This window comes from Dendropsophus ebraccatus, chromosome 12, assembly GCF_027789765.1.
Source record: "Dendropsophus ebraccatus isolate aDenEbr1 chromosome 12, aDenEbr1.pat, whole genome shotgun sequence".
In the NCBI taxonomy this organism is placed as follows: domain Eukaryota; kingdom Metazoa; phylum Chordata; class Amphibia; order Anura; family Hylidae; genus Dendropsophus; species Dendropsophus ebraccatus.
Window position 1 is genome coordinate 23,183,903 of NC_091465.1, and position 72,089 is coordinate 23,255,991.

The window sequence follows — 72,089 nt, forward strand, 5'->3', positions numbered from 1 at the left end:
CCTACTAGTTGTCCAGTCTATTGTTCCATTAAAGAATACTTCCAAATCACATTTTAACAGCCCTGAAAATAGACATGCCTCCCATCATGGCAGCATACAGTAATACAGTACTGTGCAAAAGTTTCTGGCAGGTACAGAAAAGATTTGGAAAAATATGAAGCCCCCAGGCTAGGTGAGATCTCATTGGCTCCAAATCTTAATTCTGCAGCAGGACAACGAACAAGGAGTCTTGGGAGTGATGATTTGGCTGCCACAGAGCCCTGATCTCACATCATCCATTCTGTCTAGGATTACATGAAGACACAGATGGACGGGCAGCGACATCCCCAGAAGATCTGGGTCAGGTCTCCAATATGATGGGACAACCTCCGAGCTGAGATCCTTCATACATAGTGTATAAGTGTACTGCCAAAGGGCCCTATTACACAGAGGGATAATCGTCCAAATCCGTCTGATTATCGCTTTGTGTAATAGAGACAACAATCAGCCGATGAAACGATCATTGCCTGATCATTTTCTTCAGGTCCACACCTCAAATCATTGGGTGGGCATCACTACGTGTAATAGCGATGCGCGGCCGACGACTAATGATTGTAGTGCAAAATTATAAAGTATTAACTCACCTTACCTCCCTGGTGTCCTCGAGGCCTTCCCCAGTGTCTCCTTTTCTGATCTCTAAACTGACAGGCTGCGGCCTCTCAGCCAATCACACAGAAGTAGGCTTAAGGACACCATGGTAAGGAGGGTTAAAGGGGTAGTGCGGCGCTAAACATTTATTCACAAAATAACACACATTACAAAAGTTATACAACTTTGTTATGTATGTGAATGGCCCCCTTCCCCTTGTTTCCCCCCACCCACGCTAGACCCGGAAGTGTTGGTGCATTATACTTACCCCATTCGTAACGACCCCTGTCCACCATCTTGTGACAATGACGTAGTCTTTGGGAGGCCGGCCGGACCGCTGCTGCCGTCCCTCATGCTGACCCCCCTATGCCGTGCCACCAGCTGCTCAGCCGCGACTGGCTGAGCACAGTTATGCGGCATAGGGGGGCCAGCATGAGGGATGGATGGAGCGGTTCGGCCGGCCCCCCGAAGACGCCATCATTGTCACAAGATGGCGGATGGGGGTAGACACGAATGCGGTAAGTATAATGCACCAACACTTCCGGGTCTAGCGTGGGTGGGGGGGGGGAAACACGGGGAAGGGGCCATTCAAATACATAACACACATTACAATGTTGTATAACTTTGTAATGTGTGTTATTTTGTGAATAAATACTTTATTATGTTACACTAAAGGCAAGTGCTGCATGGACATCGCTAACAATCTCCGGGCAGCCCTTACTGCCCGATAGTCGGCCCGTGTAATCGCTCTGTAAATGAGCGCCGATCTTTATGATTGGGTCGTGTAATAGGACCCTAAGACTCTACAAGCATTGGCCTCTTTCGGCATCAGGAAAAAATAATACTGCCTTCACGTACAGATTTGATGTAGAAATACTTGGCCATGTGTGGACCTGGCCTTAAAGTGTCCCGAGATTTCTGTTGTATAATTTACTGTTTTCAAGATCCCTGCTTGATGTCATTAAACAGAATAGATAACACCTTTAAGATAGGACTAGAAAGTGCAAAACTGAATCCACCAAAAATATCCAAACTTATTGAAAAGCTCCGTGACCCAAGAAGTAAATATACAACAAACAGTTGTATCTATGTACGTTCCATCCATTTTGCGCTGATGTCACGTCCTCTACCTTGATGACATCATGTCCCACTGTACAATCCAGGCCAATGTCAATGCATATGCCACCGGAGGGACAGATCCAAGTGACAGCAGTGGAGTGAAGCCAGGGCCCAAGTCTCTACTACAATCCGACCGAGTCCAAGAAAGCGTCCTTTAGATTTATCTCCCAGGAAGAATATTGCACAGTCGTGATGTCATTAAAGTTAGCACCAGTATTTCTTCTAACATCTTAAATATTCTGCATAAAACAGGGGCCAAAAAAAAAAAAAAAAAGTTTCTCTTCAAACCGACACATATTCCAGAAATGTTAACGTTCATTGCGATGAGTGGGCGGATTCTGTATTTTGGTACCTGAAATTTTTTCATATTTAAAAAAAAAAAAAAAAAAAAAAAAAGGAAGGAAGGGTAAAGAACACCATGGAAATTCCTATGTGGACACCTGAATGGTGGCCGGCTCTGGTTCCGCTCACGTGGAGGATCTGTGGAGATGTGGGTCCCTGATTCACAGATTGCGGATGGGTAGCAGTCCGCAGGACGAGGTCTCTGTTAGTGTTATAATTCCGTTTTTGTTTTCACAGAGTCTACAGGGGGGCTGAGGACGCCTCCTTTGGGGGTGTCAGCATCTGGGGCTGTGGGGGGCTTTGGTGGGGTGACATCAGTCTGTTCTCCCCCATCTCCTGTATCAGATTTCCCCTCGGATCCATTGCTGGGGAATACATTTGTGTCTTCTGGACTGAACAGCATCTTTATCAAGTCGTCTGCTTGAATTCGCTCCTATGAAGAGTCAAACCACTAGAGTCACAATATTGTCCCTTTAGAGCCACTATACAAAGAGTTCTATACATTCACACGCAAACGGGGGAAATTTATTAAACATGGTGTAAAGTGAAACTGGCTCAGTGGCCCCTAGCAACCAATCAGATTCCACCTTTTATTTTCCAAATAGTCTGTGAGGGATGAAAGGTGAAATCTGATTGGTTGCTAGGGGCAACTGAGCCAGTTTCACTTTACACCATGTTGGATAAATCTCCCCCAAAGTTTCAATTGACACTTTTTTTGTGGCCAAAAGTGTCACTATCATTTAACTCTTTAAATGGGTAGTTAACCCAATTTTTTTTTTAGATCAACTGGTCCCAGAAAGTGCCAGAGATTTGTAATTTACTTATATTTAAAAATCTCAGGTATTTCAGTACTTATCCACTGCTGCATGTCCTGCAGAAAGTGGTGTATTCTTTCCAGTCTGACAGTGGTATCTGCTGCCACCTCGCTCCGGTGCAGTAGCAAATCCCCATAGAAAACCTCTCCTGCTCTCCAGACTGGAAAGAATACATCACTTCCTGTAGGACATACAGCAGCTGATAAGAACGCTTTAAAGGGCCAAAATCTTTTTCTTTCAAATCAACTGGTGTCAGAAAGTTATATAGATTTGTATTTTACTTCTATTGAAAAATCTTAAGTCTTCCCATACTTTTCAGCTGAAATGTTTTCTTTTCAGTCTGACACAGTGCTCTCTGCTGCCACCTCTGTCTGAGACAGGAACTGTCCAGAGCCGGAGAGGTTTTCTATGGAAATTTGCTCCTGCTCTGGACAGTTCCTGATATGGACAGAGGTGGCAGCAGAGAGCACTGTGTCAGACTGAAAACAACATTATCTGGAGGAAATACAGCAGCTCATAAGTACTGAAAGACCAGAGATTTTTAAATAGAATTACAAATCTCTATAAAACTTTCTGAAACGAGTTGATTTGAAAGAAAAAGATTTTCACTGGACAACCCCTTTAAGCATGTCATTGCAAAGTACAACTGTTGTCACAATAATAAGAGCTCATGCGGGTCTGTAGGTGGAAAAATGCAAGTGCTATTGTCTTTTAAACACAAGGAGTAAAAACTAAAGTGCTAAAGTGAATATTGGCTGTCCTTAAAGCAAATGTACCAGTTCCAGTAGTGAAAACTTTTTGTATTCACTACCTGGTTGGCACTGGCGCGTAGATCACAGTGGTGTGGTGTTGCGATTCCAGCAATCAGAGATGTTGTCTTCATGTGCACCAGCCTGCTCTGTGCAGTAGAGATAGGCCCAGTGTAACATTCTCTCCCCTGTGAAGCAGCTAGGCTTGATTCTAATGGAGGCATTTCACTGAGGGGAGGGGATATCGTTACACTGGGGGCACTGGTGCATAGAGTGGGCCAACGCACATGTAGAAAATGGCGCCATCACGGGAACAGCCAGTTTTTTAAAAAATGGACTGCACCACCGGGATTTCCGCACCAGCGCCGACCAGGTAGTGAAAAAAAATTTCACTATTGGACCTGGTACACCAACCACATCTGTTGGTAATATTTTCTCACACTGCTTAGGATCTTTCCCCCAACTAACCTCTCTCACTGTGTCCTCTTGTTCTTGAGTTCAGTTTTTTACTAAAAACACTTCTCTCCGGAACCATATTTAGTCCTTTAACATACTTAAAGGTTTCGATCATGTCTTGTATAGTAAGTCTATGGAGCAAGGCGAAATCCAGGGAGAAAAGCAACTAGCTGGGCGCTTCTCCCAGCTTGTGGAGTTTTCTTGTTGAGCCCCTTTTAGCCAGAATGAAGGGACACTGCAAAAAGCAGCTCCCACTCTAGCTGAGCACTAACATGTGTTATATGGTTAAAGGGGTTATCCAGCGCTACAAAAACATGGCCACTTTCCCCCTACTGTTGTCTCCAGTTTGGGTGGGGTTTTGAAACTCAGCTCCATTGAAGTAAATAGAGCTTAATTGCAAACTGCACCTAACTGAAGACAACAGTAGGGGGGAAAGTGGCCATGTTTTTGTAGCGCTGGATAAACCGTTTAACGTCTATCTTAATGGGCACCATGTAATACCAAATTTCACCACTAGCAGGGGCTGCAGTAGAAATGTGCAGGCAGCTCCCCTTGCAATGATCAGTTCAGAGCAGACCCTCAGAGCAGTACAGGGGTAAATGGGCTTCATTCTAAACTGATCAATGTTAAAAAAAAAGGAAAGAAGCTCAGAATGGCTCACAGATGGACAGGGTAGACAAATGTCTCTCAGTGCTCCCTAGTATAATTCTTCATGGGCACGCCATAGATGTTGATGTGACAACGGTGACCGCAGAACAGACTCCCTTCTTGTTACCTTACACTTTTACTTACTCTCTCATTGTGCCTGGGATCCAGCGTAAACCACAACGCCACCGCGCACCTCTGCCCTTTAGTTACAGCTTTAACGCCATGAGGATTTTCGGCTCCTGATGAGAATCCCACCATCCGTCCGCATTGTGGCTGTACCTCGGCCTACAGATAGCAGGATGACAGCAGAGTTAGTTGGGATCGCACCCGGTCGCCCTGCTGAATATTTTACGTCCATTACACTCTTACTTACGGTGACAGTTTTTGCATCCAGTTCTGTGAAATAGAAATGTCCTCCTTCAAAGTCTCCATTTAAATACAAGATGGCGCTGAAATAATTAATAATAATAAAAAAAAAGGGTCAGTAACTCATCTTATTACTATAAAGAAACCTCTTTAGGGTAGCTTCCCACATACCGTATCGCAGCGGATTTGATGGTGCCGATTTCATCTAAATAACTGAACACAGCATCAAATCTGCTGCGGATCCTGTATGTGTGAATGGACCCTTAAAGGGGTTGTCCGGCGATAAAAAATTATTCACAGAATAACACACATTACAAAGTTATACAACTTTGTAATGTATGTTATGTCTGTGAATGGCCCCCTTCCCCGTGTCCCACCACCCCCACCCGTGTACCCGGAAGTGTGGTGCGCTATACATTACCTGTCGCGTGCCGACCACGGTCTCCGATCGTCAGCAGTGACGTCTTCTTCGGGAGGCCAGCGGATCTTCCCGAGTGCCGGCCGCCCTCTGCAGCGTCATCCGAAGCTCAGCCGCGATTGGCTGAGCATAACTGTGCTCAGCCAATCGCGGCTGAGCAGCTGATGACGTGGCCGCGTCATCAGCCGCTCAGCCGCGATTGGCTGAGCACAGTTATGCTCAGCCAATCGCGGCTGAGCTTCGGATGACGCTGCAGAGGGTGGCCGGCACTCGGGAAGATCCGCCAAGCTCCCGAAGAAGACGTCACTGCTGACGATCGGAGACCGTGGACGACACGATATGCGGTGAGTATAATGCACCACACTTCCGGGTCTAGCGTGGGTGGGGGGAAACACGGGGAAGGGGGCCATTCACAGACATAACATACATTACAAAGTTGTATAACTTTGTAATGTGTGTTATTCTGTGAATAATTTTTTATCGCCGGACAACCCCTTTAAAGTCCTTAGAAGCTAAAAAAGACAGGATGGTGCAGCCAGCATGCACTTCTATGCAGCCTGAACAGAACCAGACACACAATGGCGGCTATTTAGGGTCTGCTGTCACCCCCACCGATCCCAACATAAAAGTAAAACTGCAGCCCTGAATGAATGGAGGAGGATGTGCATGCGCAGCCGCCGCTCCATTCAATCTCTACACATGCAGAGCTACAATTTTACTGCTGGAATTGAGCGGGGGGTCCCAGGGCCCAGATCCCCACCAAACTGCAGCTTATTCCCTATCCTGTGTATAAGAACTTGCTGAAGAGAGAATAGCTCCTTAAAGCCTTGTCTGGGATTAGAAGAAAATGTCCCCCAAGTAGCGTCGCTCTTCATTTTAGTAAATGAGGCTGATCTGCAGAACCAGAAATAGACTGTGGACTAGAGAGGCGCCATTTCTAAAGAAAAAATACAAAATCACCTACAAGAGAGAACAAGGCACATGGCTCCCTGCTATCCCCGTCACATGAGCTGCAGTTGTTAATGGTGAAGACCACATATCTGAGGGAATTCGCCTCTGCACGTCAGTAGCCCCAAGGCTACAATCTAGCCTTTATATCATCAGCTCCAGGGACATGACGCTACTTGTATATAGGCCCTAAAACTGAGACAGGAGTCTGAGGCTTCTCAAAAAGAGCAGATATGATTAGACTAAGGCTATGCTAATGCTGGGTCTTACAGGGTCCATCAGAGCTATTGATGGGGGATTACCTCACCTAGCTCTATGACAGCTGATAATTACAGCCATCCATCACTCATAGGTCCCAGGTTAAAAAACACACTTATTGGGTGATTGTGTGTGTGTATATAAATATATATATATATATATATATATATATATATATATATATATATATATATATATATATATATATGAATATATTTTATTTATTTATCGTATACAGATCTACGAGACAGCGCATCTCCATACAGCAAATTCTTACATACATCACCCGAGCACAGGCCAGAATGACACTCATCTATTCAGCATATACCGTATTTTCCGGCGTATATGGCGACTGGGTGTATAAGACGACCCCCAACTTTTTCAGTTAAAATGCAGCGTTTGGGATATACTCGCCCTATAAGACTATCCCTCACACAGCAAATAAAAATTTATTCAAAATATCAGACAGCTCTGCCCTTCATATGGTCACTGCATGTGGCCGCTTTTGAGCTCCCCCACCATATGTGGCAACCAGGGATTTTTTTGTATGGTTCCAAAATTTTTTAGTACCCGCCCTATTAGACGACACCCTGCATATAAGATGACCCCTGACTTCTGAGAAAATTTTCCTGGGTTAAAAAGTAGCCTTATACACAGGAAAATACTGTACATCAAGAGTTAAAGTATAGCAGTGTGTACACAGTCTGAGACTCCTCATGCAACTCAATGAAACTGCCGATTTTGATTTTTCCTATTGATTTAAATTGGGAAAAAAAATCGACAAAAAAAAAACAAAACAAAAAAACATCCAGCAAATCTGCAACATTTCATATTCTAAAAGTGGCGTCATCACAAGATCTGTTCACCTGGATCAACACATGGGATGAAGAAATTACACAGTAGGCCACTTTAGGAACAGATAAAGGGTATAAACCCACACACCGTATAAGCAGCGTATTTACTGCTGCGATACGCAGCAAATACGCAGCAAACACGCAGCAAATACGCAGCAAAAACGCAGCAGATTATATCTAAATAACTGAACACAGCATCAAATCTGTACCAACAAATCTGCTGCGTATTTGCTGCGTATTTGTTGCGTATCTGCTGTGTATACGGTGTGTGGGTTTGTACCCAAAGACTGAAATAGAGACAGTGGGGGAAGCTATATCAAACTGGTGTAAAATAGAATTGTCTTAGTTGCCCCTAGCAACCAATCAGATTCCACTTTTCATTTTTCAAAGAATCTGTGAGGAATGAAAGGTGGAATCTGATTGGTTGCTAGGGGCAACTAAGACAATTCTACTTTACACCAGTTTGATAAATCGTCCCCAGTGTGTACAGTGCTATGGAATATGTTTGCCTTATATAAACTATGAGATCTGTATAAGAATGGAAGCAGTGTTACCTGTAATCACGGAAGGTATATGCAGGGTGTTCCTTTATACACATTAATGCTTCAGCGTTCAGGATACAGTTATCCACATGTACAGGGTGGCTCAGATCCTGGCGTTCAGATTGTTTTTCTATGAATGTATAGAAGGATGTTACAGCACTGATCCAATCCACACGTCACTCATTATAGTAACAAGCGTCCTCACCTTCAATGGCTGTACGGCAGACCAGGTGAGAATAAGAGAAGTAAAGAGGGGAATCCAGGCGAAAGTATGACTCGACCACCCGCCTCACTTTCTCTGTAACGTTGTAGTAGAGGTGGGCGCTTCGCAGTGGGACTTTTCCTTCTTGTCCCAGCTAAAAAATTCACATATGTAACAAGGTCAGCTTTGATCAGTAAGGTCTGGGTTCTGAGACCCCCACTGATGGGTAAAATAAAGGAGAACACCACTCTGCTAACACTAAGCCCATTCATGTCTACTGAGATCCATACAACTGAATAAAGACAAGCAGGACGGAAGAGGCCTGGTGTTAAAGGGGTACTCTTTCTTTGATGTCAAAGGTATAAAGATTTGTAATTTACTATTTACAAATCTCAAGTCATCCAGCACTTTTAGCTGCTGTATGTCCTGCAGGAAGTGGTATATTTCTTTCCAGTCTGACCCAGTGCTCTCTGCTGCCACCTCTGTCTGTGTGAGGAACTGTCCAAAGCAGCAGAGGTTTTCTATGGGAATTTACCACTGCTCTGGACAGTTCCTGACATGGACAGAGGTGGCAGCAGTGAGCACTGTGTCAGGCAGGAAAGAATACATCACTCCCTGCAGGACATACAGCGCCTGATAAGTACTGGAAGACTTGAAATTTTAAAAAGTAAATTACAAACGGACACTAGCTAATTTGAAAGAAAAAAAATCCCCTTAAACTGCGCTTCTCTGCTTTTTACTTAAGAGATTGTGGAGGTCTCAGCACCTGTATCCCCACCAATGAAAACTTCTCCCATGGGTAGGGTGCAACCAGGTAATGAATGCATGGCTTACCTTCAATGCTTTGTATACAGTCACTCCATAGAACTTCTCATTCGGGGTATGAGGGGAGGTAGTGCCCCGATATCCATCGCCTGCCGAGGCTGCGGCCTGTGACAAGGGTAGAGATGAGTTTTTCCTTCTACGTGTCACAGCGATCGGTCTTGATCATTTACAATATAACAAGACTTACATTAGTAAGACGTAACAGCTCCCGACATTCGTCTTCGGAGATGACCCCATCGGTCACTACTCTCTGCGATCCGTTCAAGGTCTTGGAGTTCATCACTACACTGACTTCATCGAACAGGACGGGACCACCTGCAGGAGAAGACTTCAGATCAGGGACGGCTCTGACACAAAGGTGAATGATAGCGTTTAGCCCAGGGATGGGGAACCTGTGGCCCTCCAGCTGTTGCAAAACTACACTTCCCTTCATGCCTGGACAGCCAAAGCCAAAGGCTTTGACTGTCCAGGCATGATGGGAATTGTAGTTTTGCAACAGCTGGAGGGCCAAAGGCTTTGGCTGTCCAGGCATGATGGGAATTGTAGTTTTGCAACAGCTAGAGGGCCACAGTTTCCCCATCCCTGCTTTATCCCCATGTCACGGTTTCTGATGACATTTTCCGAAATCAATGCATAAATGCTGCCATTCCGGGAAATCACAGGATCTCACCTTCTCTTACAGTTTTGGATAAATCGAATGTCTCCTTAGTCTTCTCCTCCACCAAATTCTCAATCTCTTTCATCAAGTTGCCGATCTCCTCGGATATTCTGGCTGCGGTTTCTCGCTCCACTCTATAAGCATAGAACAGAATGTAAAGTTTTTATAGGTTTTCTTGGTCGCTCAATCCCCACCAGCTCTGATCTACATCCTACACCAGGCATGGGGAACCTTTGGCTTTCCAGCTGTTGCAAAACTACAGCTTTACATCATGTCCAGGCATGATGGGAATTGTAGTTTTGCAACAGCTGGAGGGCTGAAGGTTCCCCATCCCTGTCCTACACAATACTGGAAATACAGTCAGTACAAATTCTGCCTCATTTGTTATATCCTGTATGTGTATGGCAAACCTTGGTGACTGCTATATTACTGTCTGCACCTAACACAGGGATCGTATCCAGCATTCATATGGAGAAAAGAAGACCACATAGCAAACAAATATTAAGCTGTGTTAGTCCTAACCCCCCACAACAGGAGGGTTGAGTGCCCCCATCCTGCTTTCAGTACAGTTTTACAGTCTTACATGGCAGCATACAATAAGACTATATATCTAACCTGTATACACCAACATTAAACTCTAGAGATTTTTTTTTTTTAATCAACTGGTGTCAGAAAGTTACATAGATTTGTACATTACTTCTATTTAAAAATCTCAAGTCTTTCAGTACTTATCAGCTGCTGTATGTCCTGCAAGAAAGGGTGTATTCTTTTAAGTGTGACACAGAGCTCTCTGCTGCAGTGTCAGGAACTGTCCAGAGTAGGAACAAATACCCATAGAAAACCTCTCCTGCTCTGGACAGTTCCTAAAACGGACAGAAGTGGCAGCAAAGAGCACTGTGTCACACTGGAAATAATACATTTCCTGCAGGACATACAGCAGCTGATAAGTACTGGAAGACTGGAGATGTTTAAATAGAAGTAATTGACAAATCTGTACAACTTTCCAACACCAAATGATTTAAAAACATTTTTTCTTCAGAGTTCCCCTTTACAATGGGAAAACAGCAATGTAAAGGGTCTCACAGTAGTAACAATGGCTGCCTCTATAGTACATATATCCCATGACAGGGTGGAAGTCAGTGCACAACCAAGAGTTAATCATATATACCCCAAAGTATAATAGTATCCAGTGATCTTACTTTTGTTTCTCCCTCAGTCTTTTGGGCATGACACTTTCAGGCGTCCAGGTATCCTGTAAAAAGCAAATACATTATTACACATAAGGGCTACTCAGTCAATTCTCTTCATACCCAGGTCCTGAAATGTTATTTATTTGTAGTGTTTCTAGAATTAATAATCCTGGGGTGCTGGGGTGGGCTGTGGGCAGAATCAGTCTCCTTCTCCCTCTGGCAGCTGACAGTATCGTCCTCTCTTACTCCATCTGAAGGAGTCTTCTGAGCGGCCATGTAACTGCAGAGGGTCTGCCCCTTCCCTAGCTATTTCTGTTTTTTTTGGGACCACTGACCCAGTCTCACCCAGTTCATGGCTGTGTCTCCTGGCAGTAACCAACAGATGGGCATTATAACCATGGACCAAATGAGAAGCATAACCAAGATCCCTGAGCCAGTACTACTGCCACAGCAGAACCAAGAAAGTAGAAAGAAGATGGCTTTAGAGTGACATGTATAAATGATCAGTGAATCCCTGTTCTGGTTCTGTCTGACCCCAGATGTGAGCAGAACTCATGTGTGCTTGGCATTGGGTGGTGGGGGTCATGTATCTTCTGTATCTGACTGCTGTCATCCTGGATTATATTGCTAAGCAGAGCTTGTATACATAGCCAGACATGACCAAGTATAGGTAAAACCTATGTATGTACTGGGGAAGCACAGTCTGACCAACCTATGGCTCCTCTTCTGTTCTTAGGAGACTACAATGTCCAGCATGTCCTGTCCTGTAGATTAGACTGTTTGTCCCCTTAAAGCAGGGAAAGGGGACGTACAGCTCTTCAGCTGTTGCTTTATCTTTGGCTGTCCAGGCATGATGGGAATTGTGGTTTTACAACAGCTGGGGGCTGCATGTTCCCCTTGCCTGCTTTCTAGCTATCATACTACTTTTTTTGCATATGAAATGCAGTAACTGACATACTGTATAATAGATATCCAATCACAATCCAGGATTTATTCCTCCACTGCAGCATTGCAAATGAAAGTTGAGCTCTGATTGGTCTAAAGTTATGTACAGATTGAGATACAGGTACTTTCACAATGCCTCTGTATATATCGCACAACACGTTTCAGGAAATAACCTGTTGAGTGTAGAAGACAAAATAGATTATACGTCAACTTACAGGGTCCACAAAGGGAATGCTGAAGATGTCATAAGCGAAGAAGAGCAATTCCTTCTCCAGCAGGCTTCTCTTAATGTAAGACTGTACGTTCTATAAGAGGAAGATGATGTAAGTGGTATATACACTGCTGCACTCATACAGAGATGTAGCTGACAAGACTGACTATGCTTAACCCCTTACAGATCACATTTCTTGTCTATTCATTCTGCGACATAAAACTTTATCTTTGCACTGATGTAAGTGAATGAGGCCATGGCTTGTAAGGGACATGTGGTCCTCTGTATCTCTATGAGATTGGAGCTTTCTTGTCTGCTGGCAGCCATGACAGGAGGAGGGCGTTATCATACAGCGCTGATCCTGATCTCATAAATATGTTTTAGCATGGCCCTTCCTGCAAAATTCTGGACACATCATGAAAATCAGGGAGTTCCTGCATCAGGATGTTCCCAGAACGTCGTGACGTGCAGGGGCTTTATGAAGCGAGTTCAGGAGCCGGGTTCTCACTTTTAATGATGGGCCGCAGCGATCGCAGCATTGAAGCCGCGCTGTTGTCACTGTCCAATCATGACCCCGGCATTGTGACTGCAGGAGGTCTTACACCTATGGTCTGATCGGCGATATTCTCATAGAGTCTGCCTTAGGCAGACTCTATAAGATCCCAGATAACACTGATCAATGCTGTGCAATGGCACAGCATTGACGAGTGTATGTAATCTAATGATTGCCGGTAATAGTCCCCTAAGGGGACTAGGGGGACTTAAAAAGAGTGAAAAAAAAAATGTAATTTTTTTAAAACTTTTTTTTAAAATAAAAACATGTAAAAAGTAAATAAATAAACAGACATATTATATATTGTAGTATGTGTAATAGTCCAATCAAGTAAAATATCACAATTATATTCCGTGCTGTGAGTGGAGTAAACAAATTCATGTACACAAATATGATACTGATAAAAACTAGAGATCGTGGCACACCCCAACCAGCCCTGTAGGTTGGAAAAATAAAAGCGCTATGGCTCTAAGAAAAAAAACAAAAATGAAAAATGGCGCGGTCCTGAAGGCCAAAATAGGTTGCAGGTTCAAGGGGTTAATAAGAGTGCAACTTTTCCTGCCCCCTCCTTCTTTACTATTGTCATCAGGTCCATAGATTTGAATGATATGTAATGAGCCGTACAATTTTGTAAGCAACCGCCATTCCTCAACTAGTAAAACTATATTCTGCCTTCACAGTCAGGATAACCCCAGCATCTTCCACACTCACCTCTCTTGGTTGTATAAGGGCGGCGCTCTCCTCGCCCAGAACAGCGGTATAATAGACTAAATTCTGGTTCATGACCTCATCATTGGGATGGAATAGCAGGAAGGTTTTGGCGCATTCAATGGCTTTTGTATAATTCTCAGCTGGAAAATAGCAGAGACATCACAGTAAAGGGTTAGCGATCCATGTATACAGTCAGGACGGGGCAGTCCTTTACTATTCAACAAGACCCTTGGTTACAATGGGACTAAGGGGGGCGATCCATGATTTTCTTGAACTGCCGCCATCTTTGCTTTTCAGGCACTTGTAAATGATAGATAAGAGGTACGATGTGACTTACTGCTGTAATATGCAAACTGCAGGTAATTGAAATGAGACGGCAGGAAATCCTCGATGGGCTTGTCTTTGCCGGGTTGTGTGGCCAGCTCGGAGACGCAGCCTTGCCTGCAGCTCATCACCTGAACATAATGGTCTGGGGGACACAAGGCAACATGGTAAGAGATCACAAACGTCTTTCTGGGACAAAGGTATATACAACTTTTTTCTTGCTGTTGTTCATTAAAGGGGAACTATAAGCAGGTTAGACTAATCTAGCCTGCTGATAGCCCCCTAATAAGAATGGGGCGCTGAGGAGGAAAGTCCATGTCCGGGAGTGCCGTTAGGAGCACTGCCCTACCCCCTTTGCGTCGAGTCGGCCTGTCCACTCCATCGATTATCATTACAAGGAGTGGGCCAGCTCAGCCAGATGAGGGCAGGGCTTTAAATACTGATAATTTATAGAGAGGGAACTGCATTGCCAACCAGACTATGCCTGCATATGAGTCTGGTGCGATGTGAAGAGGACATGCTGGGAATTGTAGTTTTATAACAGCTGGACATCCACAGGTTGGAGAACATTGCTATCATTATTTCACATCAGAAGTTTTGATCAGTAGGGGCTCTGAGACCACCGCACACTAAGGGCCCTATTACACCAACAGATTATCTGACAAATTTTTTTATAGCCAAAGCCAGGAATGGATTTTAAAAGAGGAGACATCTCAGTCTTTCCTTTATTACCTGTTCTCTGTTTATAGTCCATTCCTGGCTTTGGCTCAGATAATCTGTTGGTGTAAAAGGGCCCTAACACTAAAGGACAGAAGTGCCTTCTGATCATCTTTCCTCAGTCAGCTGAACATACAGGGTACAACTTCATAGAAAGACTGTCTATGAATCTATATACTTAGCTATTGTGGGGGTCTCAGCACTTATGCCCCTAGTGATTAAAACTTCTAAGTTGTCAGAAGTCTGTAAAAATAATGGGAATCCTTAACTCGGCATACAGGTCACAAGACGAGTTCAAAGTAGGGTGCTATATGACCCAGAAGACTACTCCTCAATAGGCTGAACCACACTATAGGACTGGAGCATTACATACATCCTGGCATGTGGAGACACAAAATTTCTGGTGGATTTGCCGGTCTGGACTAGGAAATCTGAAGCCATGCACCTGTAATACTTTGGAATAAATCGGCATTGTAGTCTAGGTAGTTGTAGCCGTCATAATCGTAGGCTCCTTCACAAAGGCTGCGGCATTCAAGGTCTGCAACAAAATATTCCTCCAAGGCTTTCTCAAAATAGGTAATGGCCGGGCTGGACTCCTCATCTGCGTAATGGCTCACTCCCAGGCGGTAATCTTGCTGCGGAGGAAACACAGGATTGTTATAAGATTATAAAAATCAGTGCAGGAATAAAAGCTGTATTACACGGTACGATGACGAGGGGGAAGTGAGCGCCGACCTGTGTGATCAGAGCTCGCTTCCCCTTGCTGCCTGTGCTATTATACGGACAGACAGTGAGCGCGGAGGAGTGGGACGGGCCACCCAAATGATCCTTAGATTGTCCGGGCTGCCCACTGACATCAACGGTGACCTGCTTCCATCTCTCCTAATACACGGAGCAATGTGCAGCAGAATGTCGCTGACAAGATCAGGATTTTTTAACACGTCAAAAGTCCACGATCAACAGATGTGTCGTGGAAGAGACAATTGCTCTCAGGAAATGTGTCGCCTAAACTTCTCTTTTTGCTGATTAGAGACGGATACTGAAACATGTTCTTTTTTTCTAGTATGTTTTTATTTTCTGATAATAATTTTCTTAATTTCATTATTTTGGAGGTTGCCATCTATCCCGAACCGTTTTTACAGCACTTGGTGATATACTTTACAGTAGGGATGGTACAAACCCGAACTCTCGGCAATGATTCCCGCTGTCTGCCCACTCCGTGGAGAGGGTGGATACAGCGGGAGGACAGCCTGGAAAACTGGGATACAGCCATAGCCATAGGCTGTATCCCAGTTTTCCAGGCGGTCCTCCCGCTATATTCACCCGCTGCACGGAGCGGCCAGACAGCGGGAATCTGATGCGGAGCGTTCGGGTTCATACGAACCCTAACCTAGGCAGTTTCGGACCATCCCTACTTTACAGCAATCCCCATAGGCACAGACAACAAAAGACAATTGCTGTCCCACGGAGATAAATGGAAAACATTTTTCTGTGACATTTGCAGCGGTCATTCTACAGGGAGGGGGAGGCTGAGCTGTGAGCTTCATATTTTTTCTTCTGTATCTACTGGTGTCACCAGTAATCTCTTCCTTATCATAATAGTGTCAGCTTAGTTTTAGACCTAGTGGAGAGACTTAAAATTGCAGGTTATCACTTTTTCTTCTTCTAGAAAGCTATGCTGTAGATTGTTATGGAGTCAGGTATTAGGACAAGTCATGCACTGCCACATAGGAGAGAAAAACCAAAGCAACGCATTTCAGGATTGGACCTCTCTCTTTTGACGTAACTGGTTCCATATTGCCAGGGTCTGGTCCTCGTCCTGGACAGTCTGTGTAACAATCTCGGGTTGTTTCCCTCCATTACTATGTGACAGAGAGCAGTGCTTTTTTTTCCTCCTAGCGCATTTTAAAGATGGCAGTACATGAATAATCAGAGCGGGATGTCTATAAATAAAGCGGCATCAGTATGTGAATACAGAGAGGACGGATGAACAAATGTGTAATGACGACTGAACAAACCCTCGAAGGGGCTGCAGGACAGGACATGCAGAAGGGAGAAGAAAGTCGCACAGGAAAAGCCTCAGGGAGCAGTTTTTGACTGTAAGACTCCAGATAAGGAACATCTCTATATACACAGACTCCTACCCCTCAAAAACAATAAGAATGATGAAGATTGTGGGGCAGCAAAGTGGGTGAGATCTCATCTGCGCATAGAAATGTAAATTTTTTAAATCAATACCCGATTTATTGTTCAAAATCCCCACTCAATGTTCTAAGGCTCCTTGACTAAGCAAGACTTGACTTGAAGGGACATCTCTTTGCTGAAGAGGTGTGAGAGCTATTTGCATATCCTTTCTTCACTACAAATACAACCCCCCCATAGTCACCTCCCCTGGTGGTCCCATCCCAATGCTTCTCTGCCTGCCCACCAGTCTCTATACAACCAGATACCACTGGAATTCCTGCAACATGTGAACTTCAGTCAGCTGACATCCAACATGCCTGATCTTTATCCCACAGGTTGTTCAATTGTTTGAGGGTTGAAACACTAAGGGTCCTTTTACATATGCCGTCTATGGGCCCTAGTACAGGGAGCGATATTCTGCCCAATCAGGACGATTCAGCAGATTATCGCTCTGTGTAATAAAGACAGCGATCAGTCATTGACTGATCGTGTCTTTTGGTCCTGCCTAAAAACCATCGACCACCGTGTGCATGCTGCTATGTGTAATAGCGATGGCGGATAGCTGTATAAAACAAAATATTAAACTTTCCCCAGAGTTCTTCTAGTTTCTGCTCGCTGATCCGCATGTCAGCCAATCACTGGCCGGAGTGCTGTTCCATCTCAGCTACTGATTGGCTGAGCGGCCCCTTACTTCAGAGATCGGCTTAGAGGTTCCAGTGGCGGCTGCAGGGAGTGGGCAGAAACAAAAACACTACCAGGGAGCACAGACAGGTAAGTATAACATTTAATATATTACACCTAAGGCATCACTAACTATGCTGCATGAACTGTGTAACAGACTCAGTAAGCTTATCCAGAATATTGGGCCTTGCATCAGTTGTATTAAAGGCAAAGTCCGGCTAAAATTTTTATTTAAATATTGTATTGTTCCCCAAAAGTTATACAAATCACCAACATACACTTATTAAGGGAAATGCTTATAAAGTGATTTTTTCCCTGCACTTACTACTGCATCAAGGCTTCACTTCCTGGATAACATGGTGACGTCACAACCCGACTCCCAGAACTGTGCGGGCTGTGGCTGCTGGAGAGGATGATGGCAGGGGGATGCTCAGTGTCCCTCCAGTGCCCTGTGTCCCTCAGTGTCCCCTGCCATCATCCTCTCCAGCAGCCACAGCCCGCACAGCTCTGGGAGTCGGGTTGTGACATCACCATATAATCCAGGAAGTGACATCACATTGTTATCCAGGAAGTGAAGCCTTGATGCAGTAGTAAGTGCAGGGAAAAAGCACTTTATAAGCATTTGCTGTAATTTGTGTATATTGGGGATTTGTATAACTTTTGGGGGCAATACAATACTTTAATAAAAAATTTTGCCGGACTTCTGCTTTAACATCCTTGTAGATGCGGTGATGCGTGGCCAACAGCGAAAATTTAAACGGTGGCAGGAATAATCCAATCAGCTGACAAATGGTTGTTTGTCACTCTCCCTTATATATATGCCGATTATTGGGAAAGAACATTCCTAGGAACACTCATTTGCCCAAATCTTATGATCTCCTATATATAAAGTGGTACTAAACCTGAGATCCATCCTGAGAAGGAATAGTTTCCTCTGATTCATATATGATAAGGAACGTCACACAGAATTTTACACGGGCCGACTATCAGCAAAGAGTGTTGCTAGAAACCGATAATCGGGCGATAATCGGCTAATGTAAAAGAGTTAGACATTGCAGATTATTTTCCTGTATCCACATCAGCACAATACAGGCTGCTGTACACCGGGCCTGGATTCTGGTGTCTACAGGAAGGGCTTGGACTTTCCATCAGGTCACGGCTTACAGTACAGATCCCCAGTACAATACACTGAAGACTACACAGGAGAGAGCGCTGCGGCCTCAGCTGTATGTCTATAGGATGAGTCTTCAGAGATCAGCCATATAAAGCAGCAAGTGACACGGAAACAAACTGTTTTCATGTCCTAGACGTCCGGGGACCAGAACGGCCAACCACACCGAGGTGCTTAGTGAGGTGCAAAGATTAGTAATCCCACCTCTACATTCCAGCGCCATGTACACAGCTCCTATACTCACCATATGGGGCTTGGCTTCCAGGTCTTTGAAGTCTGAGTTGGACACGCCGGCCATCATCTTGTAATACTCCAGGTTCTGCCGCATCTCCATGTGGTCGGGGTTCCACACATAAAACGTATGCGCCGCCGCCACTGCTTTATCCAACTTGTGGATCTGAAAGAGGAGAAGAACAAGATGAAGAACTGAGATTGTAGGCAATGGCACCAAACAGAGGACGTCAGTGTCACACAGTATATAGAGGACGTCGGTGTCACACACTATATAGAGGACGTCAGTGTCACACACTATATAGAGGACGTCAGTGTCACACACTATATAGAGGACGTCAGTGTCACACACTATATAGAGGACGTCAGTGTCACACACTATATAGAGGACGTCAGTGTCACACAGTATATACTCTATACATGGAGGAGATATGATTGATAGATAGATAGATTAGATAGATAGATAGGAGACAGAGAGAGACAGACAGATGATATGGTGCGTTTATCTGACAGATCTTTGAAGCCAAAGCTAGAAACAGACTATAAACAGAGAACAGATCATAAATGAAAAGACTGAGATTTCTCCTCTTTTAAAATCCATTCCTGGCTTTTGCTTCAAAAACATGTCAGATAAATCTCTGTGTAAAGGCACTGATAGATAGATAGATAGAGATAGAGCTCCGCTGCACTCCTTCAGTGAAAAATTAGTAGGTGTTTATTTCATAGCAAAAAGTTTACATACTGCAACGTTTCAATCTAGAGATGAGCAAACTGGGTTCGGGTTCGAGTCGATCCGAACCCGAACGTTCAGTATTTGATTAGCTGGGGCTGCTGAACTTGGATAAAGCTCTAAGGTTGTCTGGAAAACATGGATACAGCCAATGACTGTATCCATGTTTTCCACATAGCCTTAGGGCTTTATCCAAGTTCAGCAGCCACCGCTAATCAAATGCCGAAAGTTCGCTCATCTCTATTTCAATCTCATCACGAGACCTTTCTCAAGCATAGTGTTAATGAGTTTCACATCCTATTTATACACACATGCACGTGTATATAAATATGATGTGAAACTCACCAACACTAAGCTTGAGAAAGGTCTCGTGATGAGATTGAAACGTTGCAGTATGTAAACTTTTGAAATAAACACCTATTGGATTTTTCACTGAAGGAGTGCAGCGGAGCTCTGTTTGTTGTTTATGGGAAAACGTGGATTCAGTCTTTAGCTGCTGGCACCCTGATACACCACTGCAGAGTGCACTCCATTGCGGATTTTATTATTAGATAGATAGATAGGAGATAGATAGATAGATAATTAGATAGATAGGAGATAGATAGATAGATAATTAGATAGATAGGAGATAGATAGATAGATAATTAGATAGATAGGAGATAGATAGATAGATAATTAGATAGATAGGAGATAGATAGATAGATAATTAGATAGATAGGAGATAGATAGATAGATAATTAGATAGATAGGAGATAGATATATAGATAATTAGATAGATAGGAGATAGATATATAGATAATTAGATAGATAGGAGATAGATATATAGATAATTAGATAGATAGGAGATAGATATATAGATAATTAGATAGATAGGAGATAGATAGATAGATAATTAGATAGATAGGAGATAGATAGATAGATAGATAGATAATTAGATAGATAGGAGATAGATAGATAGATAGAAGATAGGAGATAGATAGATAATTAGATAGATAGATAGGAGATAGATAGATAATTAGATAGAAGATAGATAGATAGATAGATAGATAGAAGATAGATAGATATGGCCGCTGTGACGCTGTGTGTACTCTCTTTCTTATATAACAGTTCCAGTAGAATTCAGAGAACTAACAGAAGGAAAAATCCATATCTGCGGTGTGCAGCCTACAGCTCCCAGCTACTGGACGTCATAGCTGTGCCTGCTGGGAGTTGTAGTACCATAGCATCTGTCTAGAGTAGTATGGGCACCATTTTCAGTTTTTAGCTATAGGAGGCTGTCAGGGCATGCTGGGAGTTGTAGTTTTGGCAATGCTAGAGAGCTGCAGGTTAGAGACCTTTACCCCAGGAGAACGCTGTCAGCCACCTGTGCGGTGATGTCACTGACATGGCGGTGTGAACAAACAGTCACGTAGGGGTCACTAGCAGTGATGTTTAACTAGCGGATTCCGCGGGGACACGTCACTTCCTGCTCAGTTCTTTTTCTTTGATAATTTTATTCCCTATGATTTCATTAGGAACAGGCAGACGTCTCCTCCAGTCGTCCTCTTCTCTCCCAGCCTCCTGAGCCTGTGCTGCTGTGAGTCCCTGTAGCAGTTGGTTATTACAGCCGCAGCCATATCATTTATCTGCACAGGCAACTTTCTCCCATTCTAAATCAATCCGCAGCAAGGCATGCTGGGAGTTGTAGTTAGGCAATGACGGCACAGCCCCAGGCTGCTGTAGAGTATAAGGGGAGCTGGATGATGACTATTCCAGCTGAGGAGGATGGGGGAGGAATCCTGCGGTGAGGAGGCTGCACACAAGGCAGGGGCTGGAGGCTTTCCCCACCTCAATACGTGGCAGTGCTTTGAATGGGGGAGGGAAAACCTTCAAAAAGCAGAGGAAACTTCTGTAATTCCAGTCGCAGTGCCATGTCTGAGTGTACGGAGTCTGGTGTACAGTGCCAGCGCTGCCCGGCAGCTGCCACACCGCAATCACCATGGGAAGAACTACAAGGACCAGACTAGCCGTGCTGGACCATAGCTGTTATTACCAGATCCTTACTACAGCACCCTGGCCCTTGTAGTGCCAACACAGAGCAGGCTGGGAGTTGTAGTAGATAATAAAGCATGCTGGGGGTGGCAGGTAGTTATAGGGACATGCTGGGGGTTGTAGTGCACATGTTGTTACACCTAAGGAAGCACCACATGATGGGAGTAGTAGTATCCTAAAGTAGGCAACTTGCAGGTAGATATCGGGGCTCCTCTGATACCTACCAGGCTGTCACTGATCCTTGCTAGAGCATGCTGGGTCTTGTAGTACATGTATACATAGAGAGTTGTAGAAAACCAGGAATAAGAACCTTTGGCTCCCATGCTGTAGCAAAACTACAATTCCCATCATGCCCTGGACAACTTTCATCTGTCCAGGCATGACGGGAATTGTAGTTTTGTATCGGCTGGAGGGCTGAAGGTTCCCTGTCCCTGCAGTAGACAGGGCATGCTGGGGCTTGTAGTTCCTATACTAAGATGAAAATGAAGTGCATAATGGGAGTAGTTGTATACTAGAGGGGCTCCTCTTATAACTACTAGACTAGGCTGTCACAGATGCTAGTGCATGCTGGGGCTTGTAGTGCAAGTATACAGAGTTGTAGATAATAAGGCATGCTGGGGCTTGAAGTTGCTATACCACTGCAGTGCATGGTGGGAGTAGTAGTAGCTATACTACTGCAGTGCATGCTGGGAGTAGTAGTAGTTATAGTAATGCAGTGCATGCTGGGAGTAGTAGTAGTATAGTAATGCAGTGCATGCTGGGAGTAGTAGTAGTTATAGTAATGCAGTGCATGCTGGGAGTAGTAGTAGTTATAGTAATGCAGTGCATGCTGGGAGTAGTAGTAGTTATAGTAATGCAGTGCATGCTGGGAGTAGTAGTAGTTATAGTAATGCAGTGCATGCTGGGAGTAGTAGTAGTTATAGTAATGCAGTGCATGCTGGGAGTAGTAGTAGTTATAGTAATGCAGTGCATGCTGGGAGTAGTAGTAGTTATAGTAATGCAGTGCATGCTGGGAGTAGTAGTAGTTATAGTAATGCAGTGCATGCTGGGAGTAGTAGTAGTTATAGTAATGCAGTGCATGCTGGGAGTAGTAGTAGTTATAGTAATGCAGTGCATGCTGGGAGTAGTAGTAGTTATAGTAATGCAGTGCATGCTGGGAGTAGTAGTAGTTATAGTAATGCAGTGCATGCTGGGAGTAGTAGTAGTTATAGTAATGCAGTGCATGCTGGGAGTAGTAGTTGCTATAGTACTGCAGTGCATGCTGGGAGTAGTAGTTGCTATAGTACTGCAGTGCATGCTGGGAGTAGTAGTAGCTATAGTACTGCAGTGCATGCTGGGAGTAGTAGTTGCTATAGTACTGCAGTGCATGCTGGGAGTAGTAGTTGCTATAGTACTGCAGTGCATGCTGGGAGTAGTAGTACCTTGAAGTAGGCCACCTGCAGGTAGTTATAGGGGGTCTTCTTCCGGAACTCCAGCTCTAGCTCCTCGCCGGGCAGGTAGTAGCTGGCAGGGGCCCCCATCTTGTCCCGCTCGCACCTCCTCACACACTCCGCCCTCTCCAGCACCGTGTGGAAGAAGCTCAGGTCCTGCACGGGTCCCCAGCCCGGCGGCTGAGAGAAGAAGTCGCTCCTGTCTGCACACTGCATGCGACAAGTGATGCGGTTGCGGCGCAGGAGCTCCCGGTTGAGCAGCGCCTTCTCCATGGAGAGGATGACGGACGGCCAGTCCTCCCGGTGATAGGCCTGCACGCCGTTAGCATAGAGGAGGTCATAGGGCTCTAGCCGGGCAGCCAGCAGCTGGGAGCCCACCAGGAGGAGGAGACCCCCGGAGAGGAGCACGGAGGGCGCCATGTCTGCTGCGACTACTGAGAGCGGCGCTGCCAGCTGCGGGGACCCGGCCACGCCCACACACGGAGCTCACACCCACTGAACATTCTTCTGGGGATATGTAACCCCGCCCATATATGCAGTAGCAGTCACGCCCATACTATACGACACTCCCATTTATAAGTAACTGCAGCGCCGACCGGCCTGTCAATCCGGCCACAGGACACGCCCCTTTATCACAGCCCCGCCCACAATTGCCTGAGTTACTGCCGCTGCCTGTGTGTACCACGTATCCGCATCTGTACCGCAGCCCGACACGTGACACAGTCATCTCCAACCTGGGGCTCAGCAGCTGGTGCAAAACTACAACTCCCAGAATGCCCCTGCCGGGAATTGTAGTCATTGGGATAGCTGGTGAGCCACTAGTACCACACACCAATGTTGGTGACATGAGAGGTTAATGAAGTAAGACAGGTCATCAGGCCTGGGGTATTTACATAAGCGGGTAATACAGAGATAACACTAGAGTAGACTGGGAGGACTGGGGGACACAGGAGCTTACAGACTGGGAGGACTGGGGGACACGGGAGCTTACAGATTGGGAGGACGGGGGGACACAAGAGCTTACAGACTGGGAGGACTGGGGGGACACAGGAGCTTACAGACTAGGAGGACTGGGGGGACACAGGAGCTTACAGACTGGGAGGACTGGGGGACACAGGAGTTTACAGACTGGGAGGACTGGGGGGGCACAAGAGTTTACAGACTGGGAGGACTGGGGGACACAAGAGATTACAGACTGGGAGGACTGGGGGACACAAGAGATTACAGACTGGGAGGACTGGGGGGACACAAGATCTTACAGACTAGGAGGAGGACTGGGGGACACAGGAGCTTACAGACTGGGAGGACTGGGGGACACAGGAGTTTACAGACTGGGAGGACTGGGGGGGCACAAGAGTTTACAGACTGGGAGGACTGGGGGACACAAGAGATTACAGACTGGGAGGACTGGGGGACACAAGAGATTACAGACTGGGAGGACTGGGGGACACAAGAGATTACAGACTGGGAGGACTGGGGGACACAAGAGATTACAGACTGGGAGGACTGGGGGACACAAGAGATTACAGACTGGGGGGGACACAAGAGTTTACAGACTGGGAGGACTGGGGGGACACAGGAGCTTACAGACTGGGAGGACTGGGGGGGGCAGAGGAGCTTACAGACTAGGAGGAGGACTGGGGGGAACACAGGAGCTTACAGACTAGGAGGACTGGGGGGGGGGGCAGAGGAGCTTACAGACTAGGAGGACTGGGGGGGGGGACACAGGAGCTTACAGACTAGGAGGAGGACTGGGAGACACATGAGCTTACAGACTGGGAGGACTGGGGGGGGGGACACAGGAACTTACAGACTGGGAGGACTGGGGGGACTGGGGGACACAAGAGCTTACAGACTGGGAGGATTGGGGGGGGGGGACACAAGAGCTTACAGACTAGGAAGACTGGGGGGGACACAAGAGATTACAGACTGGGAGGACTGGGGGGGCAAGAGATTACAGACTAGGAGGAGGAATGGGGGGGACACAGGAGCTTACAGACTAGGAGGACTGGGGGGACACAGGAGTTTACAGACTAGGAGGAGGACTGGGGGACACAGGAGTTTACAGACTAGGAGGACTGGGGGGACACAGGAGCTTACAGACTAGGAGGAGTGGGGGGCACAGGAGTTTACACACTAGGAGGACGGGGGGACACGAGTTTACAGACTAGGAGGACTGGGGGGCACAGGAGCTTACACACTAGGAGGACTGGGGGGCACAGGAGCTTACACACTAGGAGGACTGGGGGGGGCACAGGAGCTTACAGACTGGGAGGACTGGGGGGACAAGAGCTTACAGACTGGGAGGGCTGGGGGACACAGGATCTTACAGACTAGGAGGACTGGGGGGGGCACAGGAGCTTACAGACTGGGAGGACTGGGGGGACAAGAGTTTACAGACTGGGAGGACTAGGGGACATAGGAGCTTACAGACTAGGAGGACTGGGGGGCACAGGAGCTCACAGACTAGGAGGACTGGGGGGACACAGGAGCTTACAGACTAGGAGGACTGGGGGGACACAAGAGCTTACAGACTAGGAGGACTGGGGGGCACAGGAGCTTACAGACTGGGAGGACTGGGGGGACAAGAGTTTACATACTGGGAGGACTGGGGGGGGGGGTGATACAAGAGTTTACAGAGTGGGAGGACTGGGGGGGGACACAAGAGCTTACAGACTAGGAGGACTGGGGGGACACAAGAGCTTACAGACTGGGAGGACTGGGGGGACACAAGAGTTTACAGACTAGGGGGACTGGGGGGACACAGGAGCTTACAGACTGGGAGGTCTGGGGGGGCACAAGAGCTTACAGACGAGGAGGACTGGGGGACACAGGAGATTACAGACTGGGAGGACTAGGGGGACACAAGAGCTTACAGACTGGGAGGACTGGGGGGGACACAGGAGCTTACAGACTGGGAGGACTGGGGGGAATGGGGGACACAAGAGCTTACAGACTGGGAGGACTGGGGGGGACACAAGAGCTTACACGCTAAGAGGACTAGGGGACACAAGAGTTTACAGACTAGGAGGACTGGGGGACACAAGAGATTACAGACTGGGAGGACTGGGGGGACAAGAGCTTACAGACTAGGAGGACTGGGGGGGGGACACAGGAGTTTACAGACTAGGAGGAGGACTGGGGGGACAAGAGATTACGGACTAGGAGGAGGACTGGGGGACACAGGAGCTTACAGACTAGGAGGACTGGGGGGACACAGGAGTTTACAGACTAGGAGGACAGGGGGACACAGGAGCTTACAGACTGGGAGGACTGGGGGGACACAAGAGTTTACAGACTGGGAGGACTGGGGGACATAGGAGCTTACAGACTGGGAGGACTGGGGGGGGGGGTGATACAAGAGCTTACAGACTGGGAGGACTGGGGGACGCAGGAGCTTACAGACTAGGAGGACTGGGGGGACACAGGAGTTTACAGACTAGGAGGACGGGGGGACACAGGAGCTTACAGACTAGGAGGACTGGGGGGACACAAGAGCTTACAGACTGGGAGGACTGGGGGGACACAAGAGCTTACAGACTGGGAGGACTGGGGGGGACACAAGAGCTTACAGACTAAGAGGACTGGGGGACCCAGGAGCTTACAGACTGGGAGGACTGGGGGGACACAAGAGCTTACAGACTGGGAGGACTGGGGGGCACAAGAGTTTACAGACTAGGAGGACTGGGGGACACAGGAGCTTACAGACTGGGAGGACTGGGGGGACACAAGAGCTTACAGACTAGGAGGAGGACTGGGGGGACACAAGAGCTTACAGACTAGGAGGACTGGGGGGGACACAAGAGCTTACAGACTAGGAGGACTGGGGGGGGGGACACAGGAGTTTACAGACTAGGAGTACTGGGGGGCACAGGAGTTTACAGACTGCGAGGAGGACTGGGGGGGGGCACAGGAGCTTACAGACTGGGGGGACAAGAGTTTACAGACTAGGAGGACTGGGGGGACAGAAGAGCTTACACACTAGGAGGACTGGGGGGGGGGGGGAGACACAAGAGCTTACAGACTGGGAGGACTGGGGGGGCACAACAGCTTACAGACTAGGAGGACTGGGGGGACATGAAAGCTTACAAACTAGGAGGAGGACTGGGGGGACACAGGAGCTTACAGACTAGGAGGACTGGGGGGGAGACACAAGAACTTACAGACTAGGAGGAGGACTGGGGGGACACAGGAGCTTACAGACTAGGAGGAGGACTGGGGGGACACAGGAGCTTACAGACTAGGAGGACTGGGGGGGGGGGGAGACACAAGAGCTTACAGACTAGGAGGAGGACTGGGGGGGACAAGAGCTTACAGACTAGGAGGACTGGGGGGGGGGGAGCCACAAGAGCTTACAGACTGGGAGGACTGAGGGTAACACAAGAGATTACAGACTAGGAGGACTGGGGAATACACACACGACCTTACAGACTGGGAGGACTGGGGGGGGACACAAAAGCTTACAGACTGGGAGGACTGGGGGGGACACAAAAGCTTACAGACTGGGAGGACTGGGGGTGACACTAGTTTACAGAATAGGAGAAGAGTTTGCAGACTAGGAGGACGGGGTGGGGGGGGCACACACAAGAGCTTACACATTAAGAGGACTGGGGGGACACAAGATGCAGTGCTTTATTGATGAATAAATTTATTGCAGAAAGTCCAACCATTGTGCATGGATACAAGAAGTGCCTATAAGTGTTGGGTGATCCAATACAGGTACAATGTGCATGGAACCATTGGAGATATAGAGTAGAAGGTGAGGGGATAGCAGAAAGGGAGACAGGTTTAGGGAATGTTGTAAGCGAGCCTGAAGAGATGAGTATTTAGGGCGCGCTTAATACTGTGAGTATTGGGAATGAGTCTGAGGTCTTTGGGTAAGGTGTTCCAGAACTGGTGCAGCACAAGAGAAGTCTTGGAGGCCGGAATGAGAGGGTCTGATTATGGAAGATGTTAGGGTAAGATCATTAGCAGAGCGCAGAGCACGGGAAGGATGATAGGTGGAGATGAGGGAGGAGATGTATGGAGGGGCAGAGTTGTGGAGAGCTTTATGGGTAAGGAGTGAACTGAATTCTGGATTTAAAGGGCAACGAGTGCAGTGACTGGCACAGGGGGAAACATCAGTGTAACGGCTGGAGAGGACAGACCTCTGCAACAACTAAAAATGGTGGAAAACTGGTGAAAATGCTGTATACAAGTGATATAATATCCAGAGATAGCGCTATGCCACTCCTCATGTACACACCATGGCCTATGCTGAAATATTTGTGGTTTGGTATTGATCATTTAGATCAGATTGGACAATGGCCCTTTAATGGATGCCGCCCCCCAAAGCTCTTGTGATGTTACATGGTGCCCTCACACATCCTTCTCCATGTAGCTTTGGTCTCTTCTCTTTATACTTGATGTTTTGCTTTACATGAAATAATCTCGGTTTAGGTTATGTAGATGATTGCGCCATTTTGTTTCATCATCGATATGAAAATGTAACCAGTGAGACGGCTCGATCATGACTGCTGGAAAACCCAGCTGAGGTCTGAGAAACCAAGCCATTTGTGGCCTCAGACGCTATATATACAGTGGTGCCTTGGATTACGAGCATAGTTCGTTCTGGGTCCGCGCTTGTAATCCAAATCCACTCTTAAGACAAAGCAAATTTTCCCATAAGAAATCACTGATATGCAGACAATTGGTTCCACACCCCAATAATAATGATTTATTATTCTGAATAACATTTAGAACAGATGAAACAAACAATGAGAAACAGAAGAATATGTGATATTATAAGTACAGTAATGGAGAGGATGGGAAACACAAGGGCTGACAGAGACTGCAGGGAGCATGGAGGAATGAGCAGGGTATATGTGGGCACATACACACAGCACTCACTGTTCGGGGAGGGGTTACAGCTATGGAGAGATTACCTCCACAGTCCTGTCCCCTGATGTAATCCCCAGCCTGAAGTGGGTCTGCTATGATTTGGAAGGTGAGGAAGACTTCCTGGGTCAGAGTACAGGGCTGTAGACCCCGCTATACAGACCATGCCCCTCCTCCACTCGCGCTCCCACCCAGTACCACTGTATATATATTACACTATATTCACACATCCTTTTTAGATAAAAATTTCAAATTTTTGTGATAATAACAGCTGTTATTAGTGATTATGATCATGAATAGCGGCCATCAATATGAACAACTGCCCATTCTTTCACCTAAAAAGACATTGTGGGAACATAGCCTTATACTGCTATAGGCCATGTTCACATTGCGTGAGAGACCGGCTGTTTCCTGACCAGGTCGGGTCACGGAGTGGCCGGTCTTTGAAAAGATCATCCCGGCCACTACTGCAGTTCCTGCCGGATGATCTTTCATGCTGCAGAGTTCTGATGCGGGCGCATCCATGCACGCCTGCATCAGAACTCCCCACTGCACACTATGAAGCTTGTGGCCGCAGCCGCTCACTCCATAGTGTGCACTGACAGGGTTTTCTACGGCCGCTATTCACTGAATAGCGGCTGCGGAAAACTGACATGGATCCGCTAGGGATCCCGGACGGAGCCTATCCTATGTGTATGCGCTCCGGCCAGGATCCCATAAACAGCAATGCAACGTATATTCTCGTAATAATCATGGCCGTTGTACAATGGCTGTGGTTTTATGAAAATATACGTTGTGTGAACATAGCCATAGGCTTTTGACAGTGCTCCGAGCCAAAGATTTTGCCGATTACAACAACGGCTGTACTTTTACGAAAAGATACGTTGTGTGAACATAGCCTCATACTGTATACTGTTATACTTATAATGTATAACACTGCTACAGTGTTTCCCCAAAAATAAAACAGTGCCTTATATAAATTTTTGCTCCCAAAGAGGCACTATGGGGGAGATTTATCAAACTGGTGTAAAGTAGAATTTAGAGATGAGCGAACCGGCTGAGGTCTGGGTTCGTATGAACCTGGACTCTCGGCTTCTGATTCCCGCTGTCTGCCTGCTCCGTGGATAGGGTGGATACAGCCGGAGGACCGCCTTGAAAACTGGGATACAGCCTATGGCTATATCTCAGTTTTCCAGGCGGTCCTCCGGCTGTATCCACCCTCTCCACGGATCGGGCAGACAGTGGCAGTCAGAAGCTGAGGGTTTAGGTTCATACGAACCCCAACCTCGGCAGGTTCGCTATCTCTAGTAGAATTGTCTTAGCAACCAATCAGATTCCACCTTTCATTTTTCAAAGAGTCTGTGAGGAAAGAAAGGTGGAATCTGATTGGTTGCTAGGGGCAATTAAGACAATTCTGCTCTACACCAGCTTGATAAATCGCCCCAATGTCTTATTTTCGGTGATGCCTTATTTCTCTCTTACTTTAGGCTAGCTGGGGGTCTTATTTTAGAAGAATGTCTTATTTTTGGGGAAATGTATATACAATATATGTATATGCTGGAGTGCACACTTCAGGATTTTTTTGGCCAACATAGCCTAATGCTGATATATATTTATATAATAAAAATGAAAGTCAGTCTGTCTGTCTGTCTTTCCTTCTGTCTGTCTGTCTGTCCTTCTGTCTGTCTGTCTGTCTGTCCTTCTGTCTGTCTGTCTGTCTGTCTGTCCTAAATAGACTTCCAAACGCCTGAACCGTTTGACCCCAAATTTGGCACACAGATACATTGGGTGCCCGGGAAGGTTATTGCGAAGGTCCCGTCCCCGCCAGATGTACAGGAGGAGAGGGGGAGGGGGAAGAGCGGCGCCCCATAGAGATGAATGGGAAAATCTCCTCACTGCAAACACAGGTGATATAATTAGCTGCAGCAGACACGGCAGTTGGAGCCTTAGCAACCAATAGGATTACTGCTTTCATTTTCACAGGGAGCAATGGTTGCTAGGGAAGCTGCCTCACAACATCCACAGTAATAACTGGTAGACCCCCTACTCCATCTATACAGTACATGTATATACAGGGCCCCCTACTCCATCTATACAGTACATGTATATACAGGACCCCCTACTCCATCTATACAGTACATGTATATACAGGACCCCCTACTCCATCTATACAGTACATGTATATACAGGGCCCCCTACTCCAACTATACAGTACATGTATATACAGGACCCCCTACTCCATCTATACAGTACATGTATATACAGGACCCCCTACTCCATCTATACAGTACATGTATATACAGGACCCCCTACTCCATCTATACAGTACATGTATATACAGGACCCCCTACTCCATCTATACAGTACATGTATATACAGGACCCCCTACTCCATCTATACAGTACATGTATATACAGGACCCCCTACTCCATCTATACAGGACATGTATATACAGGGCCCCCTACTCCATCTATACAGTACATGTATATACAGGGCCCCCTACTCCATCTATACAGTACATGTATATACAGGACCCCCTACTCCATCTATACAGGACATGTATATACAGGGCCCCCTACTCCATCTATACAGTACATGTATATACAGGGCCCCCTACTCCATCTATACAGTACATGTATATACAGGGCCCCCTACTCCATCTATACAGTACATATATATACAGGACCCCCTACTCCATCTATACAGTACATGTATATACAGGACCCCCTACTCTATCTATACAGTACATGTATATACAGGACCCCCTACTCTATCTATACAGTACATGTATATACAGGACCCCCTACTCCATCTATACAGTACATATATATACACAGGGGCGCCGCAATGATGAGGCGACCTGAGTCGTCTGCCTCAGGCGGCGCCACCAGCTGTCTTCATGGGGGCGGCATTCAGTGGCAGATTATAATATGAGCGGTTCGGGCGGCCGCCCACATTATAATCCGCCACTGATTGTACCATGTACCGGAGTCCCCCCGCGCCCGGACAGCATCTGTAATGAGATGCTGTGAGCGGGGGAGACTGTATTCATAAGCGCCGCGCTGTAATGAATCAGCCGCGCGGTGCTGTTACTACAGCGCGGCGCTTATGAATACAGTCTCCCCCGCTCACAGCATCTCATTACAGATGCTGTCCGGGCGCGGGGGGACTCCGGTAAATGCATTCCACGTCCGTGATCCGTCAGGATCACGGAACGTGGGAATGCAGCCTTAGTCCCCCGGCTGATGTGCGGCTGCCCGGGGTGTCCCATCCTGTCTCCGGCAGCGCGCGCATCAGAGAGATCCCCGTGCGCCGGAAGTCACAGCCACAGGCACACGGGGAGCTCTCTGATGCGCGCACTGCCGGGGACAGGACGGGACACCCCGGGCAGCCGCACATCAGCCGGGACCAGACCAGAGAGGCTCGACGGGGGAACGGATGGCAGGTGAGTTGTGTGCTGTTTTTTGTTTTTGTTTTATCTGCTGTGCAGGGGGGGGGGGGGGGGAGAGGGAAGAGGGGGACCATCTATAAGGTAGGGGGGGAAGGGGACCATCTATAAGGGAGGGGGGAAAGAGGGGGACAATCTATAAGGTAGGGGGGGAAGAGGGGGACGATCTATAAGGGGGGACCATCTATAAGGGAGGGGGAGAGGGAAGAGGGGGACCATCTATAGGGGGGGGAAGGGGACCATCTATAAGGGAGGGGGGAAAGAGGGGGACCATCTATAAGGGGGGGACCATCTATAAGGGAGGGGGGAAAGAGGGGGACCATCTATAAGGGGGCATCTATAAGGGAGGGGGGAGAGGGGGACCATGTATAAGGGGGGGAGGGGGACCATCTATAAGGGAGAGGGGACCATCTATAAGGGAGGGGGAGAGGGAAGAGGGGGACCATCTATAGGGGGGGGAAGGGGACCATCTATAAGGGAGGGGGGAAAGAGGGGGACGATCTATAAGGTAGGGGGGGAAGAGGGGGACGATCTATAAGGGGGGACCATCTATAAGGGAGGGGGAGAGGGAAGAGGGGGACCATCTATAGGGGGGGAAGGGGACCATCTATAAGGGAGGGGGGAAAGAGGGGGACCATCTATAAGGGAGGGGGGAAAGAGGGGGACCATCTATAAGGGGGCATCTATAAGGGAGGGGGGAGAGGGGGACCATGTATAAGGGGGGGAGGGGGACCATCTATAAGGGAGAGGGGACCATCTATAAGGGAGGGGGAGAGGGGGACCATCTATAAGGGAGGGGGAGAGGGGGACCATCTATAAGGGAGAGGGGACCATCTATAAGGGGGGGGGAAGAGGGGGACCATCTATAGGGGGGGGGGAGAGGGGGACCATCTATAAGGGGGGGAGAGAGGGAAGAGGGGGACCATCTATAAGGGGGGGGGGAAGAGGGGGACCATCTATAAGGGAGGGGAAAGAGGGGGACCATCTATAAGGGAGGGGGGAGAGGGGGACCATCTATAAGGGAGGGGGGAGAGGGGGACCATCTATAAGGGAGGGGGGAGAGGGGGACCATCTATAAGGGGGGGAAGAGGGGGACCATCTATAAGGGGGGGAAGAGGGGGACCATCTATAAGGGGGGAAGAGGGGGACCATCTCCTAAAAGATCAGCACCCTCCTCTCCTGACATCCTCTGTGCTGCTGTGACCTCTCCTAAAAGATCAGCACCCTCCTCTCCTGACATCCTCTGTGCTGCTGGGACTTCTCCTATAGGATTAGCACCCTCCTCTCCTGACATCCTCTGTGCTGCTGGGACCTCTCCTATAGGATTAGCACCCTCATCTCCTGACATCCTCTGTTCTGCTGGGACCTCTCCTATAGGATTAGCCCCCTCCTCTCCTGACATCCTCTGTGCTGCTGGGACCTCTCCTATAGGATTAGCCCCCTCCTCTCCTGACATCCTCTGTGCTGCTGGGACCTCTCCTATAAAGTCAGCCCCCTCCTCTCCTGACATCCTCTGTGCAGAAAGGGACCAAACATTATGTTTATTGGGGACAGCAGTGGGGGGGGGGGCAGTAGTGGATTATAATGTGGGCGGATTGACGGGGGGGGGGGGGGGGGCGTCATTCTATAGTTCGCCTCGGGCAGCAGAGAGGCTAGAATCACCCCTGTATATACAGGACCCCCTACTCCATCTATACAGTACATGTATATACAGGACCCCCTACTCCATCTATACAGTACATGTATATACAGGACCCCCTACTCCATCTATACAGTACATGTATATACAGGACCCCCTACTCCATCTATACAGGACATGTATATACAGGGCACTACACGTATACGTATGCTGGATAACACTGTCATACCAGACCTGACTAATACCGCCATACTGTGACTGGATAACACTGCCATACCAGACCTGACCAATACCGCCATACTGTGACTGGATAACACTGCCATACCAGACCTGACCAATACCGCCATAATGTGACTGGATAACACTGCCATACCAGACCTGACCAATACCGCCATACTGTGACTGGATAACACTGCCATACCAGACCTGACCAATACCGCCATACTGTGACTGGATAAAACCATCATAGAGCTGACCAATACCGCCATACTGTGACTGGATAACACCGCCACACCAGACCTGACCAATACCACCATACTGTGACTGGATAACACTGCTATACCAGACCTGACCAATACCACCATACTGTGACTGGATAACACTGCTATGCCAGACCTGACCAATACCACCATACTGTGACTGGATAACACTGCCATACCAGACCTGACCAATACCGCCATACTGTGACTGGATAACACCGTCATACCAGACCTGACAAATACCACCATAATGTGACTGGATAACACTGCTATACCAGACCTGACCAATACCACCATACTGTGACTGGATAACACTGCTATACCAGACTTGACCAATACCACCATACCGTGACTGGATAACACTGCTATACCAGACCTGACATATACCACCATACCGTGACTGGATAACACTGTCATAACACACCTGACCAATACCACCATACTATGACTGGAAAAAACTGCTATACCAGAACTGACCAATACCGCCATACTGTGACTAGATAACACTGCCATACCACACCTGACCAATACCGCCATACTGTGACTAGATAACACTGCCATACCACACCTGACCAATACCGCCATACTGTGACTGGATAACAACACTATACCAGACCTGACCAATACCGCCACACTGTGACTGGAGAACACCGCCACACCAGACCTGACCAATTCCAGGCATACAGGACCTCAAAACTATACACTACAGGTATACAGGACCTACACCAACTGTACACTGCAGGTATACAGGACTACAGGTATACAGCCCCCCCCCCAACTACACACTACAGGTATACAGGACCCCCCCAACTATACACTATAGGTATACAGCCCCCCAACTATGCACTACAGATATGCAAGACCCCTTAAAACTATACATTGTGGGTATACAGAACCCCTCCAACTATGCACTACAGGTATACACTAATTTCACTGATTAACTCAGATGAAACAATACCTTTAGCTTGGCCTCCTGGGCACCTTAGAACAAATCTAATTAACACACTGACACTTTATACCCGGGCAGCACCGGGTACATTTTCTAATATATATATACATATATATATATATATATATATATATATATATATATATATATATATATATAAAACACTGCTATACGTACGAACCAGAAATCCGGCAGGTTCGCTCATCTCTAGTGCTGAGAGGTCTTCCTCTACTCTCAGCTGTTTTCTTCCATCATTAGCCGTGTGGGTTACCATCACATCAGATACTATCAGCAGAACCACTGTCTCTAATCCCACCATGTGTCATACAGTCCTATCATATGTGATACTGTGTTTAATGTATCTGACTATGCTGATGTTCTCTTCATTGCAGAATGGATGATTCTGGAGCTGTTGATTATATTCCGTGTAATTCCTTTATATATGTGCACAGAACATTATCTTATAAGGTAAAGAGCTTATTCATTATCTAATTATTACAACTTATTTAACTGATCAATAATAAAATACAAGAGACATTATATGATAGATACAGGGATTATATATATGATGACTGAGAGGTAGTCACAGCCCCGCCCCCTATATGACTTCACTGATTTAACATTAGTAATATAATGACATTGTTATCAGACATGACATCCACCCATCTTATACTACAGTAACAGCTATTCATCTATTACTGGTGACAACCAGTGCCTATATGTGGTGGTAGCCCCTGGTACTGATGTTATTATGTCGGAGGATTGTCCGGTCACTTGCTAGGTGGTTAGGTGTGACTCCACACCGGAGGTGGTTGGTCGAGATACAGCCGGACCTTGAAGTGTTATTTTGTGACGCCAGTGTCGTGTAGGCACACTGGTGTGATGGCACGCCTGCTTTTACTTGACAAGGCCGGTTGTACCTTTTTCCCCTGTGGTCAGTATCCTGCCGGGCTGCTACGGGGTCACTTGGGTTAGAGTGATCACAGGTAGCCAGAGTGGTGTAGTGACCCTTCCGGACTATCGGAACCGCCACCCACAGAAAGTGGACGTGTCCCAAGGTTATGGTGTGTGCTGTGTATGTGGAAAACAGAAAAATCACAGAGTCTCTTTAACGTGAAGGAGCTGAATTTACTTGAAGTTGCAAATGTGCAGCAGGTCATACAGAATCAACATACTGTCCTGCTCTGTGACACTCGGCGTGGGTTGAGGTTGTCTCTGGCTTGTCCTCTCCTAAGAGAGGTTTAACAGTGCATAGTGCTGTGTAGCGTTACTGAGAAGAACTGAGTACTGTCTTGCGTCCTACCCATGTGAGGTTCTGACTAAGACTGACTCTTGAGGGTACAGGGACCTGGCAGAGGGCCAGGGCCCAGATAGGACCACTGTGGAGAGCTATCTAGCTTACGTCCTTTCTCCACATTGCCTAACACGAAAGACCTTTGCTCCTCCTCCACCCATGTGACTTACTTCCCTAGCGTACCTAATGTGCGCTGTGAGTGGGTGAAGAGTGCAACAGAAGAAATAAGGAGAGGGTTGATAGGAGAGAAGAAAACAGGTTCCTACTGGTCTACAGATTCAGGTGACACATAAAGAAACAATAACCCTTTTACATCCTTCAGCTGTGCAGCTTCCAAATACATGTATATAATATAGTGACATCTAGTGGCGAACTTTAGTACTGCTTTCATCACCACACAAGTACAATAAGTACAGATTTTTGCGAGGGGTGTATATAACTGTAACACCTGTGGTAGGACATCACATATATCATGTCTGAGATGTTGTCACAGCCCCACCCCCCACAAGACATAACTTTTATGCTTGAGTCTAAATCAAAGTGGGCTAAAGAACTAATCCCTCTAACCACTGGAGTGGAGCTTATATTATTAGATTAACAGATGCTACAAACAGATTCTGCTGTATGCCATAAAGCAGAATCTGTTACTCAGAAACTGCAGAAGGAAATTTAGGTGTTATCATATATCCACCATAGTATGTCAAGCCTACAATCGGCACCCCTTCAGTCAATGCTCCAACACAAAATGGGCCTATGGAAATTCATTATTTTCCCTGGCGTCTTTACAACAGTACCATTGAGATCACCTCCTTCTTGTCTGGATTCGCATTCCCAGATTACACCCTGTGTCCAGAAAACAGCCCTGTATTAAATATCCACTTTTACCTCTACTATTTTGTGCTTATTTTCCTTAATCTTTTATGTTTTTAATTTTTTTTTAATTTTTTTTTTCTTTGGGGTGTTATTTTAGAGACACTGGAACCAGTTACAAGTTTTCCATAGAGTTATGGACTCAACATACAATTGTCCTCCCAGAGACAATATATATTGCATGATGAGGGACAACTGTTATGGGATCTGCCAACAGCAGCAGACAGCCTGCAGCGAGCATCAGATGTTTTCACTTCATGCAACAACCAACCTAAAAAAGTAAAAATAAGAAAAAAAAAAAATGCTACATTTTGCATTAATGTCAATGAACACTAATTCCTGTGCATTTTGCTAATAACTATACGTTACTGAATGACTCTGACTATACCCAATGCCCCCCCAGGTAATCTCCAGGTCAGAGGTCGCCCTCCTGCCAGTGACTGCTCTCCTGTAAAATGTGACACTGCTAAAGTGAGGAGCAGTAATCATGTCATACAGCAGCTTCTCCTGCAAGCTTTGTCCTGTCTGCCCCACATAACTCCACAAAAATGTGGTGTCAGCCCTAGACTAGAATGTGTACATGACTAAATACATTACCAATGTCTTCCCATTATCCCATCTTCTCTAATGCATATGGGGGTCCTGTCATTTACACTGCTTGCATATAAAAGAACCCACTATTGGTCCCCTGTTGTCTCTCCAGACATAGCGTCCCAGGATTTGTGAGGTACCTGTCTCATTTTGGTTCTGGCACCATGTCGCTGCCCTGGTGCTTGGAGTACATTCATTTGGTTACTGAAATAAAATAAATGGTAATGAATATTGTTGGTGAATGGGGCCTATAGCATTCTACCATTATACAGCTGGCACAATGCAGTAAGGTTGGTAAAGTAGGTAGTAGGTAAGGTAGTGTAGGACTGTGGTACCTGGGCCCCACCAGAGGAACTGATTCTGGGGGCCACAAATGAAGAATCAGTAAGAAGTGATATGCTGACATGGTCCCATTCTGGACTGATCTGTATCTGTGACCACAACTCCCTTGGAAATAACAAGCATGTACAAAAGACCAGTATATTCCCCTTACTCTGACCCATATAGAGGTGGAAACAAATGGTATACCGCTTCTGCACACCTAAAAGTGATTACAGTGCAGCTACATCCAGCAACTTACAAGTGATGTCTTCTCTAAGTGAATCACAATCTGATTGAAGGAAGTCATTCATGTTTCCTTTTCTTCGCCATCCACCCTGTTCATCATGAAGACTTCTCCTGGTCACCACTTAAAGGGTTTTTTCAGTGTGGTGCTGAGTTGGACTCCGTTCATTACGTAGCTGTATATGTAACTGCAGCTCAGCTTCTATTTACCTAAATGGGAGCTAAGATGTAGTAGCAGTTCACCAAAACTACACAAGGCCCCCTCTGTGCCCCCTATAGTAGTCAGGCCGCCATATAGTAGTTAGGCTAATCTGTCTCCATATAGTAGTTAGGTCCTTCTGTTTCCATAAAGTAGTTAACCCCTGAATTTTCAAAAACCAAAAAGTGTGGATCCAGCACATCCAGGGAAGTGCAAAAAACTGTTGAAACATTAAACTTTAATCATGCTGCAGTTAAAACCTAGAGCCCATGCTAGGAAGGTGTGTCGACTGGACGACGCGTTTCACGCATGCGCGCTTAGTCATGACTAAACACTCCCCTGAATGTGCTGGATCCACACTTTTTGGTTTTTGGAAATTCTGTTACAAGCGGGCTGGCTACCCAGGATCCGTGCACCCCCTAATCTCACAATTGAGATCTGAGACACCTAACAGGTGAGCTGACACCGTCCAATATATTCCTGTAGTTATCCCCTAAGTTTTGCCATATAGTAGTTAGGCCCTCCTCTGTGCATCCAATCAGTAGTTAGCCCTCTCTGTGCAGGTATGTCCCTCAGTAGGTACTTCCCCCCATGTAACTAATCCTGCCACCTTCCTCAGGTAATCCCACCCCACCCAGTAGGTAGTATCTGTATGCGTTTAGGTACCTATAGGTAATGTCCTTTGGTATTAATTCCACCACTAGACATTCCCCTGTGGGTATCTCTCTGGTACTTAGCCCCCACCATGAGGATAGTATCCCCCAATTTAGGCATCTATACAGGTATTCCCCCCCCCCAGTAGTTATTATCTCCAGTATGTAGTATGCCCCAATGAGGCAGTAGGCATCTCACTGTAGGTAATCCCCTACAGTAGACATCATCCCCCATCTTAGGCATCCTGCTTCCATGTAGGCATCCTACCTGTGTAATAAAAAAAAAAGACATACTTACCTGGTTGCAGTGCTGCAAACCTTCAGTCTCCCAATAGGATGCAGTGGCAGGCCATTTATTGTCTATAGGACTTGGTACTGTACTTGGCTAAAATGACAGCGTGCATAGGTGACAGAAACAGTAGATAATGGCCCCAAAGAAAAAAGATTTACAGTGATTTCATGTATATGCCAGGTATAAGGGCGTGATAGACCTGAAACGTGTAAGTAGATGTAGATTTTACAGAGGAACTGTGTCCATCCCCATACTCTATGTTAGTAAATACTAACAATTGTGGAACATCTCTTCTTATAGCTCTGTTTTCTGCTTGTCCTCTCTTACTCTTGCTGGAAAATTATGAATTAGCCAAATGGGTTTTACGAGTGGGGGCATGTCTGTACCTTTCTGGCATTATCACAGTTACTGGAGTTAGGTGGTGAAGGGCCACTAATTGGGTTTATGTCATGATTCTCCGTATGAGTTTTACTGTAATCGTTTGTGTATACGTGTATATTTTATTGTGAAGTTATTTATTAGTATGTATGTTGTCCTGGTTTTTTTTTTTAATATTCAAAAACATATTTCTACATACCTGTCATGCATTGATATTTCGTGTGCTCCCTCCTGGGATAATATCTTCTGACTCTTTCTCAGGTATAACATCTTGTGCCATCCTCAGTGTGATACAGAGAATATTTTCCTCTGTAATCTGAGGGCATCTGGTGGCGATTTTATGTATTGCACGCTTAGGACTGTAATTTAAGGCTACCGGCAGCAAAACTACGACCTCTAGTGTCCATCCTGGGTAATGGCAGCCCCATTGACAAAAGCTTCAGGATGTACCTACCACTTTGTTTAAATTAATTAGTTTTATTTATTTATTTATATGGCATATTATGCTCTTTTTGTAAAAAGCTTTATATGAAAGATTTATATTATTGTATGTTTTTAATTTTATTGTTGTCAGTTTTTAACAGGCCCCATGTGGATAGTGTCAGGTAAAAGCATTGCAAAAAAACATGGAAAGAAAATTGCAAAGACATTTAACCGTTCTTCCTTAATATCCTTTGGATGGTTATTATGCAGAATATGGCTTGGAGCAATACATCAGTAATCTTTATACTCCCAGGCAATGGAACAAACCAGCTATGATGTCGCAAAAGCTTCTCTCTCCAGGTTAAGTGGTGATGAAGGGTGCTTTACAGTTTCACCACAAGATGTCAGTATTTTGTATCCCTATGTATTGCACAGCTGAAGTCAGTAATGGGTTACTGTTTTATGTATGCCATTTGTTGCTAGTGGCCAATAGGAGGTGCTCCCTACTTCTAGCCTATTATCTTTCTTCTTTCTTTTTGCACACATTCACCCCCACCACTCACAGGGTAGATTACTTAGCCCCTGTAGGAAGTTACTTGGGGAGGAAGTGTAGGGAGTCTTATCCAGATTCTCATGGGAGAAGGACAGACAGAGCAAATGTCACTGCTGTAGCCTAGCCAGGGCCTGTGTCCGGGACCAAAGTGCAGTCTAATCTAAGACACGAGTGTGTTCAGATGCAGCTAGAGACAACTAGTTCTTTTACTATCACTTCTACTATATTTATTATGCAGTGCTAAGCACTTGAAGGTAGATGAGTTTAGGAACATCCTAACCCACACCAAGAACACGTCTAAAAGGTGCATGGGTGTCAAGCTCACCTCCAGCTGTTTCATAACTACAATTCTCATGTCTGGACGGCCAAAGCTGGACACCCATGTTCCTAAGTAACTAAAGCAGCTGAACAGAATTATCTGTTTAAAGGGCCAGTTCCCATATGAGTAACTGCACCTGTGTTGTATTGCACTGCACAGCTAGCGAATAGTAGTGTCCACTTCTATTGTGCAGTCGATGGGGGCAGGTCCATCGTCAGAACCTCGCTTACTGGGACAAGTGTCTAATCCACAGTGCCTCTAGGATCTCACCAGTGAAGGATTATAATGTGGATGGTTTGAGCGACCGACCAGGGCTCATAACTCCTGGGGGGCCCACAGCTGAAAAGCCCACATCTGTGGTGTTGTACTACCATGATCTTTTTATGTCAGTGCTAGTCCAGGTATGATGTTGGTACCTGCTTTGTATAAAGGCTGGCTGTATTCCCCAGAAATGGTCAGTGACCTGCCGGGTTGTAATGGGTCCCCTGGGCTCTTGTCACGGTAGTCCTGATTTGCAATTGACCCACCTGGACTATTGGTACCACCACCCACAGAAAGGGGAAAGATGACCCAAGGTGTGTGGCTAGTGAGTAGTGGCGCTGGTACGGAGGAAAGAATGACTGAGTCCCAGTGATGAAATAATAGAACCACTTTACTGTACAGTCTCTTGATAATACAGAAAACTTTGACAGCAAATAGATAAATCTTTGTACAGACTTTAGTGCTTAACTTGGTTTGTGCTGTGGAGATGCTTGATGACGTAGAATAGAGTAGAGGCAGTTGTAGTGGTGCTTGAACATTTGGAAACAGAGTAGAGCAGTGTAGAGGAGAAGAGTTTGTCAAGGGAGTCTTAACCCAATATAGCACATACTTTAGAATGAGAAGTTTACTTGTACCCGTGTTTAGACTACAATCTGACCACCTTCTGCCCTATAGTGTCGAGAGACTCGTCCTAATAGGGTGATACAAGCCCCAGCCATGGTTATTGGGCTGAAGCTAAGTTCCGAGTCTTCACGGTTACCTGCACTGCAAGATAGAATACGTAGACCTTCTTGGTAGCTTAGTTCTATCCAGGCTAGTTCTTCTTGTGTATCAGGATACTGCCCTGCACTTTCTAGACTGGTTCACGGCATGAGCTAGGATGATCCTGACTCTTCTCCCTTTGTAGTGTCTAGCACCGCATAACAGATATAGTATATAGACTGAAAGAACTGAGTGTCTCTGGTTGCTTCCACATACATGTGTCTCACACTCAACTTACTAACACTGTCTGAGCTTAACTTGTCCCGGACAAGGGTCCTGGCAGAGTCAGGCCTGGTTTGGCTACAGCAGGGACGTCAGTTCTGTGTGTCCTTCTCCCCAGAGAATCTGGATAAGACTGATGCTACACCTCCTCCCACCAAGTAACTTCCTACAGGGATTATGTAAGGGACCCTGTGAGTGGTGAAAAGGAATATGTGCAAAGAAAAGAAGAAGGGTAATAGGCCAGAAAGAAAGAGCATCTCCCATAGGTTAACAAAAGCACATGGTACACATAAACAGGCTTGGACTGGGCCACCGGGGAGACGGTGACAAATCTTGTGACTTTATTCACACGCTCTTGCGCGATGTTTCAGCTTTACTCTCAGGGCTAAAACTGAAACGTCGTGCAAGAAGGTGTGAATAAAGTCACAATGTAAACTTACCTATCCTCATGCCCGCAGCACAGCTTCCATGTCCCGTTGACAGCCACTGGTGTCCAAGCTGCAACATCATGTACCCGGTTATATGATTATCCTCTGGACTGGGGCGGTACACTGCTGCAGTCACTGACTGGCTGAGCGGGCAATTGGACAACCTGGATTTCATACGAAAATGACAGATGGCAGCAAGTGAGTTTATTATTTTCTCCCACCCCTCTTGCTTGCCATTTTTGCTTTTTATGGGACTCTCTCTTTATTATGGGCTGTCTGGGTGTCCATCCAGGGCTCCCAGGTGGCCTTAGCCACATAATCTGTCCACATTCAGTTGCATCCCCCACTCTGGGATTCCAGGGCTACATGCCCCAGATCCCTGAATGGTCGCACAGGGGAAATAACCGCCAGCTCCCCACTCTCCCTTTTAGCTGCATTAGGCATGTGACTTAGAGGCCTATTACACCACCAGATTGATCTTCAATCTGACACAATGCTCTCTGCTGCCACCTCTGTCCATGTCAGGAACTGTCCAAAGCAGGATAAGTTTTCTATGGGCATTTGCTACTGCTCTGGATAGTCCCTTACATGGACGGAGGTGGATGCAGAGAGCACTGTGTCAGACTGGAGAGAATACACCACTTCTTGCAGAACATACAGCAGCTGATAACTACTGGAAGGCTGGAGACTTTTAAATAGAAGTAATTTACTAATTATAACTTCTGACATCAGATTTGAGAAAAAATATAATTATTTTTTTACCGGAGTACCCCTTTAACACTTTAATGACCACTGATATGCCTTTTATGACAGTCCTTAAAAATCTTATTCTAGCCCGACACTACAATAAACCATCTTCTCTGCTGGAGATTGTAATATAAGAGCAGATTGTCTCCTTATCTTATATGTTTTAAGGCTGTGTTCAAACATGGCATTTTTTATGTATTTTTGCAGCAATATTGTTGAAATTCCCTTGTAATGATGTCTTGGCTAGTGGTCGGTGCCCTTGATGTTGTGCCTGCAGTGTAAACCAAGCTACCTGAAGTCAAAGTAACCTTTACTGAACATCTTCTATTCATGAATGCCACCATGAATTGGGGAATTATAATATATTAGGCTATAATAATTTTTTTGGCCATAAAGATTAAAGGTGAACTCTGTCCAAAATATAATTTTTGATATGTTATTACATAGGCAAAGTTAGACAAAATCCTAATATACACTAATTATGAGAAATGCACATATAGTGCTATTTCCCTCAATTTAGTAGTTCAGATATGCTTCATTTTTTCAAAAAACCGTGACGTCACGAATCCTGTGTACTGTATGTACCTAATGTGTCCAGCAGGTGGCGCTGTATGGTGTAGAAATTACATGTAAAAAGAGGGAGCAGGGGATGGCGGCATATCAAAGGCACTTATGGCTGGAGAGGAGCTGGAGGGACATAGGGAACATTTAGTGATGGTGCTGGGCGGGGGAGGGATAATGCAGGCACAGAGTCTCCTTTAGCCGTGCTAGTGGTACCTCCTGCAGCAGCTCTTGGACCTCCTGCGATCACACAAGCTTGCAGGGCTTGCATGGGCTCCAGCCGGGTGACTCCCTTACTGCCTGTGCTCCTCTTATCCGACTCCCCTAACTGACTAAAAGGAGACTCTAATTAATTAAAGGAGACGCCATTAATGCCTTTGATATGCCATCCCCTGCTCCCTTTTTTTTACATGTAATTTCTATACTATACAGTGCCACCTGCTGGACACATTAGGTACATACAGTACACAGGATCTGAACTACTAAATTGAGGGAACTAGCACTATATGTGCATTTCCCATAATTAGTGTATATTAGGTTTTTTTCTAACTTTGCCTATGTAATAACATATCAAAAATTATATCTTGGCCAGAGTTGTCCTTTAAAGCGAATGTACCACCGAGTGCATTGCTTTGAGTTTCTTACATGAATGGATCAGTGCTGGCACAAGGATGCTGGTGCTGCGGTCCTTTTTTTGAACCACCACCTGGTTCCCGCACATGGCGACGGTCTATTCCCAAGAACAGGCCCAGCATGCCGTGTCACAGAGGGGAGATTGCCACACTGGGGGCCAGTGGGCCTGCCCCCAGTGCTTCATGCTGGGCCTGTGCTCGGGAATAGACCAGCGACATGCGTGAGAAGCGGGCGACGGTTCAAAAAAAGGACGGTGGCACTAATATCTTCACGTTGGCACTGATTCATTCATGTAAAAAACTCAAAGAGATGTACCTGGTAGTACATTCGTTTTAAGCACAAAAGATCCTCATCACCTGTGTCTGATTGGTGGGGGTCTCTCCATTGGACCTCCCCATTGACCCTTGTCCCTCTAATTATATGGAGCAGCTGTTCTCTGCTATCTTCAGCCATAATTTTAGACGGCGTGTATGACTGCCACTCTCTTCAACCAGGGGAACACGGTAGCCCACCATCATGTGACAGCTGTTTCAGCAGTCATACTGTCTTTTCTAGGAAAACACATTTCAAAACTGCTCCTTTTTATATCTTAAATCAACTGGTGCCAGAAAGTGCCAGAGATTTTTTTTTTTTCCAAATTTCTTTTTATTTTATTTTTTTAACCCTTTGAGGACCAGGCCCAAAATGACCCAGTGGACCGCCCACATTTTGATCTTAGTGTTTCCGTTTTTCCCTCCTCCCCTTCTAAGAGCTCCAGCACTTTCAGTTTTCTATCTACAAGCCATGTAATAGCTTATTTGTTACAGGAATAGTTGTACTGTGTAATGGCGTCTTTCATTTTACCATAACATGTATGATGGAATCCTAAAATTATTATTTATGAAGATATAAATAGGTGAAATCGTAAAAATGAATGCAATATGGTAAAGTTTGGGGGGTTCCTGTGTCTACGTAATGCACTATATGGTAACAGCGACATTATACAATTACTCTATAGGTCAGCCCGAACACAACCACATGCAGGTTACACAGATTCTCTAATGTTATATATGTATTTTTCTAATGAAATCCTTTTTTTGGCAATTAAATATTAATAAAATAGCCTTATTGTGAGGCTTATAACAGTTTTATTTTTTCACCTACGGGGCTGTATGGGGTGTCATTTTTTCTGCCATGATCTCTAGTTTTTAATAATACCATATTTGTGAAGATCGGACGTTTTGATCACTTTTTATACATTTTTCTAATATATAATATAACATAAAATCGGTAATCCGTGCACTTTTTCCCCTCTTTTCGCGCACGCCGTTCACCGTTCGCAATGACACTTGTTATATTTTAATAGATCGGACAATTACGCACGCTACAGTATATTATATGTTTATTTATTTATTTTTATATGTTTAATTTATATAATGGGAAAGGGGGGTGATTTAGACTTTTATTGGGGGAGGGGTTTTGGGGCAGTGTGTTAGTGATTTTAACTTTTTTTTTATACATTTTAAGTCCCTTTGGGGGACTTGTACATACATTACTTTGATTTTATACAATGATCATTGCTATGCCATAGGCATAGATCAGTGTTATCGGCGCTCTGCTCATTGAACCTGCCTGTGCAGACTCAGTGACCAGAGCGCCGATCGGACCGCACGGAGGCAGGTGAGAGACCTCCGTTGGTCCGTTTTAATGATCGGGACCCCCGCAGTGTGACTCCCCCTGTCACTTACACTTAAAGGAGTTAATGTCACTCTGCAGCGCGATCAGTAATAAAAAACATAGTATAGATAACAAAATAGAACTATATACAGTCCAGGTTGTCTGTGTGTGGTGTATTGAGATATTTTGCAGAAATAATCTCGCCTTGTGTAGTGTAGAAGTTCAGACGTGTGGATTATTTGACATGAGTGTGTGTGTGTGGGGGGGGGGGGGGAGAGAGAAAAATATATGACAATAGGAGAAGGTTGGTTGGATGAGGGAGATAATGTTTCTCTAAATTTTTCCCATGGGGCCCATATGTGTGCATATTTATTGTGGGTTCTGAGTTCCCAGCTGGCGAGTTCTACCGTTCTGCAGAAGTGATTACGTTTAGTAGTCCGAGGCCTAATGGAGGGCAGTTGGGTAAGGTGTCATAAAGTGGGGATTTATAATTTTGCCGCTGTGAGCATGTAAGTAGTTAGATTGGATTTTTTAGGGGGTAAAAGGTGAGCATGGAGCCCAAAGTAGGATAAGAGGTGCTGAGAGAGGGACTATGCCTCCAGTAACTTTAGAGATGGTGTCTAAGACGGAGGTCCTGTGAGTGCTGGACTGGTAATCCAGATGTGTGAAATGTTACCAGGTTTCCCGCAACTCCAACATAAGTTATGTTGGGACAAGTTAAGGGTGTATAACCACTCTGGGGTCCTATACCAGCTGGTTAGTATCTTGTACGAATTTTCTTGTACTCTTACACATCTAGAGAAACCAAAGGATTGTTTTGACTTCTTGTTTTGTGAATGAAAGGTTTAATTCTTTTTCCCATGCTAGTATGAAACTAGGTAGGAAGGGCCAGAGATTTGTAATTTACTTCTATTATAAAAACCTCAAGTCTTCCAGTACTTATCAGCTGCTGTATGTCCTGCAGGAAGTGGTGTTTTCTTTCCAGTCTGACACCGTGCTCTCTGCTGCCACCTCTGTCCATATAAGGAACTGTATAGAGCAGTAGCAAATCCCCAGAGAAAACCTCTATTGCTCTCCAGACTGGGAAGAATACCACTTCCTGCAGAACATATAGCAGCTCATAAGTCCTGGAAGACTTGAGATTTTTTTTAATAGAAGTAAATTGCAAATCTCTGTCACTTTCTAGCACCAGTTGATTTGAAAGAAATGTTGTTTTTTTTTTTTTTTTTGCTGAACTATCTTTTTAAAGTCACACATGTAAGATGTCAAAATCGAGTCTCTTTCATGAAGGTCAATATAGGCCATTTTCTCAACAGATAAAACTTCTTGAAACCCCTTCTAAACTGTGCAGCAAAGATAAAATTACGTATACTATTATTCTCCAGCACTAGATGGCGCTATCTACATATTAACCTGACAAAAAGATGAAACTTCAGTGTTGTTTATTTTCTTTTTAGACGTCCATATTTTGATTAATGGGACGTCTTTAGTTTTTCTCTCTCCTGAAATAGTTTTGTTCATGTGTGCATACTCAATTATTATAGTCTCTACAGCCAGATTTTATGCATTCCTGAAGCAAGATGTATGTTGGTCTAAGGTAAGGTGACGGTTATATGGGAAAAAGTCTTAAGTGCATTTGTTTAACCACATTTATTTAACCCTTTTTACAGTGCAAGGAACAAGCAAGTATTCATAACACTGCTACATCTGAGCCAACGCAATTTTCCTATCCCCAAGCACTTTTTACATTGGTGGTGGACACTGTGTGGATTTATAGTAACCTAGATGTTGGTGACAGACTCGATTCTAGTGGGTTGGTGAATACCTGTGCAGAGACCCTATCAGGTCTTTAGCCAAGTCACCTCATTCTCTCTAGTTACCTCAGACCCCTCTCTACCAATAGGAACAGACTCTTTAATGCAACTACTACTGAAATAACCAGCCTGTCCATGCTGACAAGGCCATCTTTATCTTCAGTCAAGTTCTACAAAGTGCATAAGTACTACAAGTCTAGCCAGGGGTTGGAGAAAGTGGTATCTTGCCGAAGGGCCCCCCTGCTTTTGCCAAATTCAGTTCCAGTTAGCACCTAGGTCAGATACCAGCTGTCACATTGGTGCCAAACATCCTGGATGTGCATAAGCAAAAAAACAAAAGAGAATTTTGTCAGCTCACCCACTCAGCCTTGCTTCACCTGATATATGGATCTCCGTGGTTTGAGAGCTCGCGGGTGCTGTATTGCGGGCCGCAACCCGACTCATCCAAGATAGGAAAAACGTGTGCATCCGCAGCTTCATAAAAATCAATAACTTTAATTAAACGTCGCAAAACATAAAATAACAAACTGGTTAAAAGACACGCCGACGCGTTGCAGGGTGAGAACCCCTCAATCATGGCAATAGTAGCATGGTTACAACTTGTTTAAATACAGATAGGATGTGACGTTAGACTGGATAGAACCGCCCACCAGAAAACTACATACACCTGAGCTTCCACTCCAGATAAGTCACATGACTATTTACATCGTACATAGAAGTGTAGCAGTGAACATAAAACAAGCAACAATCATATACATATTGAAAGGTCATAAACAAAAAGCAATATAACTATCAACTTAATTCAATAAATGTAGTATAGGCCAGTTTTATAATTTAGCTCTTTAGGGAACCTAGTATTAAGATTAAGAATCCAAAGCGCCTCCCTCTTTCTAACCATACGAGTCCAGTCACCCCCACGTTTAGGTCTATTAACCCTTTCAATAGCGGAGACTTTTAACCCACTCGTGTCCCCTGTGTGACACTTAACATAATGTCTAGCAAGGCCAGAGAGTGAACGGGTACTGCGAAATGAAATGGACATTTTAATGTCAGATAGGTGTTTTCCAATACGGGTTTTAAGCTTCCTGATACTCGATCCCACGTACTGCAAATCACACACCGTGCAGTGTGCAACATACACGGTGTGGGAGGAATTGCAGTTGAGGAAGGATTGGATCCTGAACTCTCGGCCCGTACTGGATGACACCACTGCAGGTTTTTTAATTACATAACGGCACATGCCGCAGCGCGGTACCGCACACGGGAAAAAACCTGTGGTTTTTAGCCAGTTTTGTGTATGTGGCTATGAACTGTTACCAATATCGCTCGGGGACAACAGGTTACCCAAAGTCTGACCTCTACGTGCAACGTATCTTACCCCGTTGCCTAGAATCTGTTCACACTTGGGATCAGAAAAAAGTAACGGTAAATATTTTTTTATAATGTTCTGTATATCATTATATTGTGGACTATAATTAGTTGAGAAGGTAATGCCACATGTATCACTAGACCCTTTAGTCTCATCTGTATGTGAGTTACCACCTCTATCTCGTAAGTGATACTCTCTGTCTTTCTGCTCTGCTATGTAGCGAGCCCTCTTAATGACGTCAATTTTGTATCCCCTAGCCTGGAGTCTCTGCTCCAAATTTTGAGCACCCATTAGGTAAACCGCATGATCTGAACATGTGCGAATAAGACGGATAAATTCCCCAATTGGAAGATTCCTGGTGACATGGGGGGGGGGGGGGGGGTTGACTGCTTCTGGCATGCAGCAAACCATTGCCCGCAGTTGGCTTGCGGTACAGGCCAGTAGCAATTTTACCGTCCACAAAGTGCAGTTTTACATCCAAAAAAGAAATGGACTTAGGCTCAAATTGTGCGGTAAATTTTAAGTTCAGGGTGTTAGCATTCAAATAACGCACCAGATCCCCGCGGCTTGACTCTCTGACCCCTGCCACACCAGGAGGAGGTCATCTATATAGCGCCCATACCAGGTGATGACACCTAAATATGGGTTATGGACGCTATATAGAACGACCTCCTCCCAGTAGGCCATGTATATATTGGCCAGGGAAGGTGAAAAACTGGCGGCCATCGGGCAGCCAAGTATCTGGAAATAAAAGTCATCAAGAAACTGAAAGAAATTATTGGTCAAAAGAAAACGTGTAACAGTGAGGACATAGTCCGATAACTCTATACCATATTTGCTATACTTGCCGATGTGGAAAGCCAGGGCCTGAATGGCCATATCATGGGGGATATTGGAATAAAGAGCTACAACGTCACAGGATAACCATGACGCGTTCTCCATAGTAGGTAACTTTTCCACACTGGCAAGCAAACTTTTATTATCCCTGACATATCCCATCGTCCTTACTGCAAGAGGTTGGAGCAAATCATCCAACCAAATACACAATCTTTCAAGAAGAGAGCCTATGCCAGAGACAATGGGACGTAGAGGTGGTGGGAACTGATTCTTATGGGTTTTTGGTAAGGCATGAAAAATTGGCACTACAGGAAACAAGGGCAAGAGATATTGCCGTTGTTTATCATTCAGAACCCCCACCTCTACGCCAGTGTCTAATATGTCAATGAGGCGTAGCCTCACCACATCAGTGGGGTCAGTAGATTCACATCCTGGATGTGCCCCATGGGCGTTGTGTCACAGCAAGGTCAGATTCTCTTTGAGTACCAGTTTTCTTTCTCTACTTCAAAACTGCAGCCCACACAAAGCTTTAAAGACCCTCGCCAGCAGAGTCCAATACCTAATGAACAGTGCCTCTCAAGTAGGCACTTTCAAGTCAGAGACCACCTATCTCAGAAACTTGCATACAGCAGAGGTACTCTGTCTTAAAGGTGAACTCCCTGACAGAGTAAAGTAGTGGAACCACAGAGTTCAGGATAAATTCAACCATTTTTATATTTTACTGAAACAGCTCTTAAAATGACAGTACAGTTGATTACTTTTGCACAAGTTTAGAGTAAGAGGTTTGTGTTTGAGTATGATTGCCAATCCCTTAAAATACTTAGAGATAGGTTTTGGAAAGGATATAATTGAATGGTAAAGTCTTTTACGTAGGTTTCAGATAGAAGACTTTGAGAGTAGATAGAGAATACCGGAAGAGATGCCGGAAGAGATCACAGAGTGCCAGATCTAGGAACATGGTCCCCGGGCTTGAATAACTGGGTGTAGCTAATCCTTCAGGATTACACAAGGAGATACACAATATTCAGTTGGGTACTTCAGCTCTACTTGCTTTTTGCCAACCACTGGGGAGAGTCCTGGACAGCTTAAGGACTTCCTGAAGATACTTAGAAGAACATGGTCATCCCAGATGTAGACAGGTTAGGTCCCTAATGGTAGTTGCCCCTTCAGGGCTTAGCAGAGCATGCTGCTGTGAGGCTCACTCAGGAACGAGCTGTATAGGCTTCACTCCTCCACTATTAAATTGCTAATATAAACTGCTGCACCAGTAACTAACAGGGAGTTTTATAGAAGAGACCGGGCCTAGTCTCTCATTGGTGGAGGAACTGTGAGGTGATTGGACATCCCATTGGGTGGGAACCCAATTGTACATGTAAAATATCACATAACAAGGAATACATTAACCCCTCTTACCTTTAATATGCTGAAATAAATACAACAATACTCAGGGGCGGTATCTTGTGGCCAAAAAATAATAAGACTCTGAAAAGTTTACATAGAAAATGCTGTTAAGTACATCAGACACTTGTCAGTGGCATGCAGTATCTGTTCCCGGACACTGCCTGAGTGTATGTGCCATGTCTCCACAAGGTATTTCACTTTCTTTGTGCTTGATTTCCAGTTATTCCTGTAGCCTTAGGGTACTGTGATGTCTGATGATTGGCTGAGTGGGCATTGCATATGTCAACCCCGATCCCGGAAGTGCTGTGCATCAGAATGAGAGCTCCATGAAAGCAGGGGCAGCGGGAAAGTAAGTGAGGAAGGTAAGTATAGGGTTTTTTTGTGTTACCACCAGCTTCAGCACAGAACCCCTTTACCCCTTCTCATAAGCAAGATATCCAACCAGTATGGCTAAAGCAGGGGTTACCCTTACAGTGAGGTATATGTTAGAGTCTCTGGAGCTTTCAGGCTTTGGTCTTGCCCACACTTTGTGACTAGTTCCTTGTCTGTCTTTTCATTGGTGAAATACAACTGGTTTTCTCACAGATGGTCCAAAAAAGTTTTCTTACTGTAATGAAGAGAACAGGTTCCTTGAAAATTTGTAGCTCAGTAGTTACTTCTTTCTAGGCCTGGTGTAAAGCCCTGGAAGGTCCAAGGGTGAAACGGTGGGACACATGTACACTTTACCACTATTGGCTCAGTAACTTATTAAATTTCCTCTTCACTCTTCTTCCCTTTTCCTCAGGAGGGACCAGGTTCAGCTAATCTTTCAGGACTGAACACAGCTCTACGAGGGAATACAACAGAGTTCAGGTTCGTACGAACCCGAACCTCGGCAGGTTCGGACCATCCCTAATAAAAACCCATGATACAAAGGCATTCACAGCATATAAACAATATAAAATATATAAATTATGACACAACTAAGGCTAGGTTTACACTACGTTTTTGCAATCCGTTTTTTTTGCAAAAAACTGATTAAAAATGGAATTGTGTGCATCCGTTTTTCCATTGACTTCCATTATACAAAAACGGATCAAAAAGGATCTGTTTTTTTTTTTACGGACACAAAAAAGACCACCTTTTTTGTCCGTCAAAAAAAATGGATCCAAAAAACGGATTGCAAAAATGTAGTGTGAACCCAGCCTAACTTGACACTGAACCGACAGGAGTTTAGAGGAGGAGTGAGTTTAACCTCTGCCCTGCCTTAGACCAACAGGGAGGCTGACACAAACCCCTTCATGGCCCTAAGCCAAACAGCTGTGTGCAGAAGACCTACTGTGTGTGGCCACTTCGTCATCCCAGATATTAATGGGGGTTTCAGATTTTTGATGTTTAAAATAAAAAATAATTTTTTGTTAAGACTTTCTGCTGATGTCCTTTAAATAGGGATATACTCCATAACCTACAAAAATCCATTAAATGAAGATGTTCCAGGTGTTCCCACAGAAACTTCCGTCTTCTACCAGATGTAATCTTTAAAAAATGCTGAAATATCACACAATGTGTGGCGTTCACAGTCATGCACATACTTCTGGCTACACCGCTAACCACACAATGATTCCAACATGTACTGAAGAAATAAATGTATGTCAACCGAATATACAAAAGTAATTTCATATACAGTATAATGCACTGCATGTCTGCATATTAGGTGGCCATTAGAGATGAGCGAATAGTATTCGATTGAATAGCTATTCGATGGAATACTGCACTATTCGAAAGATTCGAGTTCGATCGAATATGTGATCGAATATTCGAATCTAAATTAACTTTACTAAAACAGCTGAACAATTTGTTAGCTGTTTTAATAACATTTTTGGTCCCAGGGAAAGCAGGAAAGCAATATTACAGGGATCTGCATTCCCGGCAATTAGCAATTGCCGGCAATAATGCTGATCCCTGTAATAGTTAATATTTAATTAATAAAACAAAGTTTTGTCCTAAAAAAAGTTATTTTCGTTGTACAATAGCTTAATTAAAACGAATCAATGCTTTTGCAATTAAATATACTGTTAATAAAAAAATATATAAATAAATGTATATATATATATGTATTTAATTTATTTATTTATTTACAGTATATTTAATTGCAAAAGTGTGTATTTGTTTTAATTAAGCTATTGAACAACGAAAATAACTTTATTAGAACGAAAATGTGCTTTATTAATTAAATCTTAATTATTACAGGAAGCTCTATTATTGCTGGCAATTCCTATTGCCAGTAATACAGCTCAATGTAATAATTAAAGGACAACTCCAGCGGGACCCCCCCCCCCAAAAAAAAACACAGACACACACAGACACCATACTCACCATCCCTCCGGTGACGATCGCCACTCCATTCGCCCGCCGTCCGCCTCACCGTCACCTGCGTCCGCCGTCCAGCGATGTCTCTTGCTTCCGGGTCCATGAGAGAGAAAAGGCTGCCAGTGCGTTTGCGCACCGGCAGCCTTTTCATTGGCTGGAGCGCATCACATGGCTTCCAGCAAGCTCAGCCAATCAGGGCTGAGCAAGCTGGAAGCCATGTGATGTGCTCCAGCCAATGAAAAGGCTGCTGGTGCGCATGTGCACCAGCAGCCTTTTCTCTCCCATTCACTCTCAATGAAGACGCCGAAGAGGAAGAAGACCCGGACCGCCCCCCAGCTCTGACGTCACCCGTCACCAGATGCCGTCCGGGAGAAGAGGACCGTGACGACCGTAATAGGTAATGTATACATTCTTTAACTTCCGGGGTGGGGGGGGTCGGGAGTCGGAAAGTGGGGGAAGGGGGCCAGACCGGGTATTTAACCACATTACAAAGTTATATAACTTTGTAATGTGTGTTAAATAAGGCCAAAAAATTTTTCGCCGGAGTTGTCCTTTAATACTTTACTTTAATTAAAACAGCAAATGTTTCTTCTAATGATGCTATTTTTTTTATCACAATAGCAACATTAGAAGAAACATTTTGATTAATATGTCCGCCCAGCTTATTGGCTGAGCGGACAGATAGAGAACCGGTCCCCGTCACACCGAGCTCAGTGTCCTGGGGACCGGCAAAGAGAAGACATCAAGACATCGCAGGGTGAATAGAAAGCTCTTCCCCCCTCCCCTGCACTGCACCTATCCCAGCAAGGAAGGGGAGTCACCTAACCCCTTCCTTGCTAGCATGGGTGCAGTCGGGCGTCAGTCTGGTCCCCAAGGGGTTCAGTATGGCACCTTAAGGGTTAAGGGGGATGAAATTCATCCTCCTTTAACCCCTTGGGTGCTACACTGTAAACAGCGATCTGTGAAGATGCTGCATACTGTAAGGTGCACAACACCGCTCACAATGATGGGTGTTGTGCTCCTGTTTGTGTGTTTTTTGTGTGTGTTCTCCCTTTTTGTTTTTCAGATATTGGTATCTTGTGGATTACGGCGGATTCGATGGACTATGTCGATGGTTGTTGGGATTTTTTTAAAAATAAAATGGTCAACAAGGAGTGTTGGGGTGTTTTTATTTAAATAAAAAATATTTTTCACTTGTATCTTGTCTTTATTTCTTTACTATATAGACTTAGTAGTGGAAGCCGTCTAATAGACGTAATCCATTACTAAGTCAGGGCTTAGTGTTAGCCGGTATAAAATGGCTGACACTAACCCCCCATTATTACCCCAGTACCAATGCCACCAGGGGTACTGGGAAGAGCCGGGTGCCAGTGGTCCCGGAGCATCAAAATTAGCGTTCCTGGACTCGGCGGCAGCAGGCTGGTAATATTAAGGCTGGGGAGGGCCAAAAACAATGGCCCTTTCCACCCTGGTGTTCCTAGGCTGCTGTTGCTTGGTTTTTAACCCGGCTGGTTTTGAAAAAGGGGAAACCCTACACGTTTAAAAAAACAAACAAACGTGTAGGGTTCCCCCTATTTTCATAACCAGCTGGGTTAAAAACCAAGCAACAGCAGCCTAGGAACACCAGGGTGGAAAGGGCCATTGTTTTTGGCCCTCCCCAGCCTTAATATTACCAGCCTGCTGCCGCCCAGTCCAGGAGCGCCAATTTTGACGCTCCGGGACCACTGGCACCTGACTCTTCCCAGTACCCCTAATAATGGGGGGTTAGTGTTAGCCATTTTATACCGGCTAACACTAAGCCCTGACTTAGTAATGGATTCCGTCTATTAGACGGCTTCCACTACTAAGTCTATATAGTAAAGAAATAAAGACAAGACACAAGTGAAAAATAGTCCATCGAATCCGCTGTAATCCACAGGATACCGATATCTGAAAAACAAAAAGGGAGAAACACACAAACAGGAGCACAACACCCATCATTGTGAGCGGTGTTGTGCACCTTATAGTAGTATGCAGCATCTTTACAGATCGCTGCTTACAGTGTGGCACCCAAGGGGTTAAAGGGGGATGCATTGCATCCCCCTTAACCCTTTGGGTGCCATACTGAAAAATCTGGCCCCCAGGGGGTTAAGTAAGGGTCCCCACTTAACCCCTTGGGGGCCAGACTGATGTCAGACTGTACCAATACCAGCAAGGAAGGGGTTAAGTGACCCCCCTACTTTGCTGGGATGGGTGTAGTGCAGGGGGGGAGCTTTCTACTCACCCTCCGATGTCTTCTCTCTTCTTTCCTCTATCTTCTATCTTCGCCGGCCCCCGGCACATTGAGCTCAGTGTGACGGGACCAGCTCTTTATATGCCGCTCAGCCAATCAGCTGGGCGGATATATAAATCTAAATGTTTCTTCTAATGTTGCTATTGTGATAAAAAAAATAGCATTATTAGAAGAAACATTTGCTGTTTTAATTAAAGTAAAGTATTAATTATTACATTGAGCTGTATTACTGGCAATAAGAATTTCTGGCAATAATACAGCTTCCTGTAGTAGGTAATGTTTAATTAATAAAACACATTTTCGTTCTAATAAAGTAATTTTCATTGTTTAATAGCTTAATTAAAAGGAATACATACTTTTGCAATTAAATGTACTGTAAATAAATAAATATATACAGTATACATTTATTTATATATTTATTCTTTTATTAACAGTATATTTAATTGCAAAGGCATTGATTCGTTTTAATTAAGCTATTGTACAAAGAAAAAAAACTTTTTAGAACGTAACTTTGTTTTATTAATTAAATATTAACTATTACAGGGAGCGGTATTATTGCCGGCAATTGCTAATTGACGCTAATACCGTGCCCTGTAATACTGCTTCCCTGCTTTTCCAGATGCATTCCAGAGGTGTTTGCATCACTTTCTAAAGATGTCTTGGACTTGGTGACCTCTGATTCGTCGAATCTTGATTTCCAGGTCCCAAGGATATTTCTCCCATAGACTATAATGGGATTCGATATTTGATCAAATACTCGAATATCGGGAGCTATTCGAATCGAATCCAATCCAATCAAATCTAATATTTCACTATACGCTCATCTCTAGTGGCCATCAACATCCCAGTAGCAAAAGATAGATGCAATGTGGCCTAAACACCAATTTTTGGTGTGCATATATTTTTTTGGTTACAGAAAAATATTTCTATGGCATTTTTGCCACGTTTTATATACATTATGCCAATCCGGTCTTCGCTTTGTCTGGGTCAGCATTCTCTGAGTTGTGCATTAGACATGAGCAAACGTCAATCATGCTTGGGTTCAAACCCGAATTCTGCATTTTTGGCTGAAAAAGTTGGATGCAGCCCTAGGAAGTCATGGGGATGTGCTGACCAATCAGCATTCATCTACACCGGGCCAGTCTGCGCAGCAGAGGGACACCGAATATCACTTTCTGCATGTGGACTCTTTTTTTGTGCTGCTAATGAAGACCAAATGTGATATAATATATGATACTGTTTGAATGTAATGTCCAATGTTCTTTTATTGTTTCACAATATGTGTACTCAACAGTCACTTCGGCTTCCACCAGCCTATCTATGTATTTGCAATCACACCAATCACACAATTGCTGGAGCACTTATAGATGCAACACTGTAAATTTTAATTCATCTACTTATACAAGAGAGAAACAGATCACTGATCTCAGGGAGACCAGCCAAACGATAACACTGCCGGCTGATGGTCAAAGCGCTTAATGCATGAAATCCTAGGTGCATTGCCCCCTGGGAAACATGAATATGGAAAATAAGAGCCCGCGGAGCCTCATCTGTTTCTCTAGGCCTTGCTCCCACCTAGCCAGAATCCTGCTCCACACTGATGAGGGGCAACACCCGAAACAGCTGTCTGTGGATGGATACCTGGCCATGGTTTTTCCCTTGTTATTACATTGACTTATAGGGCCACTTAATATGGTGGTTTTGGTGGTTTCCCTACAGGAGCTGCCCCTTGGCTGGGTCCTTCCCAGAGGGATATCTGGCTAGTCCTGTGTTATGAGGCTTCACGGGCTCTTCTTTTACTTATACATGAGAGTTTGACTCATGGTTTGTTGTCTCCAATCATTTATTCTGTTTTGTTATTTCTTGTGTTGGGTGTGTATACTGTGGAGTGGGCGTTCTTTCTGACGTTTTGGGGTCGCATAAGTAAGGGGGCAGACCCTGAAACGTCCTGTCACGGCAAAAAGGAATGCCCACTTTCATGGTATGCACACCCAACACAAGCCTGAGCAGTCCAATGCAAAAAGAAACATGTGAGTTACAAATGTGAGTTATAACTTTCTGAAACCAGTTGACTTGAAAGAAAAAGATTTTCGCTGGATAACCCCTTTAGTTAGAGAAGGTATACAAACTGAGTGCACTAAGCACAATGTCCTTTACCTGAAGACCATAAGGTTCATTGACTGACAGCATGCAGGGAATTGGCTGCATTTAACCGGGCTAATTTCCGTTTTTGTGCTTTCGTTTTTTCCTCCTTGTGCTTAAAAGGCCATAGCAGTTGCATTTTTTCACCTAGAGACCCAGATGATCCCTTATTTGATCCCTAATTATACTTTGCAATGACAGGCTGAATTTTTGCATAAACCAGAAAAAAACAATGTGTGGTTAAATAAAAAACAAACAAACAACAACACACAATTTATTTTATTTGGGGAGGTTTCGTGTTTACGCCATTTGCCCTAGAGTAAAACTGACTTGTTATACATGTTCCTAAAGTTGGTACGAATACAACATTATGTAACTTGTGTAACTTTTATTGTATCTGATGGTTTTTAAAAAATTAAAACCTTTTTTAAAAAATAAATGTTCCTTAAAATCGCTCTATTCCCAGGTTTATAGCGCTTTTATCCTTTGGTCTATGGGGCTGTGTGAGGTGTAATTTTTTGCGCTATGATCTGTTCTTTCTATCGGTACCTTGTTTGCGCATATGCAACTTTTTGATCACTTTTTATTACAATTTTTCTGGATTTGATGTGACCAAAAATCAGATTGAGATCAGTAATGAAATAAATTATTAGTTCGGGCGATTATGCACCTGACAATATCAAATATGTTTATTTATTTTTAAAGGGGGGTGATCTTTTATTAATAAAATATATATATTTTTTTTTTTACACACATACTAGAAGTCCCCCTGGGGTTAGGGTTATTCCTCCTGGGGGACTTCTAGTATTACAACCCTGATCCCTCAATGAGAGCTATTCGATATAGATATACTGCATAGATCAATGAGATCTATGTTCTATTGCTCTCGGCTGCTGCAGCCCAAAGCAATAGATTGCCGAGCTAGGATCAGCACCATTATGGCGCAGACACCTGGCCGGTACAGATGCGGGGATCGCTCCTCTGCAATCACGTCGATCCCCCCACTAGACCACCAGGGATGGCCAAAACAAGCTTTTTAAATGCAGCTGTCAACTTTGACAGCTGCACTAAAATGGCTATTTAGTGGGCACGCTGATCGGACCGTGCCCGCTAATAGCCGTGGTTCCGGGCTGCAGATAGCATCCAGGATCGCGGCGGTTCAGAGCAGGGCCGCCCTCTGAACGCCCTTAACAGCGCAAGGGCGTACATTTACGCCCTCAGTTGTTAAGGGGTTAAACATATCAGGACCACCCCTTTGAGGCTGGGTTCACACTACGTATATTTCAGTGAGTATTGTGGTCCTCATATTGCAACCAAAACCAGGAGTGGATTAAAAACACAGAAAGGATCTGTTCACACAATGTTGAAATTGAGTGGATGGCCTCCATTTAATGGCAAATATTTGCTGTTATTATAAAACAACGGCCGTTGTATTGAAATAATGGCAGTTATTTACTGTTATATGGCGGCCATCCACTCAATTTCAACATTGTGTGAACAGATCCTTTCTATGTTTTCAATCCACTCCTGGTTTTGGTTGCAATATGAGGACCACAATACTGACTGAAATATACGTAGTGTGAACGCAGCCTAAATATAATAGTTGCTACCTCAAATCAATATAAGGACTTATTAATCCTTCTTAGTAATAAAAAATACCCTTCACTTTTTTTTTCAGGATAAGGTTTTATTTAAGCCACGATACATCTTACGTCTGAAAGCCGCCTGTCGCACAATGGAGGAAAAATGAAAAGCATTTTTTAAAGCTGTGAAGTTATTTCAAGTATGTTGTCTGCAAAACACCACTGTATGTAACTCGTAAATTCTTCCTGGGAACATGTTGGTTTATAAATACTTGGGGAGAGGCCGGGTGAGGTAATGCAATTATTTTTAGGACAGGAGGATGAAGCTATGTAAATTGGAGTTTTACGTCTGAATGAACGGACATTATTGGACTACATTCAATTTAATCAGCATCCAATAGATTTATAATTCCTTATGGTGACTTATAGGGACTGTCCAGGTGAGATCTGGATGATCTCTAGTCTATTATTTGATCATATATATGGGGGGGAGATTTAAACTGGCCCAGTTGCCCCTAGCAACCAATCAGATTCCACCTTTCATTCCTCACAGACTCTTTGGAAAATGAAAGGTGGAATCTGATTGGTTGCTAGGGGCAACTGAGCCAGTTTCACTTTACACCATGTTTGATAAATCTCCTTCTATGAGTGTCAGTGGTATCTGGTGTAAGACTCAACATTCAGGGATAGAACTAGGGAAAGCTTCAGGGAAAGCGAGCAAGGGTCAGTTTTATAGTGTGTTCCTGTTCATCATCGGCTTTGCTTCTTGGCTGTCATTTTCATCGTATGTTTGTGATCATTTATTTTCTGTCATCTATTGAGCTCCAATACTTGTTATCTGTTACCTGTTTTCATTGATGCTTTCAAATGTTTGTTCTTGTAAAACTGTTGGTCCTTTTGCAAGTCCTGGTGGTATTTGAGTACTGGAAATCACTGTTAGGTCACAATAGGTGAAGTCCTGTCATTTTGTGACCATCTAGCACTGTAAGACTAAATGTAAATAGCAAAAACTACAGTATATAACTCAAAATTAGTACAAAAACAGTAAAGGTAATGCCTTCCAATGTTGGAGTTGTTAGTCCTTCAAAAGATCAATCAATCTGCCCAGACTAATATAAAGGAGTCCCAGTCTAGGCTAGGCTCTATATCATCCAAAGGAGTCCCAGTCTAGGCTAGGCTCTATATCATCCATGTATCTGATTATGAAATGTGGATAGGAATTATAGACAACTCTTCTAAATGGGTTTCCTGGGGGCAGTGATCTCCTCTGGTTACTCACAGTCCAGGACTGTTGCTGCTCCAGAATCCTTGTGGAAATGCCTCAATGGCAGACCCCCATACATCCAGCTCTGTATATGGCAGCCGATCCATGCTGGTTTGGATGCAATATGAAGGATCCAAATCAGCATGGCTTTACTGCTGAAAATGATGCCAGACTAATCTCACTGACTAATCTCACTGTTGTGTCATGGATATCACCTATCTTGACTTTTGCAAAACCTCTGATACAATTCCCCATAAAGAGCTGATAGAGAAGTTAGGTTAGAGAAAATTCAACTTGATTTAGCTGTAGATTTGTTGTCCAAATTGAAGTTCAATGTTTCCAAATGTAAAATATTGCACTTGGGGAGAAGGAATCCTCTATCCAAGTATCATATTGCCAGCTTTGTGTTGGCAAAGACTTCAGAACAGAAGGGTTTAGGGGCAGTGATTTCTGACAGCCTTAAAATGAGTTATTGGTGCAACCAGGTGGTAAGGAAACAAATCGTATGTTGGGCTGTATATATATATATATATATATATATATATATATACACTGGGTTTTATATATATATATATATATATATATATATATATATATATATTATGGTGTGCTGGGCTGTATATATAATGGTATGCTGGGCTGTATAGCTAGAGCTATAACCAGTAGGAAGAGGGACATTGTGATCCCGCTGTATAGAGCTCTAGTGACATCACATCTGGAATACTGTGTCCAGTTCTGGAGACCTCACCTACAAAAATAAAAACAGCGCTCCATGGCGAGGATCAACTAAACAAATGGTAAGAGAAAACAACAAGGCAACCCTCACCTGGTCGAATTGTGCTAACAGGGAGGCAGAACTCTCGTGATAGCATAACAGCAGTCACTCCCGATCTCCACCAAGGGAATAATAGAAATCCAAGCAAGCCACCTCCAACCAACAACATGGGTTTCAGGGCACAGGTCTGGCTCAAAATGACCCAAAGGTAAGTGTGTGATAAATAATACATTTATTGTAATACCCAACAGGTTTCAGAACCGAACTGGTTCCTTTTTCAAGAGTCATGCGAAAAGGAACTTGAAAGACTCTTGAAAAAGGTTCAGAAATGAGTTGGGTCTTACAATAACTTTATTATTTGTTGGATACTTACCTTTGGGTCATTTTGAGCCGGACCTGCGCCCTGAAACCTGTGTTGTTAGTTGGAGGTGGCTTGCTTGATATTGATAAGATAGAACGGGTCCAAAGACGGGCTACAAAAAGGGTGGAGGGTGTCAGGCATAAAGAGGCAAGATTTAATCTGATTTGAATCTGTATAGTCTGGAGGAAAGAAGAGAAAGGTAGGACATGATCGAAACCTTTAAGTATGTTACAGGACTAAATAAGGTTCAGGAGGGAAGTGTTTTCAATGAAATAATTAAACACAAGAACAAGAGGACACGGTGAGAGGTTAAACAAGAAAATATTACTTTACTGAAAGAGTAGTAGATACTTTGAACGAACTTCCAGCAGATGTGGTTGGTAAATCTACAATAACAGAATGTAACCTGCCTGGCATATACATATATCTATCCTAAGATAATAAAAGGGAAATACTAAAAGGGACCACTAGATGGGCCAGGGGGGCTTTTTCTGCTGACAATCTTCTATGTTTCTGTGTTCTATCACTGGCCTGAGTGGTGACGACCACTGTAAAGCCCTATAATTTTTTTGTCAATATTACCCCTTTAGTAATATTGGCTTCTGACCAGCCTCATACTCATATACATTGACCTCCTTCTTACCTAATATTGGCCTGGACTGTGCATAAGACTAGGACACACATGTTACACAGCTGAGGAGTCACTTCGATTTTGCATAGAAGGCCTAGTGTCCCAAATACTAAATCTGGCCCGTAACACACAACTATAGCCAAGACTGACAGATTCTGCATAATCCATCAGGCCCTCCTGCCAAGACTGACATCTGATTGCTCTCTATGAGATGTAGACTGACATCAGTTGTCTGATTAGGACCATACGCACTGCAATGAGCAGCAATTAGGTGAAAAATAAAATAGCGTCTACGGCCGAGGTTGTAGGGTAGCGGTAATTACCCCTCCTGATTATTATAATGGAACATTCCTGTGAAGCCCTGGGGTCAATTAGAATCTGTATTTGTCTGGGTGTTCCATGCTATGAGTAATACACGGGGCCAGACTAGGAGATCGAAGAGCCATAACATGACCCTAGTGAATGAATATAGCACTACTCACCATTATATACATAGTAGAGCTTGTAGAACCTTGAGGGGGTCTGTCCTGGGGTCTATATTAAAGTTATTGGACTCAGATAAAAGTTTCCAGGTATGTACTGTACTCTTAGGATTAGAGATGAGCGAACTCACAGTAAGTTCAGGTTTGGCGCAATCCCGTATGTTCAGTTAGAAAGTGATGTCACAAAACAGAAAAGACACATTGATGTCACACAGTACATGGATGATGTTATTAGAAAATACTACAATGATGTTATAATACTGGAAAAAGGATTGCAGCATCATAACAACGTGCAAGGATAATGCACACAGTGATGTCACAGAACAAAGACAGTTAATGGTTGTCCCACAAAATCAAGTTATCCTGACCGTTAACCTAAGGTGTATGGGGCTCTCCCGAATGACCAACGACAGATGATGTTAGTGGGGATAGGCTTCGGGCAGTGGCATAGCTACCATAAAAGCAGACCATGCCACTGCTATGGGGCCTGTGCACTAAGGGACCAGAACCCTAGCCCTTTAGCTGTGAGCATTAAATGCTGTGGTGCTCTTACTAACAGAGCAAGAAGTCATTGGCTTCCTGCCCTGCCAGTCTTTCTTGTGGCTGGAGGCAGCCTTGTACCTCCAGCCACAAGAACCCCCCCCCCCCCCCCCCGCATACACATACTTACTTGTCCCAGAGCAGTCCCCTGGCGTTCATTCTCCCAACTCCCCAGCGCATGAGTGACATCAATCTAAGGCAGTGCCCCAGGCCAGGTGAGTATGTGGGGGTGTGGCATACAGGATTCATGGGGCCCCATACACTTTTTTGATATGCGGCCCCATGAATCCTAGCTATGCCCCTGGAGTCAGACGTATTGAAAAATTACCACCCGTTGTATTAAGAGAAATAAGCTGCACCGAAAGTTCTCTTGCAACGGCTTACCCCTCACCAAATAGAACACAAAAACACTTGACCATGCCAAATGTTGCTGTGTATAGGAAGGACGGGAGAGATACAGCAAAACGATCATTTGGCCGTCAGATATTAAAGGTGTATGGCCAGCTTAAGTAGTGGTTGTAGTAATGTATGTTTTAGGTTGGACTTAAAAAAAAAATGCCAATATTGCCAATATTAGTGCATTGCATTTTTTGGGGATCAAAAATGCTGCAGCCAAATGTTAGCTGAGAGTCAGTGGGGGGGGGGAAATTAAAAAATTACAGCACATTCGGGTGTTTGCTTTTTTTAAAGAAATGTCAGTGTTTTGCCCTTATAGCGGGTAAAAACACCAGAAAATAGTCATGTCTATATGCTTATTTTTGTTTTTTCTAGCTATTTCCTAGAATCATGCGATGTAAAAACAAAATCACAACCTGTAATGACAAAAAGAAGAACACAGGGGGATAAAAACACCTATAGTAATAAACACTAATATAAGAAAACAGCCAAGAAGCAGGAAAATTGCTGACAATTTTTTGGGCTTTTTTGTAGCATTTTTTTTAAGGGAAGCCTGATGGAATTTTTTTTAAATACCCTTTACCCCAAGAAGCTATTTCCCCACAAGAATAATCTTCTTAGAGGGAATTGTTATTTAAGCGCCATTCTAACCTATCCTATGATGTAGCTCCTAAGGTGACCCTTAACTACTAATAAATAAGCTTCTGACTTCCAGTCATTGGGAATTGCGCAGAGTGCTATCAGATGGGGCTTAACATGATGAATAACTACTACAATTTGAGAAATACCAAGTTCCCACATTGTGCCTGTCCATGCCGGTTTCCATGTGCTAGTAAGCGAGCCTGTAGGCTGCCAGTATTGATGCGTGCATATAGAGCAGTCCACAGCCTTCACATTTTTGTGGCGTCTGCAGCAGATTTAAAATAGAAAAAAGAAACAATAAAATGTTACCCTTCGCAGGCGCCAGTGCGGACGATGAAATCGCTAATGAGAAAAATGTTTTCAGAATGCCTTGCCATATAATTCAAACCAGATAGACAACAGCCATCATCTTCCTTCGAGAAGTGGAATGTGTTTCTTATCTGCTGGGGCGAAGGGTTGAAACCTCGGAGTAGGGGCGGCATAAGGTGCGGTTAGAGAAAACAATGCTATAAACCTGATGTAAATGTTTCATAAACACTTCAAGTTTTTTTTTTCTATATATTGTATCAGTGAGTCAATAGTTCACCCGCGAGGCTAAATTCACACCACGTATGTGGAAAATTTCCTTACCTATGCCAAACAGAGCCAAAGGGAGAACTGCTCTGTGAGACTCACTCCCACTCTGGCATCTGGAGCTGTTCATGCATTCATCCATTCAGCTGTATGGCCGCCATGTAATACTGCATTAGACCTGTAGAGGCCGCTGCTCGACTGGCTTCTGTTTACCCTTGCAAATTTAGCAGATCGTTGCAATGAATCCATATTGTAAAGAATTGTCTCTGATGACATATGGTACTTTTACACGGAGCGATAATTCGCCCGATCGCACGATTAACGATTTTGAATGAACAATGTTTTTTTTATAACAATCAGCGTTTAGATGGAACGATACATCGTATGGAAAAATCGTTGTGCGATCGTTTTGCGATCGCTTAAGCCTATCTCACATATTGGTGAAATCGTTGAAAGAATGTTTACAGGGAACGATCAGCGAATTTTTTGCGAACGATCAACGCCGATTTGAGAACATAAACGATTTCTCACTCGTCATTTGATTGTTCGCAGTGTTTACACGGAACGATTATCGCTTAAATGCGATCGTTATCGCGAAAATTCGAACGATAATCGTTCCGTGTAAAACAGGCATGTCCAAACTTTTTTCGAAGAGTGCCAAATTTGATGAAGTGAACATGTGCGAGGGCCGACCATTTTACATGCTACATGCTATATGCTTTATAACACAGGCAGATAATAGCAAGCTGGATACCTGGGGGGCCGTAAAAGTTCGGAACGCGGGCCGCAAATGGCCCTCCGGACGGACTTTGGACATGCCTGGTGTAAAAGGACCATTACCCTGTAATGGGCAACCATGTTCGAAAAAGGTTTACCAATCAGACTAACTGGCAGTAGTAGTGTTGTGCAGATGTCATGTGGCAAAGTGATACAGCCAACCCAGTGGTTCCCGTGTGAGCCCAGCAAGGTTTTGACAATGGGAAGTTGCAGAAGGTGGAAAGTCCTAGGGTGCTCCTCTGAAATGTTGTCCTGAAATGTTGTGGGTGCTTGTGATGTTGTACATGCAATGTAGGCCAAGACACTGGGACTCAATAATGGTTGTGTGGTGTCCTACTATTGAGTGCCTTATGCACCTGTTGCAAAGTTCTCACTCCAGGTTAAAGTGGTGATGAGATATCCTACAGTTTCGCCACTAGGTGTCAGTATTTTATACGTCTAGGTATTGCACATCTGAAGTCAGTATTGGGGTAATGTTTCTGCTGTACCATGTGTTTTTTGCTAACCTATAGAAGGTGCTCTCTCTCTCTCTCTCAAAACCATCCCTGCTCTCCACACACACTCACACCCTGTAAGAAGAGTTAATTAGCTCTGTGTGGGAGGAAGTGAGCGGAGCAGTCAAGTCTAGACACCCAAGTGTATAGATGCAGCTAAAGACAATCAGTTCTTTCTCAACTACCACTGCATTCAGTATACAGTGCTAGGCACTTTAAAGGGAGAGGAACCAAGGAACATCCTACCCCATGCCGAGAACACGTCTACACAGAGCAAGGCACTAGCCTGGATAGGGCAAAGTTACTGTAAAGAAGGTCTACGTATCCTATCTCACAGTGCAGGTAACTGTGACACCCCTGTACACTTAGCTACGCCCACATAACCATGGCTGTGGCTTGTAGTATCCTGACAGGACGGATAGCTAGACACTGTGGGGCAGAAGGTGGTCAGACCAAAAACTAAACACAACTACAAGTAAACTTCTCACTATAAATTATATCTTCAAGTTCCGGTAGAGTACATTGCTACATTGGGTTGGGACTCTTCTGACAAACTCTTCTCCTCTTCTAGCACCGCTACAACTACCTATCTTCTACTCTACTTCTCAAGCACCTCCTTAAGCACAACAAGTTCAAGCACTAAGTCTGTGTCTAGGATTTATCTATTCTACAAAAGTTTATTGTATTACTGAAGAACTTGACAGTAAAGCTGTTCTATTTTTACATCACTGGGACTCTGTCATATTCCGTACGCACCAGCACCCATACACACCAACTGTACACCTCGGGTTATTTTTCCCCTTTCTGTGAGTAGCGGTACCGATAGTCCAGGTGGGCCAGTTGCCATTCAGGACTACTGTGACAAGAGCCCAAGGGGGCCACTAAAACCTTGCAGGTCACCGACCATTTGGGGAACAGAGCCAGGTACTCAAACAAGCAGGTATCAACATTACACCTGTGTGCTGGACAAGCACTGGCATCATGACACTAACACCTTTGGCTGAGCTGACACAACCACAAGTAATAACATCACCCGGTGGATCACCACAGTTACAGTATAATGGTTAATATTTACTAAACATCTTTCATGCAATAGAAGCACAGATAATGAATGGTTAAATTAACAGCACCTTATCCAGATGATGGCAGGTGGCAAACGGCACTGTAGAAGTTAACTCATGTGAAGTGTAATTGTTTTGAAGAGCAGTACTAAAAAGTAGAATCCCTGGAATTTAGGTTGAGTTCAGGGGCTCTGAAGAGGCAAAGACTTCTCTTTTCTTGGCTTCACTCTTTATAAGAAAAGCCAAATTCTATATTAAAGAGGTAGTTCACAAAAAAAATCTCATGTCTTTCAATACTTACTGCTGAATGTCCTGCAGGAAGTTGTGTATCCTTTCCAGTCTGGCACAGTGCTCTCTGCTGACAACTCTGTCCATGACAGGAACTGTCCAGAGCAGTAGCAAATCCCCATAGAAAACCTCTCCTGCTCTCCAGACTGGAAAGAATACACCACTTCCTGCAGGACATACAGCAGCTGATAAGTGCTGGAAGACTGAAGATTTTTTTTTAATAGAAGTTAATTACAAAACTCTGTCATTTTCTAAAAAACATTTTTTTTTGTAAACTGCCCCTTTAAGTCATTGGGGCCTGAAGAAGTGCTCAGCCAAATGTTTCATAAGTCACCTTTAAGTCATTGGGGCCTGTCTACTACAGGGAAAGAAGTGCTCAGCCAAATGTTTCATCTGGCTTTATTTAGCACGTTTTTTTTTTTTGTTTAAAGTGACAGTAACCCATTAAATGTAGGGGGTCATTTAATGGGCATCCAAGCTGTGCACATTCATGTACGAACTAGTGAATGGTCCTGACATTCTCTGTCCCTACTAGAAAATGGCTGATACCAGGAACTAACAACAGGGACGATAGTGAATGCACATACCACTGCTGTAGGTTTGCTGCCTGTAAGATAAACTGATGAGCCTGAAGATGTAACGTATCCGAGAGGAATCCTACCATCATACGACACTAATCTGTTCTGTGGTTTGTACATGATTAATCTGTTTCTCTGGTTCCCCCTCCTAATCTGAATGGTAACCACCACCCTTATGATGGTAGACATAGACTAATGGTAATGTAATCATCAGGATCATCATTGTCTGACAGAGACCACACATGTCGCAACCAATGATTGCCGCGAGACGTCAGCGTATTCCCCCTGCTGCTGGGATGCTTTAATACTTGTGTTTCTTGGAAAAAAATAACCTCATATAGATAGGACCTGAGGAACTGATTGGCGGCAGTTCTGAAATTTCTCGTGTTTGTTACAGATGGCTGGGGGGGGGGGATATGAAATGTAGACTTAAGATCCATAAACTCCTGTATAGAGTTGATCCAACCTCGGGAAATCCTAGGTTCGATCAAACTCGAACATTCACACACCTGCCACATTTGATTCCCGATGCCTTACCAGTCCGTACCGCCTGGAATTCCGGGATTCAGCCTAGGTAATAGCGTGAATCCCGGAATTCCAGGCGGTACCCGGGCAGTCTCCTCCTTCCTACGGACCAGGAAGGCTTCAGCAATCAAATGTGGCAGGTTCGTTAATGTTCGAGTTCGATCAACTCTAATCCTTTGAGTCACGTGACGTGCCCTCTTCTGCCCTACAAGCAAAGCGTCTAGGTCTTGATTAGAGATGAGCTAACCTAGAGCATGCTGGAGTCCATCCGAACCTGAACGTTCGGCATTTGACTAGCGGTGGCTGCTGAACTTGGATAAAGCCCTAAGGCTATGTGGAAAACATGGATATAGTCATTGGCTGTATCCATGTTTTCCAGGCAACCTTAGAGCTTTATCCAAGTTCAGAAGCTACCGCTAATCAAATACCGATCGTTCGGGTTCGGATCGACTCGAACCCGAACCAGGTTTGCTCATCTCTAGTCTTGATCATACTCGTTTTAAGCTGGCCAGACAACTTTAATAAGTGAAGGCCGAATGATCGGTCAACCGTCAGTTATCTCTTCCATCTTTCCCCATATATGTTTGGCACAGCCGAAAGTTCCTGCATTCTCTATGGGGAGAGGAGTGTTTGAGCCGCAGCCAGTGAGCTCAGACCGTGGCTTATCTCTCCTAGAATAAAGTGGTCATGCCGTGATTGTCCATCACACCCAACCCAGATCTCAACCAACACCATTTCTCTGTGATCTAGCAGGAGAACCCTAAATCCTTAAAGTCCATGAGAGGCAGGTACAGCTGACAAAAGTATAAGGTTTATTGAGACCTTCAGGTAAGAGTAGGGGAGCTTTTTTTTGTTAGGCTGGGTTCGCACTAAACGGATAATCCATTAAAAAAACATAAATTTGTGTGCATCCGTTTTGATCCATTTTTTTATTGACTTCTATTATTAAAAAATGGGGTCAAAATCCATCCATGTTTTTTTTTTTTACCATACACAAAATTTAGGTCAACCATGTTTTTGTGTACATTAAAAAAACACATGTGTTTTGATCCGTGTCTTTTTATAATGGAACTCAGTGAAAAAAGGATCAAACGGATGCCCACAAATATATCTGTTTTTCAATCAGTTTTTTCGTCAGTTTTTTGTAAAGACTGATGGGGAAAAAAAAGTGGATTGCAAAAATGTAGTGTGAACCCAGCCCTATAGGAGCCCTGTTGCTGTCACTGTTATGAGGGGCTCTAGTCTAAAATCAGCTAAAACTGCTGCTTTTGGCTAAGTAAGGTGTCTGATTCTCTACCGACAGATGGCGCTGGTGGAGAGAAGGGTCGTGTGTGTTTTCGACCCAACCATATTTTTCTGGGAGGGATAAGCAGAGCTGTATGGCTGGCCGACAGAGTGCACCACAGTCTCACAGCTCTTACAGTAAAGAATCCTCTTCTACATTGATGTTGTTCTTTTCTCTAGATATAGAGTATGGCCCTGGCTATGAATAGATTATGTGACAGATCTCAGTATTGACCTTTGAGATAGTTATACATAGGTATTAGGTCATCCGCCAGCCATCTTTCTTCTTTCTGGGTGCTCTAGTCCGCCCATCATTCCATTTATCACTTTATTGGTCATTGGACACCCTCCAGCTCTGTGCATGTCATGCTCTTATTTGCTTTGGCAGCAGCTGCCTGACTCTGGTTGCTACAGCTTGGCTTACTATCAGCTGTATTTCCTAAACCCTTTTCCATGTCAGTGTAAGGCTATGTTCACACAACGTATTTTTTAACTCTGTTTAAAATGATGTCCGCGGTAAAAACATCAGGTATTGAATACATTGTGCGCATTGGACGTCCGTCTTCCCATTGACTTCAATGCATTGCCATTGCAGTCAGTTAAATCGCGGCAAAAACGAACGTTTTTTTAAATAGCAAAATTGGCCACCTTTTCTCTATTTTTAACGTTGTGTGAACATAGCCTTACCCAGTTTTTTTCTTATTTGGTATGTAAAGGTGACATAGGCTTTTCGTTTTTAAATGCATCACCTTACATTTATCTGTGCTAAACCTCATTGACTCTGGGACTGTATGGCTGTCACTCTATGGCGGCACAGTGTCTGTCACTTATATGAAGAAGTGATACTGGCAGGTGCTGTTCTGGGCTCCCTTTATGGGGGCACTATGGATGTTCATGCTCATATTTAATCTTCATAT

General features: G+C 44.7%; 1 protein-coding gene and 1 long non-coding RNA gene across 2 annotated transcripts; one reads left to right on the forward strand and one right to left on the reverse strand.

Annotated features, from left to right (window-relative positions):
• Window positions 1-2,170: 2,170 nt before the first annotated feature.
• Window positions 2,171-23,368, reverse strand: P3H1 (prolyl 3-hydroxylase 1). The gene is made up of 15 exons (XM_069947333.1): window positions 22,928-23,368; window positions 18,759-18,911; window positions 14,924-15,113; window positions 13,775-13,906; window positions 13,438-13,577; window positions 12,178-12,267; window positions 11,027-11,079; window positions 9,840-9,961; window positions 9,357-9,484; window positions 9,179-9,274; window positions 8,348-8,498; window positions 8,155-8,272; window positions 5,130-5,205; window positions 4,901-5,041; window positions 2,171-2,521 (listed from the first exon to the last, which is right to left on the reverse strand). Exons 1-15 carry the CDS (start codon window positions 23,354-23,356, stop codon window positions 2,300-2,302), a joined length of 2,241 nt encoding a protein of 746 aa, XP_069803434.1. The 5' UTR covers window positions 23,357-23,368; the 3' UTR covers window positions 2,171-2,299.
• A 105-nt stretch (window positions 23,369-23,473) lies between these two features.
• LOC138769717 (uncharacterized) lies at window positions 23,474-38,589 on the forward strand. Its single transcript, XR_011359297.1, has 3 exons — window positions 23,474-23,746; window positions 35,721-35,796; window positions 37,593-38,589. It is a non-coding gene; the product is annotated as an uncharacterized lncRNA (long non-coding RNA).
• The last annotated feature ends 33,500 nt before the right edge of the window (window positions 38,590-72,089 follow it).

Bases quoted from the DNA above. Each gene is read 5' to 3' on its own strand.
- P3H1 (XM_069947333.1), bottom strand. From the start codon at position 23,356: ATGGCGCCCTCCGTGCTCCTCTCCGGGGGTCTCCTCCTCCTGGTGGGC. The intron at 8,499-9,178 runs GTAAGCCATGCA...TGAATTTTTTAG, and splicing joins CTGTATACAAAGCATTGAAG to CTGGGACAAGAAGGAAAAGT. The intron at 8,273-8,347 runs GTGAGGACGCTT...ATACATTCATAG, and splicing joins CTGCCGTACAGCCATTGAAG to AAAAACAATCTGAACGCCAG.